Source organism: Castanea sativa, chromosome 5 (assembly GCF_040712315.1).
Source record: "Castanea sativa cultivar Marrone di Chiusa Pesio chromosome 5, ASM4071231v1".
NCBI classification, from domain to species: domain Eukaryota; kingdom Viridiplantae; phylum Streptophyta; class Magnoliopsida; order Fagales; family Fagaceae; genus Castanea; species Castanea sativa.
The window spans coordinates 73,408,277-73,480,365 of NC_134017.1; the positions used below are offsets into that span (position 1 = coordinate 73,408,277).

At 35.3% G+C, this 72,089-nt stretch overlaps 3 protein-coding genes across 10 annotated transcripts in view; 1 reads left to right on the forward strand and 2 right to left on the reverse strand.

Annotated features, from left to right (window-relative positions):
- The first annotated feature begins 926 nt into the window (after positions 1-926).
- On the forward strand, positions 927-2,018 carry LOC142635767 (zinc finger BED domain-containing protein RICESLEEPER 2-like). The gene is made up of 2 exons (XM_075809860.1): positions 927-1,318; positions 1,697-2,018. Exons 1-2 carry the CDS (start codon positions 927-929, stop codon positions 2,016-2,018), a joined length of 714 nt encoding a protein of 237 aa, XP_075665975.1.
- Positions 2,019-5,079: 3,061 nt separating this feature from the next.
- On the reverse strand, positions 5,080-35,802 carry LOC142634441 (receptor-like serine/threonine-protein kinase SD1-8). 6 transcript variants are annotated; one of them, XM_075808734.1, is made up of 8 exons: positions 8,506-8,638; positions 8,341-8,385; positions 7,670-7,810; positions 6,544-6,701; positions 6,217-6,427; positions 5,835-6,069; positions 5,610-5,760; positions 5,080-5,514 (listed from the first exon to the last, which is right to left on the reverse strand). In XM_075808734.1, the coding sequence occupies exons 2-8, from the start codon at positions 8,357-8,359 to the stop codon at positions 5,203-5,205; spliced, it is 1,227 nt and encodes a 408-aa protein (XP_075664849.1). In that variant the 5' UTR covers positions 8,360-8,385; positions 8,506-8,638; the 3' UTR covers positions 5,080-5,202. The 6 variants fall into 6 exon arrangements, with proteins under 6 accessions (XP_075664849.1, XP_075664847.1, XP_075664848.1 ...); XM_075808730.1 differs by lacking the exons at positions 5,080-5,514; positions 5,610-5,760; positions 5,835-6,069; ... (3 more) ...; positions 8,341-8,385; positions 8,506-8,638 and adding exons at positions 26,689-27,013; positions 27,255-27,572; positions 27,685-27,835; ... (3 more) ...; positions 28,874-29,044; positions 34,366-35,802; XM_075808731.1 differs by lacking the exons at positions 5,080-5,514; positions 5,610-5,760; positions 5,835-6,069; ... (3 more) ...; positions 8,341-8,385; positions 8,506-8,638 and adding exons at positions 26,915-27,029; positions 27,255-27,572; positions 27,685-27,835; ... (3 more) ...; positions 28,874-29,044; positions 34,366-35,802.
- Positions 35,803-67,968: 32,166 nt separating this feature from the next.
- LOC142636365 (G-type lectin S-receptor-like serine/threonine-protein kinase B120) overlaps positions 67,969-72,089 on the reverse strand; it is a 4,342-nt gene continuing 221 nt past the window's right edge. The window contains exons 1-8 of one of the 3 annotated variants that reach the window (XM_075810563.1): positions 70,864-72,089; positions 70,153-70,263; positions 69,798-70,042; positions 69,500-69,710; positions 69,120-69,357; positions 68,871-69,018; positions 68,505-68,771; positions 67,969-68,276 (exon numbers count right to left, since the gene is read on the reverse strand). The exon at positions 70,864-72,089 is cut by the window's right edge and continues 209 nt beyond it. In XM_075810563.1, the coding sequence (XP_075666678.1) occupies positions 68,259-68,276; positions 68,505-68,771; positions 68,871-69,018; positions 69,120-69,357; positions 69,500-69,710; positions 69,798-70,042; positions 70,153-70,263; positions 70,864-72,089 (2,464 nt within the window). In that variant the 3' untranslated portion in view covers positions 67,969-68,258. Of the gene's footprint in view, positions 68,281-68,327; positions 68,772-68,870; positions 69,019-69,119; positions 69,358-69,499; positions 69,711-69,797; positions 70,043-70,152; positions 70,264-70,863 lie in introns of those variants that run through there. The other 2 variants (XM_075810562.1, XM_075810561.1) reach the window with 2 other exon arrangements.

The window sequence follows — 72,089 nt, forward strand, 5'->3', positions numbered from 1 at the left end:
TTATCTACAAATATGGAAATTTTTTTCCAAATTCTAAGTTCCAAATCCAAAATAAGTTAGGCTAGTTAGCATATAAAAACTAGCTAATTACAAATTTACAATATGTAATCCAAAAGAGAATTCTCAATCTAAGGTAAACTAGCTAATTAAATAATAAAGATCTTGTTTCATAATTTTTCAAATTTTACTTAATTTAGTTAACAAAATAGAAAAATGAAAACCTTAAAAGCTTTGTCAAAATCATATGCACAACACAACAATATGGAATCAAGCTATCAAAGTACAAATAAATGATAAACTACTAAGTACTAACTACCAAAACAAATTACCTGAAAGCTTAAAGGCAGCGATGGCTCATGGCAACATCATTGAAAGTGCTGAGAGGTGCTGGGTTTTTTATAGTGGAGTGAGAAGGCGTAGGATTGAGGTGTTGGGTTTTTTACTAGGTTTTTTTTTTTTTTTAAACGTTAAACTTAAGTTAAGAAAGCTTAAAGGCAGTGATGGCTCACCATTAACAGGGCTGAAAGGTGCTAGGTTTTTGACAAAGGGCTGAGGAGGCACGGGACAAAGGTGCGTGCTGGAGCTTTGTGTTTCTAAGTAGTTTAGGTTTTGTTTTTGAAAACGTTAAACTTATACCATAGGTTTTTTTGAGATTTTATGTTGACATAGGGGTAAATTTGGAACTTTAATTCATTATTAGGCTTCTAAAACCTGTTGGGCTTGTGAGTTTAAGTTTACCCAAATGAATCCCACTTTAAAAAAAAAAATCAAGCCAAATGGTAGGATCGGTAGGATCTCATACGATCCTACACGACCCTACCTACGATCCTAACATTTTTGTGATCCTGTTACGATTTTAAAATTTTTGGTGAGGTGGGATCGTAAAATCGTGCGATTTTACGATCCGGATTGCGATTTTGACAACCATGTCTGTGTTGCATATGAGTTGTGCTGCACATATTTTGAATTTGATTGTTCAAGATAGGTTGTCTCTTATTGGTGATGGTATTGAAAGGATTCGTGATAGTGTGATTTATTGGATTGGATTACCAAAAAGGAGACAAAAATTTGATGAAAATGCACGTCAATTGCGTGTTCAATGCACTAAAGAGTTGGTCTTAGATTGTAAAACACATTGGAATTCAACTTACTTAATGCTTTCTACTCCATTGACTTATAAAGATGTTTTCTCTCATTTGGCTAAACGTGAAGCATCTTATACTTGTTTGTCATATGACTATGATTGGGAGTTAATCAAAGATATCTGTGGGAGGTTGGAGTTGTTTTATAGTGTGACTGAGTTTTTCTCTGGTCGTAAGTATCCCACAATTAATATGTATTTTACTTTAGTGTGAGAGTTGAAAATAGCATTGAATGAATGGAGTTTGTCTTCAAATGAAATGATAAGTAGGATGGCAAAAAGCATGCTTGCTAAATTTAATTCTTATTGGGCTAATGTTAATGTTGTTATGGCGGTTGTTGCTATCTTGGATCTAAGATATTAGATGAAGTTGTTGGAGTTTTATTATTCTAACATTTATGTTGATAATTCTGATTTGGAGATTGAAAAAATTAAGAATATTTATTATAATTTGCTTGATGAGTATGGAGAAGTAGATGAGTCCCTTGTAGATAATGAAGGAAGTTCTCATATGCCTGCAAGTATTTGAAATTATGTGGCACAAATGAAATGTAGGTTGAGTGGGGCAATGTCATCTTTTGATTTGTTTGTAAATAATAGTTCAAGTAGTTCAACGAAACATGGAAGTGTTAGGATGGAATTTGATCATTTCATTGATGAAGGAGTGTTTAAGAGGAGTGAAGACTTTGATATTTTGGCATTGTGGAAAAGTAATGGTCTCAAGTATCCTACTTTACAAATGATTGCAAGAGATATTTTAGCTATTTTTGTCACAACTGTTGCTTTAGAATCTGCCTTTAGCACTAGTGGGAGACTATTAAGTCCACACTGTAGTAAACTTCATCTCAAGACTATAGAGGCAATGATGTGTGCTTAGAATTGGTTATGAAGTAAAATCAACGGTTAACAATTGACTAATTTGTATTTATAAAATGAAATCAAAATTGTATTTTTATATTTGCTAGTTGTAATTTGATGAATTTTATTCCATTTTTTAATTCATTGTTGTAGGTTCTTCAACTATGCTTGGAGATTGTACACTTTAATTAATTCTTAAAGATGGGGAGCCTAAAGAAGAGGATGGGAGTTGTGTCACAACTGTGGAGGATTAGACTTTTTGTATTGATTTAGTAGCCTTTTTTATTTCTTAAACTTGTTCGATTAATTTGCTGGTTTGCAATTATTCTAAACTTGTGGGATTTATTTTGTAGTTTTTTATTTTCTTAGACTTGTTGGACTTGTGATATTTATTTCTTGGACTTGTTGGATTTATTTTATTTTTATGTTTAGCAGGTGATTTTAGCTATGATTTATTGATTTATGATTAAATGGTTATCTTAGCTATGTGATTTATAGATTTATAATTAACAGGTAATTTATTGATTTATGATTAATAGCCTATGATTTGAACTGATTTGGAATTTGGGCCATGTTATATGGACTTGAATCTACACATTTAGGGCTTGAATATAGGAAAAATGAATTTGGGCTTCAATTTTTTTTCGATTGGGCCACGATTTGGGCCTCGAATTGGGCCCAAATCAAGTTGGCCTAAATGGGGTCCGTGGGGTAGGTCTGGGCCCAAAAAAAATCCGTTTAATAAACAGACCAGGTTCGGGCCGTAGGTCCAGGTATGAAAAAACCTGGCCTATTGTCATTCCTAGTGATCAGCCACACAAGTTTATAGGCTTTCATCTTCCTAATATTGTTGCTCTGCTCTAATGGCCCAAGGAAGAATTAGTTTGATTTTTGCCACAGTTCTATTATTGGGTTTGTTCTTTCACTGTGGGAACATTTGGGCAAAAGCCTATTTCGTTGGATATGATCCAACTGGTTGGACCTTCAACATGAAAGATTGACCCGCTGGAAAAAAACTTCAAACCTAATGACACACTCGGTAAGTATGAACCATCATTATTTTTTACTTTTTTTCTTTTATTCTTTTTTGGGTAAAATGCAAAACTAATTCTCTAAGTTTCTTCAGATTTCATTTTAGTTCTTTAACTTTGCTTTTGTTCATTTCAGTCCTCTAATTTTCAAGTTTATTCAAATAAGGTTTTTCCATCAACTTTTGTTATATGTTGAGGTTAATTTTTTAATTTTATAAATTTTTCTTCAAATTTTTTAAATTAAAAAAAAATTCAATTAATGATTGAAAATATTTTCCAGATTTTTTTTTTCAAAAAATTTTAACAAAAGTGAACGGAAAGGCCTTAATTGAATAAATTTGAAACTTGAAGGACTAAAATGAATGAAAGTAAAGTTAGAGGGCTGAAATAAAATTTGAATAAAGTTATATGATCAATTTTGCATTTTAGCCTTTTTTTTATTTTTATTTTGAGAGAGTTTCAACCTATGGCGTCCGCTCCTGATGAGCACTCTTTGTCATTAGACCAAGACACCAATCAGTTTTTGATGTAGGCAGGAATTAAACTCTAGATATCTTATTCAACCATCATAGATTTTACCAGTTAAGCTAACTGGAACCCATACCTTATTTTTTTATTAATGGAAAATTAGTTGGTACATAGTTGTATTAATAATCATATTTTAGATTAGATAATAAAAATTATGTCCTACACATTGTGGTTGAACCAAATGACTTAGTGTAATCCTTACTTATATTGTATTTGCTTTCACTACGTGGCTCACAAATTATTAGTCAATAAACTCAATACCGATTATTGTTGACACTCTATTACGAAAGTTTTAACAAATTTAAATATTATTTCAATTAAAATTCTCCGTTCATTTTTAACTTATTATGACATCCCAATCTAGTAACATATAAGATTAGATTAGTCCTATAATTTTTGTTCAAGTTGATTTTGTCTCTAATACTCTATTAAAGCAATTTGAATATTCTCCAATCTCCAACTAATAAGGCTCAGAATTTTGTCCTTGGTTTCTATGCTACAGTGTTTTCATACAATCGAGGAGAGCACAATGTGATCGTTGTGGACAAACAAGGTTACGATACATGCAAAGCACCAGAAAATGCTTACGTACAAAGTAGTGGATTCGATTACATAATCCTTAACAAGGGAGAAAACTATGTCATTTGCAATTTTACTGGACATTGCGAGGCCGAAATGAAGATGGCTGTTAATGTCTTGTAAAAAAAGATCTTCGAATTGCCTTTTTTTTTTCCTTTTTCTTTTTTATTGTCAACAAGATAATCCAATGGAGTGATCAATAAAAGTAATTAATGCTATGCTTTGAATATGTGAATTTGTGTGCCTTTTTTTTTTTTTTTCTTTTTTCAAGAAGTGGTAGTTTATACGATCCACAAATCATTATTTGATATTTTGGGCTTGATGGTGTTGTGTTTAGGTGAAGAAGGCCTTCACTGTTGAATATATTGGGAGTTTGTATGTAGAGTGGACTGGGCTTTAAGGATCTGAAGAGTTTGAGTCTCACCTGAAGTTAAATCTTAGTTGGGCTTTTGTGGTGTATTGGGTGGGTTGAATTGGGCTCATATTTTAACCAAAGAATTTTCTTGACCGAGTTAATTTTAGTTGTTTTTGAGAGGGGACTTTTGATTTTAACGCTGGGCTTAAGAAGAAAAGTGTTATTGGGGTAATTTTTAAAGTTGGGCTGAGGGTGTTGACTATTTCAGATTGGGCCCTAATACTGGAAAAAAGGGAAACTAAATACAATATTGTTGGGGGAAAAGTTCTCTCAATATATCATGATTCAATGAAGAAAACATTGAAAATCAAAAGAAAGATACAGAAAATGTGGAAGAAAAAGTAGAGGATCCTAAGGTGGGATATCAAGTCAGCAATTCATTGAGAGTATCTAATAATTTTTCACTCTAATGACCCATATATAGTGACCACAGTCAAGAAGGAGCCAAAATTCAAAACTTTATGAGATGTGACACAAACCTGTGAGTATTCTACATGTTGATTGTCATGTCATAAACCAATCTTAATGAGAAATACCAAAATCCGTGTTAGATTATATTTATGATGTATTTGGTTTTGCTACTTTGTGGAGAACTGTACAACATAAAATCTGCAAGACATTTGTGCGGATTTGTAACCAAAACCATTCTTCTATCTTGCATCTAAAATAGTGACAGTAACCTCATTAGCAGTATAAGGATTTTTTCCACTAGATGATGATGTATCAATTCCCATAGAAGAAGCTTCAGTAACAAAACCAGGTTCCTTGGGTTGGGGCACCATTGCATTCTCAGTTGACAACATCAATAACACAGATGACATAGTTGGTCTGTCATCCACGCGTTGTTGTACGCACAAAAGACCCACTTGGATACATCTTACCACTTCATTCTCAGAATGTGATTCATCAATAAGTGCATCCATGAGTTCCAATGGCTTCCCTTCATTCCATAACTTCCATGCCTGAAACAATTTCAATCATGTTTCAAAATATGTCAGACTTGAAGATTGAAGTTCACATCATTAAAAATTTAATCTTAATTAGTTCGTATTCTTACATGTCCTAGCAGGTTGAGATCATGGTCGGGGTGATAAAATCCCCAGTTTTTCTTTCCACTTATTATCTCCAATAATAATACACCAAAACTGAAAACATCTGATTTCACTGAAAAGTTCCCGCTCATTGCATATTCTGGAGACATATAGCCACTGCATGCCAAAACAAGAATTTCAGCATTTGTAAACAAGGAAATGCATTTTCAAAACATTATTAGAAAACTCACTATGTTCCCATTACTCTCTTGGTCGTTTGTTCTGTCTGTTCTGCTCCAAAAATTCTTGCTATGCCGAAGTCTGAGATTTTGGGGTTCATCTCATTGTCTAGTAAGATGTTGCTTGCTTTAAGATCCCTATGGATGATTCTTAGCCTAGAGTCTTGATGAAGATATAGAAGTCCTCGTGCTATTCCCATAACGATGTCGAAGCGCATCTTCCAAGTCAACTTCTTTCTAGTCTCATCTAGAAAATCATATAATCAACAATGTTAATTCTCTTTTTCTTTATCAAAATATGATCTTTATCTTTTAGCACTATGAAAATGAAGCAAGCACACAATTAAGAATGATGAAACAAATCAAGTGTTAATCAAGTGTTAAAGGCTCAAACCAAAGAGAAAGTTGTCCAAGCTTTTGTTTGGAAGATACTCATAGATTAGCATTCTTTCTTCTCTTTGAATGCAGCATCCCAAGAGCTTAACAAGATTACGGTGTTGAAGTTTTGCAATCACTATAACTTCATTCTTAAACTCTTTGATGCCTTGTCCAGAATTCTGAGAAAGCCTCTTCACTGCAATTTCTTGTCCAGTTGGCAACACACCCTATGAGAATGCCATATCAAAAATCAGTAATCCTATCATATGCAAGGAAACATAAAGCCTTATGTTCCCCAATTTGATATCTTGTAATTACGGTTTCTTCTCTCATGGAAAATTACCTTGTAGACAGGACCAAAGCCACCCTGTCCAATCTTATTTTTAAGGGAGAAATTGTCAGTAGCAGCAGAAACAGTCTCCAGATCAAAAAGCGGTAGCTCAAGGTCTTCCTCCTGAGTTTCTTCTGTGAAATATCTATGGGAACTGTTTAAGCTTTCAGCTGCAACATACAAATTGATCAGCAAAAGAAAAGGATAAATTGATTGTACTTATTTTGGCAATCACAACCACCGCCACTATAAATACCATGGCAGTATTTCAAAAGAATTTGTAAACGAATTTATATACTGCAACTCAATCAAACAAAATTAATAAATACATAAGTAAACTTAAAAATATATGCCAATTCAATTATTCATACAGCTCCCTAGAATTTCAATAAATTGTTCTAGCCATGAGATTTACAGCAGCAGACAGCAATTTTTACAACTAGTTTTCCACAAAACAAGCATCAGTGGAGCAAGCAAGCATAGTCCTTTAAATAAAATGTTTTGCATTCCCTTCAGTACAGAGCAGTGAAACATCAAATATAAAGTTATATACAGGGCAAGCAGACAATGACAAATCAGGTTATTAAGAAGAAATTATTAAGCTAAGCTCCAAATTGAGGCAAGACACAAGCCAAAACAGGCACTTATCACTTAACACATACTGGTATTTTTCAAGCCTTGTCCCACTGATTTGTCACTTATGCATATATGAAAAAGAACAACCATGTTTAGTAGTTTGACAGTTAAGGAAACCTAATTATGAACACAGAGCAGTTAATAACTCTGCCTTATTGAAAAATATCCATTCTTTTAGAAATTATTTCCCTTAGAAAAATCATTCTATAGTCAAAGTGACATACTGCAATTTTGTTACACACAAATGAAATTATGAAGCTACTGAAATTTTTATTATTAATGAGATGGCATATCCCACTTAGATGCCCCTCTGTCAACCAAAGATTCCTATTATGCTAATGTAAACTGTAATGTGTTAAGATAGGGGCAAAATTAAGCAAATAAGAACTTCAATCAATATATTAACATCTTAAAGATTAATTAAGGTCCAAAAGATTTGAGCTATTTCATCAAACAATTTTATAAGAATAACAATACTAAGGCACTTTATGAGCTGTTTTACCTCTTCTCCGTCTCCTTGCCCTTCTCATTCGACAAGTGTACCAGCCAATGATGCCAACTAGAAGCATCCCAGTAACTGAACATATGATGCTAGTGACAATCACCTTCACTTGTCTATCCCTCTTAGCATCTGCAATTGCCTCTGGACACCAAAGAAGTTGACAGAGTGAATCATTTTTTCTAAAAATGCTAACCCCATTGTGAGTAGCATAGAAGTTGCTTTAAGCTTTAATCCACTTGGGTCATCAGTGCTCAAAAGCTAACATAGCAGACTAAAAAATTCAGGCAAATTAAATAATAAGGAGCCACAGATTATTAGGACTGGCTATGCCAGCAAAGGTCCCTCATCCATTTAGTCCAAGGGACTTATGATTCCCTATGCCACTATTTAGTTTCCTTCATGAAAACGAAAAAGCTGCTTTACCATGAACTTTCAGATGTCAAATTACAGCAAAATAACTAAGCTTATGCAACAAGCTAGCTAAATTTACATATCTTCTGAAGAATAAATTTCTACTAGCCATGAAGTCCATGTTCTGCCATAAAAATTATGATTATTATGTTATCCTAAAACCTGCACTCTGGAGGCTGAGCTGTGTGTGCGTGTGTGTGTATTTGAATTATTCAATTAGCAGAAGCTATCACAATAAATCATTAATGAACATTACTTACCGAGTTCCTCTTTCGCCATTCTTATATAGAGATCATCCCCACCTCCTGAAAAATCTCTCATATCAAGCAAATCATCAAACCACAACAAACAGTCTCCTCCATTTCCATGGATATCTACCATAGTATAAGCCATACATGAACAATTCCTCAAACACACAGACTTACATTCCTCAAGGCTCAAATTCCTACTTGCCGCCAAATGCGAATTATCAGGCAACTTCATTCCTCCATACTTGACAAAGCCATCTCCATTCCCACAATCCAATTCCCACTTCCTCACACACCCACCTGACCAATCAACCCGTGCCCAATCGTCAGGTGACTTAGGCCTAAAACCATTCAAACACTCACATTTTGGACCATCATAGCAATTGCCATAAGGCCCACAAACCATATAGCTATCACAACTGTCCCTCTGAAGTGTAACCATTATAGCCCACTCATTGCTATTCTTACTCCATTGTAGGTACTGAATCAAACCATCTGGGGTCACCACAAACCTTGACAACAATGATTGGTCTACAATTTTGAATGTATAATAAACCTCCTCAATGCTTGAATTGAACATAGGAATGAACACAGGATTGGACCTCAATGCAGCACTGCCACTGAACCTGACTCCATCCCATGGACCCCACCTATTTCTCTTCTGCGTCCCTTTCCTCAACACCAACTGAGGTGTCTCAGGTGGGTCCAAACTAAAACTGAACTCCCCAACAGAAGGATCATTAGCAGATAACCATGATCTCATGTACATGTGAAGACCATTTTTAAGGTTCCAACCGAGCTTCATGTCTGGCAACAAAGTGTCAGTTATGTAATCAAAACTTTGCCAAATATACCCTTCTGAATCACCATTATTTTCCTCTCTAAAAACTAGATTGCCATTATCCAATAGCTGCAAAATGGGACTTTTAAGTACCACGGTGGCATTGACAGACCAAATAGCAAGTGAATTATTAGCCAAAAGTGAGAACCCATTTGAGCCCATTGACAGTGACCCTGAAAGCCCAGTAATTGAGTTGTTTCTATTGGCGATCCAGACCACAGCAGGAGGGATGTTCTTGTATTTAATGCCCAAATACCTGTTGCTTGAACTGCCTGGGCTAAAGAACCCAAGCTCAAAGCGTTGCCCAGATGACACCAAAGTTTGGCCATCTTTAAGCACCTGGTTTGGTCTCAAGATGTCTGAAACAACTGTTGCTGCAGTGGAAGTTTGTGATGCTGAAGATAACCAGATGTAACAAAATGAGAGAAACAAAGAAAACCCCATTTCTGTTCAAGTTAAAATGGAGGAGTTCTTGTTAACAATAATATTAAAATCATAGAGTGTATCATTTGGCTTCTGGGTTCAACTTCTTGAGCTGGAAAAGTCAAAATAGACGAGAGCCAGTTGATAAATTGGGATTAATAACTTATCTGGAAAGTCAAACACGACTTTAAGGCACTTGTCGCTTGTCAGTAGTGTGACCTGAGAAGCGCCATGAAACCTGTCATGAAACCTGTTATATGGATGGCAATGATTCCGTAGCCTTCAGGTTAGGGTCTTTTCATTGGCCAATATAAGACCATTGCTCTGTAGATTCTCTTAAATATTCAATTAACAACTACTTTTGATAGATGTCCACATTCAATCAACAACTTTTGACCAATGTCCACTTTCGTGTACTGTTAATTGTTCTAGTGCGTTGTTTCTATTTTTTTAGAAATAGATATAAGTGAAAAAAGAGTGAAAATCTAGAAGTACATGTAATCAATATATATATATATATATATATATATATATATATATATATATATAAAGCAGAGAACTCATGTGAGGGTATATGAAATCTTACCAAGTAGAGTTTTAATTTTGTATTTAGCTTTTTTTTTTTTATGTGTTTTATTAAATTTTTTTCACTGTTATTCAAAAGTTCACATCAACTTATTTTACTGTTATCTCATTAATGTCTCTTTAATTTATTAAACTTTTTTTTTAGAATCATTTAATTGATTAAACTTACACTACACATTTTTCTATTATTCTAAATGTCTTTTAGCATATCTACTGTTTTAGTATTTAAAAAAATAATCCAAAAATAATAATAATAATTCAGAACTAATAGATAAGGCCTTAAAAAGAGATAGAAAGACATAAAAATGTTATGGATTACTAAATAAAGCGCATTTTTTCATTATATATTACCAAAATAAAATATCTGAGACTGACAAAATATTTGAAAGGAAGAGAAAGAGGAATCTAAGAGGTCACTACCTCTGTTATACCGGTCGCCCACTACAATCAAGATGCTGAAACTCCTAAGGTTATAATTATTTTTTCTTTTTTCTTTTTAAAATTAGGGGCTTAAATATGATTTTGGTTTGGGTAATTTGGTTGGATGGTTTTTACTTTGAGTATATAAAGAGAGAAAATATTTGGTGCGCAATGTAAATTCATACTTTATCATAATTTAATTTTAAATCATCTATAAGATACATGCATGTACACTTACCCACATCATGTCTTAATGTTACACTATCGATGAGTAGAAGACGGTGAGAGAGTTGGGTATACTTTCATTTTATAATATGAAATATGTGAACGCAACACAAATTAGTTGATTTTCATGGTTCCGTTACTTTTTTGCATTTATGGTTTCATGATTTTAAAAAAAAATAATAATCTTAACTTGAGAATGTTACAAATATCCAATGAAACTACTAAATTAATATCTCAAAATGTATATGTTTATTTACTCTAATTTAGTTTATTTTTTCTTTATAATATATGTACAACATTATCCAAAACCATCTTCCATAAAATATCTAAATGCATATATTAATTATCTATAGTTGTGTATTAATTATATATATTAAATGAATTTGTATGATTATTTTTTATAAACTTTATAAAAGAGATAATTATTAGTTGGAATAATAATAATAAATTTAGAATATGACATTCTTACTCATGTTTAGTTGTTAATCCTTTAAACTTCCTAACTCCACACACACACACACATATATATAAGTGTGTGTGTAATAGAATAAATATATTTATTTTGTTATAGCATAATGAAATTTTAATACTCACTCCCTCTCAATTTGTTTGTCCATTGAAAAGTCAAACTTTTTAAAGGAATATCATTTATTGTCTTATATTTCCAAAACTATCCTTAAATAAATTTATCAGTTTTTTTTTTTTATAAAAAAAAGAGTTATTTTTAATGAGGCAACTAAAAAGGTGTCCCAATTAGATTAATTTTTTAAAATATTTATTAGTTTTCTTTTCAAATAATTTTGAAAATAAAATAGGAGTATAATAGGAACTGTGGGGCGCAAAAAGATCCTGATGGGAATGTGGGCCTTTTGGGCCGTGTTAAGGAAGGCCGACCTTGTTAGTACTATGGGTCGGCCCATACGCCAAGGGTCCGAGGATCCAGCCGAGGGTGAACTTACCCTCGGATGAACACCGAAGAACTCGGGATTTCATAGTAAAGATTAGGGGATGACACGGTTAGGGCCAATGGTTAAAAGGGGTGAACCCTAGAACGCCCCAGAAGCACCGGTGTTGAAGAAATGTCAAAGATAAAGGCTGCTACCTCCACATTAAAGACCCTGCACCTACCACCCTGGCCGCATTTATGGGGAAGTGACACCTGAACAGTGGAAGAGAAACTTCTGGTTACTATTCAAAGGCACTGAGAAAAGAAATATCTAGGCTAAGGGGGAGGTGAGGCAATACGTGTACAAAGTATTCAAAAGAGTAGTATTTAAAGAGCAATCTAAGACAGCAAAAGGGACAGACTTTTTGTAACCTAAAAAGAAAAAGAAACAAAGACAAAGATATAATATAAGAACAACTCTCGTTTTACATCCGAGGAAGCTGATTTACGATATTCCTTGTTGTTTCCAATTACTTGCAATCTTTAGTTTGTCATTTAATCCTCACACGGTTCTAACCTGGGTTTCAAGCCCACACTCTACAAATTCATATTGTTTAAGGCTCATTGGGCCTGAGCCCATAACTGTTCTTGGGACCAGGTGCGATTGTGCACTTACAATTGGCGCCGTCTGTGGGAAATCTAGTCTAGAAGAGGTAGGAATATTATGGCAGGCTTAGGCTCTCACCATGCAGAGTCACAAGGATCACAACCGGAAGATCATTTCGAACGTCTTGAACATCGTAGGGATCGTGAGGGAAGCGTCCATACAGAATACCCAGGGGCTAGCCATACTCATGGTGAGGGTAGCACTACCCACGATGAGGGTTCTAGATCCATGCAGAAGGAAATCAATCATTTGAAGAGGAAGTTGCGCCGTGCTAAACGTAAGGTTTCCCCGTCCTCGTCTAGTTCTTCTTCTAAGAAGGATAGGGGAGTTGGCTACAGTTCAAGGTCGTGTTCCCCCACCAGTGCAACATCCTCCGGTGAGGAGGACGACCAGCCAACCCGCAGACGTAAGAAGCTTTGTTCTAGGGGCTTAGGCAACGATACCATGAGTAGGGCGTTACACCAACTCTCTAAATCTCCGTTTTCACGGAGGATTGAGAGGGGGAGGCTTCAGGGGAGGTTCACCCAGCCCACCTTTACCATCTATAATGGCCGGACGATCCGGTGGAGCACGTGAGTCACTTCAACCCGAGAGGATGGCGTGCACTCTCACAATGAGACTACGATGTGTAAGGTTTTCCCCTCCCGGCTTGGGCCTCGTGGCTATGAGATGGTTTAACGGTCTCAAATCGGGGTCCGTAGGCTCATTTGGGGAGCTAGCTAGGGCATTTGCTTCGCGGTTCATTACGTGTAGCGAGGTCCCTCGGCCATTGGACTCGTTGCTATCCATGGCCATGAAGGAAGGGGAGACACCGAAAGCATACTCCGACCGATCTCGGGAGATGTTTAATGAAATAGATGGCGACTTTGATGAGGTGGCGCTTAATACCTTTAAGGTGGGTCTCCCTACTGATCACGACCTAAGAAAGTCTTTGACGAAAAAGCCCGTCCGCAGTGTACGCCGCCTTATGGATCGTATTGATGAGTACAAAAGGGTAGAGGAAGACCGAGCAGGGGAAAGGAAAGGAGAAGGTTATCCCGCGGAGAGAAGCGGATTTCAGTCGGACGTATATCACAACAACAAGCCGAGGAGGGATTACTTCGGGCAATCTGGCTCGGCAGCACCTCAGGCTGTAAATACTGTGTTCCGAGAACCGGTGCATCAATTACTAGAGAAAGTTCGTAAAGAGCCTTTCTTCAGATGGCCAGGCAAGATAGCAGGGGACCCTGCGAAAAGAAACCAAAATCTCTTTTGTCAGTACCATCAGGATGTAGGTCACACTACCGAGAACTGTCGGACCCTGTGGAACCATCTAGAGCAGCTCGTCGGTGAGGGAAAGTTGAAGAAGCACTTGTGTCGGCCCCATCAGGTCGGTCAAGTTGGTTCAAACAACCGAAGGAACAATTCATCTCGGCCGCGTTGGGAACAATTAATGTTATCTTCGGCGCACCGGTAGGACCGGCTCGGGTCCCGCTGGGGTGATGGCGGACCTCATCCTCGGAGTCGAGGATGTGGGTAACGAGCCGAAGAGGTTGAAGGGCACCTTGCCCGTCCTAGGTTTCTCGAGGAGGATAAGGTAGGGACTATTCGGCCCCATGACGATGCTCTTGTGGTCACCCTCGGGATAGGGAACTATGATGTGAGAAGGTGATGATAGACACCGTGCGGCGGTGGCATATCATGTACCCTGATCTATTCAAGGGGTTGAGGTTGAAGTTGGAAGATCTTACTCCTTATGATTCGCCGCTTATAAGTTTTGAGGGGAGAGCCGTTGTGCCGAAGGGACAGATACGTTTGCCCGTTCAATCCGGCTCAGAAACGGTTGAGGTGGACTTTATTGTGGTTGATGCGTACTCTCCGTATACAGCCATCCTCGCCAGGCCATGGCTGGACGCTCTTGGAGCTGTCTCCTCTACCTTGCATGTTAAGGTTAAATTTCCCTCAGGGGAATGTGTTGAAAAGGTCCTCGGCAGCCAATCGGTGGCTAGGCAGTGCATATCGGCTGCTGTCCTGCATCAGGCGGAGGCCGAATCTTCGGCCCTGGTCACTAAGGAATTATAGCAATTAACTGCTCCTAGTTCATACGGGATGGTGACAGGGAGGATACATATTGCGAGGGGTTGGAGAAGTTTCCGAGAGCCGATGACCCGGAGAGGTTCTTCCAAGTCTGTACTCTTGCCACATCAAGAGAAGAGGGAATTGTTAGAATTTTGAAGGACAATGTTGATGTTTTTGCGTGGGATCCTTATGAAGCTCCGGGCGTTGATCCGAGCTTCATTTGTCATCACTTAAATGTCAATCCAGTCGTCGTTCCGAGAAGGCGGCCCACCTCGGCGGTCCTCCATGGAACATTCGAGGCCGTGAAGCGAGGTTCTTAAGCTTAAATGGGCTGGTGCTATCAAGGAGGTTGTCTACCCCGAGTGGTTGGCTCATACGGTTGTTGTGCACTAGAAGACTGGAACGTGGAGGGGAGGTGTGGACTACACCGATCTGAACAAGGCCTGTCCTAAAGATTCGTTCCCAATGCCACGTATTGATCAACTAGTGGATGCCACTGTCGGACATCCTCGGATGAGTTTTTTGGATGCCTTCCAGGGTTACCACCAGATTCCCTTAGCATTGGAGGACCAGGAGAAAACTGCCTTCATTACACCGACGGGGAATTATCATTACAAAGTCATGCCATTCGGCTTAAAGAATGCTGGGGCTACCTATCAAAGAATGATGACCGTAATGTTCGAACAACAACGGGGAAAACCGTTGAGGTATATGTTGACGATATGGTGGTGAAGAGCAAAGCAATACCCTCACACGTGAGAGATATGGCCGACACTTTTCAGATACTGAGAAAGTACAAATTACGCCTCAATGCCTCAAAGTGCTCTTTCGGCGTGGGATCTGGAAAGTTCTTGGGATATATGATTACTCATAGAGGCATAGAGGTAAATCCGGTGCAGGTGAAGGCTATTCAGGGCTTGCAGTCTCCTCGGAACCCAAAAGAAATCCAGAGGTTAACGGGAATGATTGCTGCCTTGAATAGATTCATATCTCGGTCAGCTGACCGGTGTCGCCCTTTCTTCCAACTGTTGAACAAGTGGAAAGGGTTTCAATGGACCGAGGACTGTGAGTTAGCTTTTCAACGGCTCAAGCAATATCTTTCTCGGCCACCCATTCTCGTCTCGTCCGGAGGCACATGAGATTTTGTTTATCCGGCCGTGGCCGTCCATGCGTCCGACTCGGTCCCGATAAGAGATGATGACGGTGCAAAGACCGGTATATTATGTTAGCAAGTCTTTAGGTGATGCCGAAGTGCGTTATCAACCTTTAGAAAAGCGCTCTTGGCCGTGGTTCATGCCACGCGAAAGCTTCCCCACTATTTTCGGTCTCACACGGTGGTTGTTCGACTCAGCTTGCCCCTCAAGGGCGGTCTTTGCGTAGCGCCGACTACACAGAAGGGTAGCGAAGTGGGGGACTATCTGGGGGCTTTTGATGTTAAATACAAGCCTCGCACCTCGGTGAAGGGCCGGGTCCTCGCTGACCGTGGTAGCGGAATTTGCCGAGCCATTGCTTGGAAGAAACTGCGAGAGGCCCACATGGGTGAAAAATCGCGGGGGGCAATCGTAGCCGGCGTGTCTCCAATATGGGAAGTGTATGTGGATGGGGGCGCTAATCGGAGAGGATCCGGTATTGGACTCGTTCTAATGTCCCCCGAAGGAATTGTCTTTGAAAAATCTTTAAGATTGGCCTTCTCGGCTACTAACAACGAGGCCGAATATGAAGCGATCCTTGGTAGGCATGCGAGATGGTACTTAAAATGGGTGGTAAGGAAATCCATGTATTCTCGGACTCTCAATCGGGTGGTCGGCCGGGTCACGGGGACCATGGAGGCTAGAGACCCTAGAATGCAAGAATATTTGGCCCAGAGATCAAATGTCGCAAACCGAGTTTGGTTCCTTCGCCTTAACCCATATCTCTCGGAGCGGAAACACCCGTGGACTCCTTAGCCACGCCGGCAACTACCTCGGCTCAAGGTTTACCTAGGGTTATCCTCGTTCGGGATTTACTAAAGCCCTGTTGTCGTTGCCGACGCACCTCGCATCCATCTAATAAGGCCTCGGGCCTAGTCGGATGGACTCGACCATATCCTTTCTTAAGAATGACATCCTTCCCGAGGACGGCCGGCAGAAAAATACGTCGAAAGGCGCCGCGTTTCGGTTGTCCGAGGACCGAAGCTATACAAACGATCCTTTTCGGGGACCGTATTTGTTGTGTGTGCACCCCGAATCGACGGACTCATTCTTTGGAGGAACCGCATGAGGGAATTTGTGGGAGCCACACGGGGAAGGTCCTTAGCCCATAGAGCCACGACTCGGGGTTATTGGTGGCCCAATATGCGGAGGGAGGCTCGGGACTATGCCGAGAAAATGTGATCAATGTCGAGGTTTGTCCCTAATATTCACCAACCTCGGGAGGGAGTTCTCAACCCTCTCCTGGTCCTTGGCCTTTCGTACAATGGGGCTTGGACATTGTAGGGCCATTTTCGAGGTCTGCTGGAAACATAAGATGGCTTATAGTGGGAACAGACTATTTCACTAAGTGGGTTGAGGCCGAGCCCTTGGCAAATATTAGAGATTTTGACTCCAGGAATTTCTTATTGAAAAACATCGTCACTAGATTCGAATACCACACACACTCATCTCTCGATAATGGTGTCCGAGTTCGATAAGAAGGCTTTTAGGAAGTATTGTGGTGACATGGGTATCATAAAATAGATATTCCACCCGCCTATTCTCAAAGGAAATGGACAAGCCGAGGCCGTTAACAAGGTCATAGTCAACGGAGCTCGAAGAAGAGGTTGGACGATGCGAAAGGCAGATGGGTAGAAGAGCTCCCTCATGTCCTGTGGACGTATCGGACCACACCGCGCAGGTCCACTGGAGAAACGCCATTCTCTATGACTTATGGTGCCGAGGCAGTGATACCACTGGAATCTGGTTTTCCTACTTTAAAGACGAGTTCTTTTAGCCCAGAGAATAATAAAAGACTCCTAGAAAAGGATCTTGACTTACTTGAGGAACGGCGTGAGGTAGCTATGGTCCGAATGGCTTATTATCAACAAAAGCTAAAACGAGGGTATGATGCCCACGTGAAACTAAGACCACTCGCGCCAGGTGATCTTGTACTAAGGAAAGTTGTAGGCACTTCTAAGAACCCCGGCTTGGGGTAAGTTGGGACCCAACCGGGAAGGCCCCTATCGCATTGTTTCGGTGAGCATAGGGTCGTATAGGTTAATTGACCTAGACGAAAGAATTGTACCACGTCCATGGAATGTAAATAATCTTAGAAGGTATTATTATTAATAAAATGAGCTTTTGTCAATTAATGGTTCAAAGTTATGAGTAGCTCTGATGCTCGCAGTTATCATTTTTAAGAATCAAACAGAAACTTGGTTAAGTGCAGTCCTCGGACCACCAACCTTGTGGAAATTGATGTCTTATCATTTGTTAAACAGAACCTTAGTTATGTCGGGTCTTTGGACCTCCTACTTTGGGAAAATTAACATTTGAAGTTACTGTTCTAAAGAATCAAACAGAAACTTGGTTAAGTGCAGTCCTCGGACCACCAACCTTGTGGAAATTGATGTCTTATCATTTGTTAAACAGAACCTTAGTTATGTCGGGTCTTCGGACCTCCTGCTTTGGGAAAATTAACATTTGAAGGATTACTTGTTCTAAAGAATCAAACAGAAACTTGGTTAAGTGCAGTCCTCGGACCACCAACCTTGTGGAAATTGATGTCTTATCATTTGTTAAACAGAACCTTAGTTATGTCGGGTCTTCGGACCTCCTGCTTTGGGAAAATTAACATTTGAAGTTACTATTCTAAAGAATAAAACAGAAACTTGGTTAAGTGCAGTCCTCGGACCACCAACCTTGTGGAAATTGATGTCTTATCATTTATTAAACAGAACCTTAGTTATGTCGGGTCTTTGGACCTCCTGCTTTGGGAAAATTAACATTTGAAGTTATTGTTCTAAAGAATCAAACAGAAACTTGGTTAAGTGCAGTCCTCGGACCACCAACCTTGTGAAAATTGATGTCTTATCATTTGTTAAACAGAACCTTAGTTATGTCGGGTCTTCGGACCTCCTGCTTTGGGAAAATTAACATTTGAAGTTACTGTTCTAAAGAATCAAACAGAAACTTGGTTAAGTGCAGTCCTCGGACCACCAACCTTGTGGAAATTGATGTCTTATCATTTGTTAAACAGAACCTTAGTTATGTCGGGTCTTCGGACCTCCTGCTTTGGGAAAATTAACATTTGAAGTTACAACTTTGATCAAAGTTATCTCCTTATTATGTCTGGATGTTAATGCGTTATTGTTTATTAAACTCGCATCTTAAGTTTTATATCTTTAAGTGTTAAGCAATCTTGTGAAAGGAATGGTCCTCGGATCTTACATCCTACTAGAAACAGTGTTATGCATTATAAGGGTTTAATTGCTATATAAGGTCCTCTCTTCTTTTTAATCGAGGCATTGTTCAAATATATTAACCATGTCACCTTTTATTAAATCTTTAGTAATATGCGCGTGATTATGTGAAAGTTATGATTGTGCAAGCCTTGGAGTTAGATTTATTTACTCAAAGAAACTTCTGCAATAAGTACAAAAAGAATAAAGTAAAAACAGATACAACCCAAGTGAAAAGCAAATGAAATTGTTCTTCATTAATCAGTCAAATACGCATTACATATATAATTCAAATATGGAAAAAGAGAAGTCCTAAAGATAGATCCTAAGCTTGGTAGGGGGGTCTTGCTGAGAGGTACTGGTGCCTGCAAGTCTTTCTCAAACTCCGGCTCAAAGGAGTCAAGACTTGCTTTCCCCTTTCTGCTGTCTTCGATGGAAGGACGTTGGGGTTCCTGTCCGGCTCAAGTCCTTCTCTCGCATCCCCTCCTCCTTCCTTCTCTTTGTTGGAACCGAAGGTTCGTAGGATCAGAATTTGGCCGTGGGACCACCGGAGGTAGAGCAGGAAGAGTTGTCTCGGGGTAGGAGTGGCGGCGGAGCCTCTTCAATCTCCGTATTTCCGGGGGAAGCCAAACGTTCTCGGACTTCCTCGGATCCGAAGATAGAGGAACTCCTGCTACGTTTAAAGCTTCCCCCCATACTTTTTGATAGTATTCCCGGCATAAAGTCGCGAACTCCTCCGTCATGCTCCTCTCGTGGTTGCTACCCCTTCTTCGAAACTCGCCTTGGCGGCTTGAAGAGAGAGTTGGAAGGAGGCTGGCTTCTTCCTTCATCAACGCCAGTTCCTTTTTCAGATCCGAGCACTCCCTTTGAGCTTGGGAGAGCTCTTCATCTCTTTCGCGAAGGAGCTTGCGCTGTCCTTCTATCTGGGTCTTCATGGTCTTCAAGTTTGACTCGACCCCATTTTTCTCTCTCCTCAGCTCAGCCACCTCCGAGGTAAGCTTTTCGTTCTCAGCAAGGGCTGTGCCCAAGGACTTCTCAATCTCCATCCTGACTTCGAGCTCAGTTCTGGCTATTTTCCGAGTGTCTTCTATAAACTTCTCGGCTACAAAGACCTCTTGAATGGCCTGCAACAAAGTGTGATAGAATTAGGAATAGTAAACAAACTTATAAATATTGGTAAAGGTGGAATCTTCCTAAAAAAGGGAAAAACTTACCAGCGCTAAGTCTCTTTTTAGTGAGAGGAATAGTTGTGGCTGGCCCATTTTTTCCAAGGTCTCCATGTCCTTGGGCAGCAGGAGAGGGCGTTCCAACACTTCGGCCAAGTGGTGGGCATGGCCTTGTTGAACCACCCTTATACTGGACTGGCAGGAGATGGGTGCGCCGTCCAGTCTTAGATCGGGGGACCAGGTGGTCGGTGCTCGGCGCACTTCAGCCTCGTCCCTGATTTCCCCAATTTCAATCGAGCGGGCCCTACCCTTGCCTTTGTCCAGCTTCTTCTGCTGAGCCGGTGGGAGTTGTTGCCTTGGTTTCTTGGGGTCCTTGTTGGTCGTCCCCTCGGTATCCCCTTCTTCTTCTCAGGGGATCCTCAGTGGAAACTTTGGTTCGAGGGAGGAGGGGGAGGTGGTAAAGATGGGGTAACTTGGGACGTCCCCGTCTTTTTCTCTACAACCTTAGCAGCTCTATTGGTGAGGAGACCCTGCATTCTTCCCATATCTTCTTCGGATTCGTCCTCGGGTAGGGCAACCACAAACCCTACAATTCCAGAGGCCTCGGTGGCTTCTTCCTCCTCGTCGGAAAGTACAACAACCGATTCCCGCGAGGTCCTCGGTGTCTTCGAGATGGAATTGGTCTATCTCGTCGTCAAGTGTATGCGAAGAAGACACCTCTTCGGAACGACGGTTTGCGCGGAGTGCACGGCGAGGGGGACTGCTACTATTGGCCGGTTGTACAAAACGGTGTTAGGAGCGTCCCGGGAGGTCACGGTCGTCCATAAAGTGTGGACGAGCTACGTTTATCCTCCTTCGTCTTCGGTCACCCGTAACTATGGCGTTTTCTATCTCCTGGAAGTCCGAGGAAATGGGAGTGTACCCCAGAATGAGATGAGCAGCCCGGAGTTGTAAGTCTTCGCTAACGAACACCTCGGAGCGAAGTACTCGGTTTAGATCTGCGACGTTACAGTGACTCAGACGAGGACGCACGTGTTGTTTATCTGTAAAAAAAGACATCAAAACAAACAAACCTGGTCAGATTCACACAGATATTTAACAAGTTTAAGTAAGTATGAATATGCATTTCTGTATGTGTTAGAAGAAGTTGTGTTGTGGGGAGATTAATCCTACGGCATCGCACCTGGATCCCCCCACTCAACTGGGCAGTGGAAGCCGTCGTGCCAGTTCCTAGAGACGATCAGGTGGTCGTCCTTCATGCCTTTGTTGGATTTGGGCAGGCAGGAGATTAACCTAACGACACTAGAACGGGACTTAATGTAGTAACCTACTTTGGAAAGTTTATGGGACTCATATAGAAACACGACATCGTGCCATGTGAGGTTTAAACCCATCTGCTCTTTCAGATCATCTACACTACCCAAAACTCTAAAAACGTTGGGGAGACGCGATCGGGACACAACCGGTGGTTGCGAAGGTACTCCCTAGTTACAGGGTTTCATTGGAAGGGTCATCCCACCCTCTATAAAAGCTATCATTGGGATGATAACCTCTCCCTCTTCCTAGAACCGGCCACGGCTTCGAGGGCAATATTTTAACCCTACGTCGCTGGGAATACGGTACTTGGCCCTAAAGCCTTCCATCCCAGCGGCGGTATCAACTAGACACTTGAATTTTCCCATTATAGAGGAACGAAAGGCTAAACTCTAAAGGGGAGAATATTCACGAAGACAGCCGAGGACTGTATCCGAGGAGAAAAGGTTAAGAATTGAGAGAGCAAGAACTTACAAAGTTGAAGGTACGGAGTTTCCACGGTTTTCTGCAGGTAAAGTATGATTGTTGATGTTTTGATGGGATTAACCCCTGAGGAATTAAATGAAGGCGTAGGTTCCCGAAGCGTCACGACGTGCGAAAAGGCGGCCTCGAAATTATATTTGTCCCGCCTAAAATTTCGTGGAGTAACGAGGGCCGTTAGATGCCCATCTTACCGTTGAACGTGAGGGACAAAGTGTAACTGGCAGTAATAAATACGCGCGTTGTTGAAAATAAAACCGCCAAGTGGCATCTTCTGGGACGCGAAACGATTTCCACACGTGCCATCACTCACAAAGTGAGTGGAGTAGGTTCTCGTCGGATCAAAACCCTATTTTTCTCCTCGGACGTTGAAAATTAGAGTTTTGAGGGGCTATTGTGGGGGGCAAAAAGATCCTGATGGGAATGTGGGCCTTTTGGGCCGTGTTAAGGAAGGCCGACCTGCTCCTGGGTTTAGAATTTGTTAGTACTATGGGTCGGCCCATACGCCGAGGGTCCGAGGATCCAGCCGAGGGTGAACTTACCCTCGGATGAACACCGAAGAACTCGGGATTTCATAGTAAAGATTAGGGGATGACACGGTTAGGGCCAATGGTTAAAAGGGGTGAACCCTAGAACGCCCCAGAAGCACCGGTGTTGAAGAAATGTCAAAGATAAAGGCTGCTACCTCCACATTAAAGACCCTGCACCTACCACCCTGGCCGCATTTATGGGGGAAGTGACACCTCGAACAAGCCGATTGGAAGAGAAACTTCGGTTACTATTCAAAGGCCGAGAAAGAAATATCTAGGCTAAGGGGGAGGTGAGGCAACACGTGTACAAAGTATTCAAAAGAGTAGTATTTAAAGAGCAATCTAAGACAAAAAAAGGGACGGACTTTTTGTAACCTAAAAAGAAAAAGAAACAAAGACAAAGATATAATATAAGAACAACTCTCGGTTTACATCCGAGGAAGCTGATTTACGATATTCCTTGTTGTTTCCAATTACTTGCAATCTTTAGTTTGTCATTTAATCCTCACACGGTTCTAACCTGGGTTTCAAGCCCACACTCTACAAATTCATATTGTTTAAGGCTCATTGGGCCTGAGCCCATAACTGTTCTTGGGACCAGGTGCGATTGTGCACTTACAGGAACTTTAGTACATTAATGACTTTTACTTTTAGAAACTGGACAATATTTTGGGACATCCCAAAATAGAATAAAGGACAAACAAATTGGGATAGAGGGAGTATCATTTTTTCTTAGAATCATATGAGAAACAAATTTTCTTTTTTATGTGAGAAAAAATTGAAACACTGTATTATGCAACAATTGATGCAATGCTCAACAAAAAGGGAGAAACTTAGTAACACACAATCAAGAATGTTCCACAAAAAAAAAAAGTATATATGCATTTTTTTAGTAGGCATGAATCATGCTTATCTATATTAACCATTATATCATGTAATTTTCAATTAGTGAACATATATATATATATATAGTGTGATCAAATCACTACACTACTTTTAGTGTCTTTCTATTTTGTCTATAAAATAACTAAAGATTATAATTTTTACAAGGAAAGTTATTGAAATTTTTTTTTTATACATCAATAGTTGAGAGATATGAATTATAAATGTCTCTATTGGAAATTGAGTGTCAACCAGTTAAACTACAATATTATTTATAAAATTATTGAAATATTGGTGAAACTAATAATAAGTTGTACCACACATCGTGCTAGAATTCAGCTAGTGTTATTTAAAAACGGAAAACTATTGCTTAAAATACCATACCAAACGACTCTTTAATCTTCCTTTTCCACCTCCTTTCTTCTTCTTTTTTCTCTCTTTCTTTCTTGGGTTTGATATTTGAATAAGCATAAGTGGTACAAACTCAAACAATTTTATAACATTTGTCCAAACTTTTTTATGCAAGATCGATTAAGAAGAGACATATGAAAAATCAACAAAGATAATTTATGTGATTTAATGGTATGATAAGTGGCAGAGCTAGAAATTTTTGTTTGGAGCTAGGTTGTGGTACTAATATATTTATCAAGACAATCCTCAAATATATACACACACACACACAAACTTTTCTTTTTTTATTTATTATATATACATCTATATATACACACGTTTTTTTATTTGATAAGTTATATATATACACATACCCAAAAAAAGAAAAAGAGCTTAGTATTTTCAATTAAAATTATGTCTGATAGCAATCTTTCATAAAATAAAATTCATTTTTTTCATTTTCACAGTGAAATTCTTAAAAAGTTTCATTTTAAATTCAAGTTATCAAATTTTATACTAAAACAAGTAAAAAAAATTTCAATTAATTGAACTAATGAAATTTTCAAAAATTTGAATGATCCAAAACTTGGAGGAATAAGTTCAGCTCCAAACATATTGAAACTATCTTGCTCTAACCTATTATATGGCAACTAAAAATGCATTTCATGTGTAATTTTAGTGACAAGATTTTTTTAATGAGTTAATGACTTGTTAATCACCATATAACGGGCTAAAAAAGATAGATTCAAACATGTTTGATGCCAAACTTTACCTAATATTTAACAAATATAAAAGTACATTTTACAATAAAAAATAGAATCGCGAAAAATAAAGTTATATCTCTATAATTATTAGACCAATTATTTTTTTTAAAAGTATTATTGGACTAATTCAAATATTTTGGAGGAAACTCTTATTTGTATGGACAAAATTTTGAAAACATTAAAATAATTATATATATTTTAAAATTTTCAAAATTTTGGGGGGCCATGCCCCCCTACACTTCAACATAGCTCCGCCCTGAGTATGACTACATTCATGAGTACAAATGGCTAATAATTCACCATCTGAGAAAATATAGAGTTACAACAATGTTTATATAGTAATATCTCTATTCTATTCTGCTTGTTGTGCTCTACTTCACTCGAGTTATCCATTTCACTAAACTCATAATAAGCTCCCTAACTCAGTCGCTAATTTATGGTATCTTTATATTTTTCTATGCACGTAATTTAATGTTTATAGAATTTTTGGCTACCTACCTATGTAACTTCTTAAACACATATAATTTTCCTTCCCATGATGTCAGATAATAGTCGGAATTAATCACGTGAGAATAATCACCAAACAAGTGCTTCATGATGCACTTAAACCGTTAAACGTGACTGACTCAAAGACCTCATTGAGTAAATCCTTGGGATCTTAAATTCAACATATAAATTTTGCGATTTGATCCACCAAATAACGCCAAGCCCTCGTGTTCTAGACTTTTAGATAGCACTTTTATACAATTAGTGCTTTATGATTAGGAATTTAACTAAATTTTTGTTTGATTAGGTGTTTGAAAACTTCAATTTAAAGAGAGAAATTAGCAATTTCAAAATGTACTTTTTCAAAACATAAAATTCAAAAACGTAACTGAAGGTTTCTAAAGTTTAAAAAAATTATTGCTATGAAAGTCTTGCGTTGTGAAAACATGAGGGGTGATTTGAATTTTGGATTACTTTGTTGAAAACACTAAAAAATACAAATCAAATGAGTTACAAAACTCTTGATTAATAAAAAGTGATTTAAGAATACTACAAATTTTATTGAATATTCTTTACATTGTTACAAATTATTAAAAAAAAAAGAGTAATTCAAATATTCATTTATTATGTTTTGAAGTTTACTAATTACATCATTCTCACACTAGTTTACAATAATATTAAAAAATTTGTAACTCCAACATGTTTTTTTAATAATAAATCCTATTTCACGTCAATTTATAATAATACCACTAGTCACCTCATTCTCACACAAGTCTAAAATAATAATAATAAAAAATTTGTGACTCCAACATTTTTTTTTTTTTTTTTTTTAATAATACATCCCATTTCCCATTTGAGTGTGCATTTTTGCCCAGTTTCATTAACACAATTTAAAAATAAAAAATATTAAAAGGCCAAACACCAACTTTTCTCGATTATTATTTATTTAAAGTGACTCGTTTTCCTCATGAAGTTAAAAAAGAACTTCCATGTATCCATCCACCTATTTATAGTTGAGAGAATCGACAAGTTTGAAAAGGCGCCCTCGTGCTGAACTACGACTACGAGGGAAGTGTAAATGGACATTTCGTTGTAGTAATTATTTTGGTTGTTTCTCGATCTCATATGTATTTATCTTTTGTTTAATGCTAATTTCTTCTATTTGTGTACACACTCCAAAAACAAACAAACAAACAAAAAGAAGAAATTTTTTTCTTAATAAAAAAGAAAAGAAAAGAAAAAGAAACCAATAGTTTTTCTTTTTCTTTTTTTTTGGGGTGCAGACAAAAAATATAAGAACGAGAGGCTGATTGTTGATTAAGATTTAAGATTCTGTTGGAGTTTTGATACAAAGCAAAGTCCTAATTAATTTGTTTGAATAATGGGTAATTCAACCAAATCGTGTAAATCATTTAAATCAATTTATAAACTATAGGCCGACACTTTTTTTCTTCTAGGTGATACAAGTCACAGGTTCACAATACTCAATTTTTCTAATCATTTTTATAGGGGAAAGATATAGCCGTAAATATACAAGGGTTGTAGTTTGTTTGTTTGTTTTTTTCAGAAGTGGGTGGCTACAAGAATTTCAGACATTTTGACTGTAATAATATGATGTATATAGTATAGGTTCCTTGGTTGTTCACCCATCCTTTTCCTTGAATATTATGAGAGGACTATAAATAGTAAATAGCACTAACTATGATCCATTTTTGACAATGTCAATACTATAAATGATCAAGTGGAAATGTGTTCAAAATTTCTATGCTATTTATGCTGCAGTAAACATCAATCCCACTCCCACTTCAATTATCTATAATCTATAGAGTAAAATAGTACTAATCTGCATTAAAATTGAATAATAGATTCATTTCATGATTTAGATTTAATATTTCAAATCTAAAAGTATATCTAGTGTCATGTCATTTAAAGTTTTAAATTCGGGGTCCTCTCCGATTCTACTCTTCAGTACCTTGTAGTTTATGGCACTCAACGTGGCACTCACAGTGTTGGCCCCTTCAACTGTCTATCATTTTGGGGTGACAGTGGTCTATCCACGGAACATTTCACTAGCATGAATAAGACATGAGAGAAATAGTTGTTACCCAAATATCCACACAGGATTTTGCATTTTTATTTATGTCAACGCTTCAACTGCAAGAGATTATGACTGCACGTGTATGAATTTGATTTTTCTTGTACACTTTGACAATATAGAATTTGAAAGATACGATGTATATTGTATTAAGTGATATAAATTAAGAAGGATATCTCTTTCTAGTTAAATAAAAGAAGGTTGATTATGCTCAAAACTGTGGAAAAAAAAATCACAGACAATGTACACAAAATTTCTATAGTGTATGAGATATACAAACATGCCAGACTAGGCCTTTACCTTTCACTACCTGGCATCAAGCATTGTAACTGTAACTTGGTTTACTGTGAATGATTCTTCTTGCCTACTAGAAGATGAACTAGTTTCAGCTGGATTTCTTCCTAGGCAAAAACCAGGCTGTTTAGGCTGGGGCATTGTTGCAGTTTCACTACTCAACATCAAGACCACAGACGACATGTTAGGCCTATCTTCCGCTCGTTCCTGGACACATAATAGGCCAACCTGTATGCATCTCATTACTTCAGACGGGGAATATGAATTGTGCATAGATGAATCAATTAGTTCCAAACCATTTCCTTCTTTCCACAGATTCCATGCCTGCAGTGACATTGCAAATTCAATTTTTTGGTTAGATATAGAGTGAGATGTAATGTGATTGCAATGTCTTATTATTGTTTCAAGGAAAAATTGTCTACTTTCTTGTACTTACATGTCCAAGAAGGTTTAGCTCGTTGTTAGCGTAGTAAAAACCTCGGTTCTTTTTACCACTTATAATCTCCAATACTAGAACACCAAAACTAAAAACATCAGATTTCACTGAGAAGAGCCCATCCATTGCATATTCCGGAGACATATAGCCACTGCAAATAATCAACACATTGAAATCAATATTAAGAAAAAATCAGTATTTAGTCTAGAAAATACTATAGAAATCTTATTATGGTACTCACTATGTTCCAACGACTCTTCTTGTATTTGCTTCTGTTTGATCCTTACTAAAAATTCTAGCCATACCAAAGTCTGATATTTTTGGGTTCATTTCTCCATCTAACAGAATGTTGCTTGCCTTCATATCCCTATGGATGATTCTAAATCTAGAATCTTGGTGAAGATAAAGAAGCCCTCGAGCAGTCCCACATATAATGTTGAAGCGCCTTGGCCAATCTAGTAAGGAGCATTTTGCTTTATCTGGAACCAATTTGTTTTTAATATTATCAATACTGTGAAACTAATCCACCTTTGCAGTTGGTTTTAACAAATAGATATGTCTACAAAGATATCCCAATCAAGCCAGACTAATAAAATGGAGAGATGAACTTACTAAATAGGATAGAATCCAGGCTTTTGTTTTCCATGTACTCATAAATTAGAATCTTTTCATCCATATCAATGCAGCAACCCAGCAATCGAACAAGATTTCTGTGCTGGAGTCTTGCAATCAATTTAAGCTCATTCTTGAATTCTTCTATGCCTTGCCCAGAGGTCTTAGAGAGCCTCTTTACCGCTATATCTTCATCTTCTACCAACCTACCCTGGCAAGGTCATGCATGCTTGTGTTAGTATTACATATTGACTGCCTTTGTGATATGGCATTCATAGGGTAGCGTGTTAACAAAAAAATTACCTTGTAAACACAGCCAAAACCACCTTGTCCTAGTTTATTTTCATCAGAAAAGTTGTCTGTTGCAATTGCAATGGTACCAAAATCATAAACTGGCAGTTCTAGCTCATCTAAGTTACTTTCACCTGAGTACTCTTTCTTACTTGAAATGACTGCTTCATTTAATAGTAAATCCTGGCTTCTTTCAGGAACACCTGGTTAGGAGACAGTAAGAACATTAAGATAAGGAGGTGAATTCATTTTACACTCATTTGTCTGATGAATAGATTCTCAATACCTCTTTGCTCTGTCTTTCCTTTCTGTATGCTTTGCAATATGTTTCTTTTCCACAGAAAGCAGGCAATCAATCCTGATAGTACAATGACAGTACCAACTGTAATGGCTACAACCACGATTATTTGTTTTGTCTTGTCAGAACCACTTCCAGAGCCAACACTTGCAACATTATCTGAAATAAAGAGATTGGTACTGTTATTTAGGCACAATCAAAGCATCATTTTGCATTTTTTATCATCCTACTTGGTTTTCACAGGTTTCTAGGATGCAACTTAGTAAATTCATGGCACTGCAATAAGGGAAAGGAATGAATGCTTAATTACAACCACAAACACTCTACCTTAGGACAATAACTTAAATGAGAGTTTTCAACCACAATCATGAGCTTTAACCAAGCACAAATTGCATGGTACCAAACGAGAATGTTAGACTAAGTTCATTAGAACTTTACAAGATTTTGGACTGAGGCCAACAGCCAACTACTACTATGCTTCCTAATTAGAAATTCACCAACTAATAGGTAGTATTTAGTGCATGAGATTTTCGTTTTTACGGAGTGTGAGAGAGGTGGTTGGTAGGTAGTTTTAATTTCAATGTTTAGAGTGACTGATTCCCAAACTCAAATCTATGATATGTCCATATCACTTTAGCAGACAGCATTTGCCATCACACCAACGTACTAGTTAGTGAAAAAAATGAAACTCGAACTTTGTGACAGAGTGGACTCATTACCAGGCTCATTATATGTTGTGCTATGCAATAGTGAAAATGACCAAACTAACTCTATAGATCTGTTCAGTATTACCGAAGGAAATAGAGTTGTAGGTGTAAAACTTTTACAATAAAAGAGCTTTAATTAAAAGGACCCTAATTAAAAAGGGTTTTAGCATTTAGAGCGTTTGATAAAGTACAATGATAAAGTTATTTCAAGTTGTTACCCCTGTTCCTTCTCAAAAAAAAGAAAAAAGTTGTTACCCCTGTTTGGTAGCCAAATTTCAAAAAAAAAAAAGACGTGAGCAATGACAAAAGAGGAAAAATAAAAATGTTTTGTATTTTCAATTTTTCATACTTAAACCCAATTAATGTTCAATCTTTATTATTATGCTCTTTCTCAAAATAGATGGACATTAAATGTCATTTTGAACAATATATATGGACGTTTATGTCAATTACTATTTTTTTATTTAGAGAGAAAATTACTATTTCTGTTAAAAACTAAAACAATAGACTAAAAGGTTTTAATGCTAACGCTCAAAATTCCAGCTTTTTCTTAAAGTTGTTCTGTAGTTTTATCAAGGGGACCTTTAAAGCATATTAGCAAAATTATCAGACATATGCAACTTCCACTGAAGAGCTTTTATGGTCCTTCATTAATACTGCAACCACTAATTATGCAAACTGTAAAACATCACTTTCAATATTTATAACCATATTTGCAAGGAAACCTACCAAATTGTAATTTTATATGCGAATGTGAGGACACATAAATGTTCATCTAAAAGATCTATATTGCTATATTTATGATTGCTTTGGTTGTTTGCTCGACCATCTAAAGCTACTTACTGAGTATATTCACCTAAAACATAGTTTTATTAAAGTATGACAAAATGAAAGCTACCTTGCTCGACCATCTAAAGCTACTTACTGAATATCTTCACCTAAAACATAGTTTTATTAAAGTTTGGCAAAATGAAAGCTACTAAGTATATTGTTAAATTTCAAAATATCCTACGAAGAGCCTTGTAGCTCAATTAGTTGGCACCTTTTGGTGTGTCCATGACATTCGTGGTTCAAATCTCTCCTCTCTCGTTGTAATTATCAAATTATCCAAAAAAAAAAAAGCACTGAGCAGGCTTAATAATGGCCTACCATATGATTATTGCAATATCTTTCTAACGATATAATAAGTTGAATTTGAAATAGCTTTACCATTTTTATTGGCGCCAATAACAACATATCATCACAACAATTTTGATAAGAATTGTGAAAAAAGTTTGTATCATTAAAGTTGATTCTATTAAAAATGATAAAGATCTGTAAGAAATTATTGTTGATGGATTAGGTGAACTAACCCGCAAATGGGCCCGATAAGTTTTTGCATTATTATGGTTTTGGACAAAGAACAATTATTACTAAAGCTATGGTATAAATATTCCACTTTAGACCTTGGTAAGAAAAGCCACTCTAATTCGGCTTGGGCCTATCTCGTCTGTCCACATTATTAGACAGAGACTACACTCAGGACCATGAAATTATGAAACATTGTTATATAATGTAAGCAATATGTGGCAATCCTAAGGGTAGCACAGTTAATTGGGATCATCTTTTATGAAGGGGTAGTTATTACTTTTAATTTTCTGTTCCCTTTCCCTTGGGACCATCTATATGTGTGTACTGTTTCCTCAAACAACAAATATATATATACATGTGTGTGTGTGAAAGAAAGATAAGGTAGCAGTAGCACACAAGGTTCTGGAATTTTAGCTGATTAGCTCTACTAGTTAGGTGGTCTTCACATTGAAAAATATATAAAGAAAAGTATAAAAAAGTAGAGAAGGAAAAGTAGATCTCTGCTGCCTTTTTTTAAAGATGGGTTCAGACCTAAAATTAAAAAACTAAGAAAGATGAAGTACCAGCTCTCATTCCTACCATCACAGCATGATTTTAAAAATCGGATCAGACGAGCCAGTTCAACTGGTCCAATATAAACTATAAAACTGATGGTTCAACCGGTAAAATCCGAAAACGGAATCATTTTTTTTATTCTCCGACCTTTTTGGTTTTTAAAACCATGTCCTAGCAAAAGTGAACAATAAACTGATTATAAAATCAGATATGGAGGCTAACCTTTTCTTTTATTTAGACATCTTTATCTTTTTGAAGTTTGAACTATGAACAACTCAAAGATTAATATAAAGGTTTATTATTTTTCTAAAAGAAAATTGAGCACAAAATCAAAGTGGTAGGTACCCACAATAATATTGTCCCCGCCTTTGGAAATTTAAAGCTTGTTAACAGTTTCTGTGGCTACCATTTGGCAAAGCAAAAGAATGAAAAGGACTATTGTGACTGGGTGTAGCCCAATAAACTCATAATTTCAAAAATGACGACCCACTATTAGACGTAGGAATTCAAGTCGGGGCCCATTAGCCATCCAAAACGAAAAGCCATCTATGAGGTCAACTTTTTTTTGTTGATCCAAGAAAAAAGTTAGAGAATCACTTTATTTTGTTCTGTTTATATCACGCAACAAATCAAGGAACAGACCCTCCAGAAAAGAAAAAAAAGAAAAAGAATTCGCATTTTTTTTTTCACATCGGTTAAGTTTATAAGTTTTTATTCGCTCTCATCTAGACGTATTATTGACGTGACTATATTATATTCACTCTATCATTCACAACTTACACTACAACATAGGTCAAATATTTTGTGAAAATTGGTGAAGAAAATCTAGTGACAAACAACTTTTGTACCATAATTCTACGCTAGTTGACTGTGAGTGAAGAAAATCTAGTGACAAACAACTTTTGTACCTTAATTCTAAGCCGGTTCATTGTGATTGGTAGATTCATCGTATTGTGGCAAAAGTTATAATCAACTAAATGACTTTGGAAAAAAAAAAAGAAATTAGTGACTCTAGATTTATTGAAAAACAAAATACTAATATTAGGATTAGTACAAAATATCACAACAATTTCATAATATTTCTAAATTAGCATACAAACTCTGCAACTCACAAATAAGCCCACTGCGATCTTCCATTTACATTTTTGTTTAATGCTAATTTGAGAATGTCGTAAAATTAAAAGGGTTATGTTAACAAATGTCCTTAGGACAATTGTTAATAAATCATGTTAAGAAAGTCTTAACACCATTTTCATGAGAAATATAAAAAGATGTTAGAAAAATTAATTGCTATATCATTTTTTTATAAAATATTTCTAAAAATAGTTCTTAAACCAAGGGTAATTATTGGGTATTCTCGTAGTACCCACTTATTAAATTTATAGTAGAACTCACAATTTATATAAAATGGAGAAGAACGCATTTATAATACTCCTAGAGTATTTAATAATTTTCCCTAATCCAATACCCGACAATAGTTAACATTTCCCAAATTCAAATTATTGTGAATTTGTAGTTGTCACTTTGTCCTTTAACTCCTTGCCTCCTTGGCATTACTAGAGAAAACAAAAACAAAAACAAGAACAAGAACAAGAGACAGTAAAGTTATCTTAACAGGGACTACAGGTGTACTTCCATCACAGACACCTTTATCACCGAAGGATTCACGTGAAACTGAAATCAAGAAATTTCAATTTTCAAATATGTGTGAAACAGATGTGACCCTCTTGCACTAAGGTTCAAAGGAACATAGATTTGGTGTAATGAATGAGTGTGTGTGACACAAAATTTCCTCACAACCCATTGCATCTAAAAGACTCATTCATGGTAATGATTTAATGGACCTCACTGTGTACGACCCAAACCACTCTGGCTATTATAACTGGACCGTCAATAACACCTAGGACCCACCAATGGTTTTGATTTTGAAACTGACGGCTAAAAAAGCAATCAACTTTTTTTTGATGAGCACAAAGAAAGCAACTGTTCAATACTCATCCTCATGATTCATGAATTGGAAAAATGATGTACTTCCATTCCATTCCATGTGTCTTTGTAGACAAATTGAAAAATATAACAATTCTGTTTTTGGACTCACCTAGCTGCCACGCTTTTATGTTTCTTGTATTTATGGGTTCAAATCTACCAACTGGTGTCACGTGACTCATGTCAATTCTTACATAAATTTTGAAACCCCAAAATTTATGATCATAAAACCAGCCATTTTCTTTAAATTTTATTTTGACTTTGAGAACCTACAACTTTTTAAAGTACTAAATTTGATTGCCTTTAAAAAAATTTGAAAAAAAAAAATTGTTTATGTTTTGTTTATCTTTACAACTATATATTTAAATTTAATTAGAGAATTTAAGTACTGCAACGAAACTATGTTTAAGTTTTTTCAGGATAAAGAAATATAGATGAAATAAATTAACAAAAATAAGCTCATCAAAACCTTCTGGTTTTTTTTTTTTTCAACAAAATGTGAATTTCACACGAATTTACTGTTTTTATTATGTAACGATAGAAATTCTGCACTCCTACTCCTATACTTAATTGTTCCTTTGAATTTTGACAATCTCATGGTTTCTACTTTCTAAAACTAGTTGTTGTCTTTTATCTTTTGTATTTTTGGCCAGAAAACTGTCTGCCTTATGTTTTCAATTTGGATGACAATATCATTTGTGGAACAGTCAGAATATATGCCTATGAGTATGGGAATTTAAAATGTTTGTCAAGCAGAGCATGTGCACCTCTAACTAAAATCTCATTATGAACACTTGGATTATGAGTGAAGGAAACTAAAAAAAAAAGGCAGAGAACCAGGAAAAAAATTAAAGAGGATAAAGTAAAATTTGAAGAACGTACCAATTTCAGAAGCTGCTAATCGAACATAGAGATCTTGGCCACTGCCTTCTGGATATACCCTCATGTCCAAAAGCTCATCAGTCCAAATCACACACCCAACTCCTTGACCAGTAATCTGATAGTTAGCATAAGCAGTACAAGAACAATTCTTCAAGCACATTTCTTGACACTCATTAAGACTCATGGACTTGTTCACAAAAGCAGCTGTACTGTCTGGCAACTTCATATTGTTCAACAGCAAGAATTTGTCTTTCTCGCAATCCAATGATGTGTTTCTCACACACCCATCAGACCCATCTCTCAAATTCCATGCTTGCAAATTCTTTGGTGCAAAACCTTTCACACACTTGCATATTGGTGACGCATTTGTGTCACACATTCCATACGGACCACATGAATTATAGTAATCACATGGATCTTTAGGAGCATACCAAAATAAATTCCACACTTGGCTACTTTCAATCCACACAAATCGCTGAAGATCCCCGGTTGAATTCATAATCAAACGAGAAATCAGAGACGCATTTTTTTCTGAAAATGAATAATATACCTTATGTTGATCATTAGCAAACTCAAAACTGAGACCATCCAGAGGCTCCATTTCAGGTACCCCACTAAACCTTAGCCCATTCCAAGGCCCACTTCTATATTTTCGTTCTTGATTTTGCCACAAAAAGATTTCTGGGAATCCATGGAAATCCAGCTTGAAAGAATATGCCCCAGTTGAAGGGTCATTTGGGTTATTCCATGAGTTTAAGTACCGATCCATATTGGCGTCCAAGTCCCACCCTAGCTTCATGCCTGGTAACAGAGTGTCTGTAGGATGATCAAAGCTTTGCCAAAGATACTTATCTGTATTGCTCTCTTCTCTGACAACAAGATTCCCTGAATCTAAAAGCTGCACAACTGGATTAACACCTTGTGTTTGATTGGAGGACCAAAATATGGTCCCAGATTCATTGACAACAACGATGCTTCCTTGGTCATCAAACTTGAAGGTGTTTGATGGGTTTGAAAGTGGTTGGTCTCTATTTGCAACCCAAACATAAGTTGTAACTGGGATTTTCTTGTACCATATTCCAAAGTACCATCTTGAATTGTCAGGAGTGAAGAATCCCAGCTCAAAAAGCTGTGCTGGAGATGAGACAAGGGTTTGGTTGTTTGTGAGAGATTGAGTTAGAGTTAAGGTGTCAACAGAGAAGGCTATGGTGGGGAAGAAAGTGAGGCAGAGAATGGTGAAACAACGGAGCTTAGTGATGTCTCTCATTGTTCAGCCTGGGGATTTTTCTGTCTGAAACTGAAAGCATTTGGGTTGGGATGTGGTATTTGGTTTCTTCTATGTTGTTGAAGGCTTTTGGTTTTGTTGGATAGTTAGAAAAGAAAGCTGAACATATTTGACCTTTGCCTTTCTTGTCTATTTCCTTCTCTTGAAAAAGCAATTATAAAATGTGAAAATATATATATAGTACACGTTTTTAGACCGGTTTGGACTTCTTTTTTTTTTTTTTCTTTTTTTGTTGAAGAAACGACCGGTTTGGATTTAGGAGTTCAAATTGGCCGGCATTAAAATGGTTTTGCCATATCATAGCTAAAAGATGACCTGGTTGTTTTTATTAATGTTAGGCAGCTAGGAAGCAGCTAGGAAACAAATTGTTTCCTAGCTGCACATTGATAAATTATTGCGAGGGTTAAGTTGTGAGTATTACAATAACATTTTTCTATGGCCTTACCGAATTTTTATTATGCGCTAATCATAATATATTATCTCAACGGTCAATTTTGTGTTACAAAATTTATTAAATTTCTTTTGCCCTTTAAGTTATTGTTAAAAGGCAGTCATTTTAATTCAAATATATATATTTTTTTAAAAAGGGGGCGGGGGGGAATACTGTGGGTATAGGTTGGTTCAATTGTCAAAGTTTTTATTTTTATTTTTATTTTTTATTGTTGTTGTTGGCTATTGAATTAGGGATTTTGCTGAATCTAAAACTACATATCTATATGAGGAAGAAAGCTTTAGGGAGAGAGGACTGCATAGCTTATAGAATTATTGGACTTCCAATGAAATTGAAACAAAACAAAACCAAAAAATATATAGATATTTGTAATTCTATTTTTTTTTTAATGAGAGAATTTTATTTATAATATGAGTAATGTTGGGAATCCAACTTTTATCGCAACTTATTCACGTAACAAGTCGTGAGTTGTAAAATTGTGGTCCTAAGATTTCCCTTATAATATTGCACATGGTTGCACATGATATGGCCTTGAATCATATAAAGAGCTAGACCTACTTTGAGGTTCTTTTTTAGGCATAGACTTGGAATATGCTTCAAATGCCAATGGGTTTTAAACTTTTAATATAAATGGGATTTTCTCTCCCTATGAAAATGAAATAAAGGATGAGGTCTTACCTCTTACGTTTAATTTACCTTCTTCTCAAATTAAAAAATAAAAAATAAAAATAAAAAGGTCTTAGGTTAAGAACATAATAGACTATTTCCTCATTCGTGCCTTTTTCATTCGTAAAAGTACAATATATTATATATACAAATGTAATTAACTAAATACTATATATTTATATATAATTACACTATTGTTTTAACTTTTTGAGAGTGGTGATACATTGTTATTAAGCAACCGTATACACTGAAAGAACAGGATACTAGGAAGCGTGAGAATATATCTTCACAAAGCACTTTATGTTAATAAAGATAAAATCTAATTATGCTACCAAGTGAAAATGAAATGACACAAATCAAAAGAGAAAATATAGGAAATTAACGCTTGGCCTGACGGCTTACGCTCATAACAAAAAGCCCTTAATTATTACATCTTTGCTATTAAAACACTGTTTTATTTTATAATGAACCCATAGTAGGATATTTATACTAAACAAAATCCTAGACTAGAGTTACAAGACTTGTAGTCCAAATAATATTAGCGCTTTGTTTATTTCGTTGGAAAACCGTCTGTAAAAATAATTTTTCACATTTTTAATGCGTTTGGTAGCATAAAAAAAAATCAGTCAATGAAAAACTATTTTTAGTTAATGAAAAACTCTAATAAAAATAAGGTTTATTTTCTATAGCTTGTTTTCCAATAAAAATATTTGGAAAACAAGTTCTCTCCCTCACAACTCTGAACTCCTATATATATATATATATATATATATATATATATATATATATATATATATATATATATATATATATATCAGAGCCATTCTTTCCTTGGCCGATAGTGTTGTTGTGTCTTTCATCTTCTGTCCGTGTCTACCTGACCTTGTGATACTTCGTTGTTGTGTCGATCTCGCCGTCGTTGGCGCCACCGCCATTGTAAAAAGTCCCAGATCCGAACAGTAAGGCCCGTGAAGCCAGGAGAGCGTGAGGGCGTGAGAGGAATAGGGTTGATGTCCGGTATGTGTTACGAAATGCAACGGTTGTGAGAAAAACATAATAATTGAGTGTTATAACTAAGTTAGATATTGATAGGATGTGGAGATCCGACTCCTCTGTTAGCTCTAGGACTGGTTGTCCTCCTGATATTGTGAATGAAGAAGACCACACTGTTGAAGAAAGTGAGTACCCAGATTTTAGAAAATGGAATATTCCTAAAGTTTCTACTAAATCTGTTTATGATCTTAATTGGACTGAAAAAAGTATTTTCTCTGAATATAGAGCTCGAACTGTTGAACAAACTTTTTCTATTTCTAGAACTCATGAAAAATGTTGTTTATTTTCCAAGAAAAATATTAACGAGTTTTTGTCTAAGAAAAATCTTAAATATTTACACATTGGTTTGGTTCAAGTTGCTGTTAAACCTTTAACAAGAAAAGGAATTGATGCTTCTGTGCTTATGTGTTTACGTGATGCTAGATTTAAGAAATTTAATGATAGCATTCTTGGCATGATTACTGCTTCTTTGTATGATGGTCCTGTTTATTTTGATTGTTATCCTGATCTTGCTCTTGCTCTTGATGATCCTAATATTATTAAAGCTTTAACCTTGAATATATTGACTTCTGGATATGATATGGATGATGGTAGTAGACCCTTTACTCTTATTTACCGAATTTTTTATAGATTGCTTGATTCCCAGCTAACTCCTCGGTCTAGAGGACGTGATCCTGCTGGAAAAACTATGTTGATTCAATGTTCCACACCTGATGCTAAGATCCAAGTCCCTAAAATGATTCAATGGCAAGATATTACTCTTCCCAAAGAATGGACTTTGGAACAAGTTGCACCACCTGTTAAACCTGTTTTTGATGAACTTGATCTTACTAAAGTTGCACAATATTCTGATGGAACTGTTAAAATATTTTTTGATGATACCAAATGTTTTCCTACTCACAAACCTTTGAGAATCAATGAAGGAAGAAAGTCCTTTGTTGGATCTGAAAGTATTGTTAAAAGAAATGTTGATGTTGACGAATTTTTGAAAAAGAATTTTGAACCACTTGATTTAAAGCTAAAAGGAGTTGCTAGCAACAATTCCCAAGTTAGCAATACTTATTATTCAACTAAACCCGAATTTCTTCCAAAAGATGATCACGAAGAAGAAGAAGATGCAAAATCTGAAGCTCCTTCTGGATCTGATTTTCCACCTATTGAAACTCCTCCTCCTTTTAAACATTTGCGTGTGATAAACTTGATGGATATGGATGTTGAAACCCCTGCTTTTCAAATTGATATGGTTGCTTTAAGTAATGAATTCTTTTCTAAAGCAAACCGTGATAAAAGAAAGTATTACCAAAGTACTTTTGCTCAGTCTGAGAAAGACAGAATCAAAAGGAAATGGAGAGAAAAAATGAATTTGTTAAAACAACATATTTTGTTTTTTGATTATCTTGAGAATTATTATGTTTCAAGAAATGAGGTTCATACCAATTACTTGAACGTAATAAAAAAATCTGCTTTTGTTAAACATGATAAAGCTGTTGTTAAATCCACTCATCCACCCCTTGAAACTTGTTTTGATTACTTGCAAAAGTGATAAAGAAAGCACTGAGGTGAAAGCCTCCCCTTTCAAAATTGCTGATGATAAAACTCCTGTTTCTGCCATTATTGAACAAAACAATTTTACTAATGAATCTTTGCATATTATTGGTCAACAGCTTGACCGTATTGAAGAAAAAATTGATGAAAAACCTTCTATTTCAAAACCTGAGAAACCTTTGATTGATTTACCCAGTCAAAGAAAAAATATTGATTTTAAAACTTCTCAGAGTAAGACTTTTGATTTAGTTAATTCCCAAGGATCAACTGTTGAAAAGATTGAAAAAATGCTTGCTGATTTAAAAGTTAAAACCGAGCAGACTTCTACTTCTAAAAGTGCTGCTTGTGCTATTTCAAGAAATGAGAAAGAAATTGTTTCTGATGATGATACAAATTCTGACTCATTATCTTCAAAATCTTCTAAAAATGCTTTTGATGATGACATAAGTTTACCAGAAATTAAAAGATTTGTTGGAAAACCCAATCCCACGTCTTTTACAAAAAACTGGTATACTAAACCTACTCCTCCTGATGTACAGTTTGAAGAAAGATCTTCTCAAACTCAGTTTTCTGTTTCTGCTGATAAACTTTATGAATGGAATATTGATGGCTTGTCCGAACAAGAAATTATTAACAAAATGGCTCACATGTCTATGGTTGGTATTGCATACATAAATAACCATGACAGTCTTGATCATCCTGATATTGTTGATTTGCTTGCATACGGTTTCTTGGTTGTCTTCGCGGATGGTGGGATTCACATCTCACAGAAGAATCCAGAGAATCTATTAAACATGCTGTTAAAAGAGATACTGATGGTATGCCTATTTTTGATCAAACTATTAACCGTGGTGTTCCTGATGGTGTCAATACTTTGGTTTACACCATTCTTAAACATTTTATTGGTACTCCTTCCAATATTTCGTCTCGAATTTCTGATTATCTGAATAATTTGAGATGTCCTACTATGTCTGATTACAGATGGTACCAAGATGTATTCACTTCCAGAGTCATGCTGAGAAAAGACTCTACGAAGCCTTATTGGAAAGAGAAGTTTATTGACGGTCTGCCTCCTATTTTTGCTCATAAGGTAAAAAATGAATTAATTGGTAAAAATGATTCTATTGACTTTGATAATTTAACCTATGGTGATATTTTCAGCACTATTAAGAAAATTGGAATCAATATGTGCAATGATGAAAAATGGTTAAAACAACAGTTAAAAGATAAAAAGAAAGCTAAATATGAAATGGGTAATTTACGTGAACAATATGGTTTACCTCCTATTGCCCGTTCCAGGCATAAAGGAAAAAGTAAACATGATAAGGTTTACAAAAGTTATTCCCATAAAAAGTATAAAAGACACTTTGTTAAACCCAATGATTTTTATGCTAAAAACAAAGACTTTTCGAAAACATGATAAACGAGAGATCGAGGTAAAGGTAAGTGCTTTAAGCGTGGCAAATTTGGCCATTTCGGTAAAGACTGTACCCAAAAGCCTGGTAAGTTGAGAAATAAGTTGAACCTGTTGAACATTAATAATAGTGATCAAAATGAATTATTTCAGATTCTTGAATCTGCTGCTTCAACTGATTCCTTTGAAGAGGATTTTTCCTCCTCATCTGATTCTGATTATCACTCCCGAAGTGATGTTTCTAAATCTCCTAATATTAAACTTGGCTGTAGAGATTCTTGTTGTAATGTGATTAAATCTGTTAAAATGTTAACCAAAAGTAAAGAGAATGATGATTTACTATTAACTATGATAAGTAAGATTGATGATCCTAATTTGCAGAAAGATTATCTTGATAAGTTTTTGAAAAACTTAACAAAAGAAGATAAGGTTAAAAGACCTAATTCTACGATAAGTTTTGAAGAAACTCTGAAAAGATTTAATAAAAATAAATCAAAAGAAATAACTGTTAATGATCTTCAACATGAGATAAAAACTGTTAAACAAGAAATAATCCAATTAAAAAATGATGTTAAAACTATTAAACATGATAATGATCATCTTAAACAAGAATTGTTAATTCTAAAAATTGATAAAACCATGGATAAGCACCAATCTGATGATGATGAGCAAAAGGACGGAGAAGAATCCGATCAACAAGTTTCTCCTTCTGGTAATGTTTCTGATCGTACTTTGATTAATTTGATTGATAATCAATTGTCTCTTGTTAAACATATGCTGCCCAAATGGTACACTAAAGTCAAAATTGTTGTTGCTCATGATTATGCTTTTGATGTTGTTGCTATGATTGATTCTGGTGCTGATGTTAATTGTATTCAAGAAGGACTGATTCCTTCTAAATATTTTGAAAAATCTACTGAAAGATTAGTTTCTGCTAATGGAACTAAAATGAAAATAAAATATGAATTAAATAATGCTCATGTTTGCCATGATAATGTTTACTTTAAGATCCCTTCTGTACTTGTTAAGAATATGACTGATAAAGTAATTCTTGGTTTGCCTTTTATTAACTCTTTGTATCCTTTCCTTACTGAGGATGATGGAATTACTACTGATCCTTTTGGACAAAAAGTAAAATTCAAATTTTGTACAAAGTGTGAAACCCATATTAAACATCTTAACTTTATTAAACAAAAGGATAGCTCTACTCAATTGTTGCCAACAATTATTGACAACTCCCACAGTGTCCTGATGGATGATAGATACCATAATAATAGGAATATCTCTCTTGTTGACTCCTTGCATGATGACAAAACCCCTAGTGAAAGGCATATCTTCACCAAAGGTTTTCCTATAATTCCTACGGATGCTAAAACTCATGAAAGTCTTCTTTGCATGAGACTTTTGACCGAGTCTTTGCTTTGGTCCAAAACTCTCCGTACCATGATATCCTCTTACAAAAATATTCTCCAACTCTCTTTCCACAATATTCTCCAACACAATCATGCTCATTCCAACATTCATTGTCCGGCACAACTATTACATATTCTTATTAAACTTTGGCTTTTGAAACAAACTTTTCAAAAGAATTTTACTATTGACTCACACTTTTCAAAAAAATATTCTATTATCCTATTAACTATAGCCAACTGGCTTAACATCCTCTCCCTTACTTGGCAGGACAAAATAAGATTTAATACTACCACTACTAAGTGGAATATTATGACTTCTTCGGCAGAGAAGAGGGACAAGGGGAAAGCACCTGCACAGGACTTTCCTCAAGACGAAAGGTTCCCAGCGGGATACCCTTTTGTAATGCATGAAGGCGCATCTTCTGGAGTAAAATCCAGTAATGCAACATCCCTTCAGGAATCTGTCCCGGCAGAGGTGACATATTCCAGTGGTGATATCATATTAACTTTGCAGGAAATATTGAACACAGACTTGCAATTCCATAATGGAATCTATAGTGAATTACCAGATTCCATTAAATTCATTCTAGACAATCTTCAAGCTGCTTATTCTTCAGACCACCACAAACTATTCAACAAAACCATGAGAGCACTTGAAATTCACCTTGTTAACCTTGCTACCCAAATTATTGACCCTAATACTGAAAATGCAGCCTTTGCCGACCAAATTTTTAATTGCCTTGTTTACGCTCAAAACCATCATGATGAATCACACATGATTAGTCAACTCTTTGGCAAAGAGGAAATCCATTCAATGGATAGAAAGACTATAATGGGCACTGATTTTGCTAGATTGAGTTTAAAAAATCAATCTTTGCTTAAAAGTGCTGTTGCCAACTTGCCTCCAGAAGTACAAACTTGTATTTTTGAAAGCAAGGCTATGACTAAAGATCTTGATCTTTGGTTAAAATATTTCAAAACTCTTGTTTCAATTGCTCCTACTATTGTTGAACCTGAAGGCCCCAACAGAGGCTACCTGAAAAAGAAATGGGGAAAATACTTTGGGAGCAGTCTCAGAGTACATGAAAAAACCCATCCTTTCCCAGGCCTTTTGATTAATTATGAAGATGGTTCTGATGATGATCCTTTTTGGCTTTCTCAAATGTTTGAATTTGGTTTTGTCAGACTCATCAAATTAACGAGTCATAATCAAATCAACCAGTTCCCTAATATTATCCAAAAAGCTGTTGCAGATGTTGCAGCAACCCCTTATGTTTCAATCCGATGTTGGAGTACTTTACCCAGATGGGAAAAGAATAATTGGATGACTGTTCAACCTTCCAAGCATCTTGTTCTTATTAACGGATATACTCACCAAGGCCAATGGTATGAAGGCAATGCTTATGTTTCCCATAAACATCCCTATGCTCTTGCTGAATGTTGGAGAAGTTACTTTAATAATCGAATTCTTGATGTCTCTGAAGAATTATGGAAAGACTACCATTTCTTTGGTTGTACAGATAGAATTTCTGTTTTTGTTAACAAACCTTATACTTCTGCGGTCCGACACTTACAATGGGTAGAACATGATGACCCAAGAATATTTCTCACAAGAGATCCTATTTACGAGCCATTAATGTATTGTGGTTCCTGTAACCAATATTCAACCTATCATGAACATGAATGCAATGATGATCCCCCATGGGATCCCTTTCCAGGAGACCCTTATGCTGGCTACCCGTCTGATGCAGCTTCTACTTCTTAGAAGCATAATGATCCAGCTAGATGATGCTACTATTTGCCGACGATACTTTCCTGACAATAATGATCCATTGTTGACTATTCCAAGACAGAATTATTTTGTTGATATGATGCTACTCAAGAGTAAAACTGTTTACTGAAGCTACTATTACAATGTTGACCACTTTTGGCACTACCAGCCAACCTACTTTCGGCCTCAAAAGCTGATCTGATTCCTTCCGGATATGGCGCTCCTATTACCCCTCACGGGTCCTGATGAGAATAGTAAAATGTAATTATTTACTTTGTACTGTTTACTACTTTATTCACTTATATAAGGGGGGTTGTCCCTTATTGTAAGACTCAGAATCTTTTTCTAGGATTTCCCTTAGAACTCTCTCTAGGACCTCCTTAGATCAAGATATCTCACTACAAAGCTTGTAACTAGGAACCAGGACTAGCTTTCAAGCCTTGTACTATTTACCCAACCTGTTGATTACCCAACCTGTTGATCACTGTAATCTTGTTGCTACTACTACTGTAAGTACTTTGATGTATATTCAATAAACAACTGCTGTTTTCAATACTTTGAATTATTTTGATATACAACTGCTTGGCTGGTTCTACCGCCTTACTTTCAATTATTATTTACTTTGAATTAATCCATATATCTGCTATCTGTTGTGCTTCCGCCTTCTGCACTGTCGTCCTTCCCCCTTTATGGTATCAGAGCCATTCTTTCCTTGGCCGATAGTGTTGTTGTGTCTTTCATCTTCTGTCCGTGTCTACCTGACCTTGTGATACTTCGTTGTTGTGTCGATCTCACTGTCGTTGGCGCCACCGCCATTGTAAAAAGTCCCAGATCCGAACAGTAAGGCCCGTGAAGCCAGGAGAGCGTGAGGGCGTGAGAGGAATAGGGTTGATGTCCGGTATGTGTTACGAAATGCAACGGTTGTGAGAAAAACATAATAATTGAGTGTTATAACTAAGTTAGATATTGATAGGATGTGGAGATCCGACTCCTCTGTTAGCTTTAGGACTGGTTGTCCTCCTGATATTGTGAATGAAGAAGACCACACTGTTGAAGAAAGTGAGTACCCAGATTTTAGAAAATGGAATATTCCTAAAGTTTCTACTAAATCTGTTTATGATCTTAATTGGACTGAAAAAAGTATTTTCTCTGAATATAGAGCTCGAACTGTTGAACAAAATTTTTCTATTTCTAGAACTCATGAAAAATGTTGTTTATTTTCCAAGAAAAATATTAACGAGTTTTTGTCTAAGAAAAATCTTAAATATTTACACATTGGTTTGGTTCAAGTTGCTGTTAAACCTTTAACAAGAAAAGGAATTGATGCTTCTGTGCTTATGTGTTTACGTGATGCTAGATTTAAGAAATTTAATGATAGCATTCTTGGCATGATTACTGCTTCTTTGTATGATGGTCCTGTTTACTTTGACTGTTATCCTGATCTTGCTCTTGCTCTTGATGATCCTAATATTATTAAAGCTTTAACCTTGAATATATTGACTTCTGGATATGATATGGATGATGGTAGTAGACCCTTTACTCTTATTTACCGAATTTTTTATAGATTGCTTGATTCCCAGCTAACTCCTCGGTCTAGAGGACGTGATCCTGCTGGAAAAACTATGTTGATTCAATGTTCCACACCTGATGCTAAGATCCAAGTCCCTAAAATGATTCAATGGCAAGATGTTACTCTTCCCAAAGAATGGACTTTGGAACAAGTTGCACCACCTGTTAAACCTGTTTTTGATGAACTTGATCTTACTAAAGTTGCACAATATTCTGATGGAACTGTTAAAATATTTTTTGATGATACCAAATGTTTTCCTACTCACAAACCTTTGAGAATCAATGAAGGAAGAAAGTCCTTTGTTGGATCTGAAAGTATTGTTAAAAGAAATGCTGATGTTGACGAATTTTTGAAAAAGAATTTTGAACCACTTGATTTAAAGCTAAAAGGAGTTGCTAGCAACAATTCCCAAGTTAGCAATACTTATTATTCAACTAAACCCGAATTTCTTCCAAAAGATGATCACGAAGAAGAAGAAGATGCAAAATCTGAAGCTCCTTCTGGATCTGATTTTCCACCTATTGAAACTCCTCCTCCTTTTAAACATTTGCGTGTGATAAACTTGATGGATATGGATGTTGAAACCCCTGCTTTTCAAATTGATATGGTTGCTTTAAGTAATGAATTCTTTTCTAAAGCAAACCGTGATAAAAGAAAGTATTACCAAAGTACTTTTGCTCAGTCTGAGAAAGACAGAATCAAAAGGAAATGGAGAGAAAAAATGAATTTGTTAAAACAACATATTTTGTTTTTTGATTATCTTGAGAATTATTATGTTTCAAGAAATGAGGTTCATACCAATTACTTGAACGTAATAAAAAAATCTGCTTTTGTTAAACATGATAAAACTGTTGTTAAATCCACTCATCCACCCCTTGAAACTGTTTTGATTACTTGCAAAAGTGATAAAGAAAGCACTGAGGTGAAAGCCTCCCCTTTCAAAATTGCTGATGATAAAACTCCTGTTTCTGCCATTATTGAACAAAACAATTTTACTAATGAATCTTTGCATATTATTGGTCAACAGCTTGACCGTATTGAAGAAAAAATTGATGAAAAACCTTCTATTTCAAAACCTGAGAAACCTTTGATTGATTTACCCAGTCAAAGAAAAAATATTGATTTTAAAACTTCTCAGAGTAAGACTTTTGATTTAGTTAATTCCCAAGGATCAACTGTTGAAAAGATTGAAAAAATGCTTGCTGATTTAAAAGTTAAAACCGAGCAGACTTCTACTTCTAAAAGTGCTGCTTGTGCTATTTCAAGAAATGAGAAAGAAATTGTTTCTGATGATGATACAAATTCTGACTCATTATCTTCAAAATCTTCTAAAAATGCTTTTGATGATGACATAAGTTTACCAGAAATTAAAAGATTTGTTGGAAAACCCAATCCCACGTCTTTTACAAAAAATTGGTATACTAAACCTACTCCTCCGATGTACGAGTTTGAAGAAAGATCTTCTCAAACTCGGTTTTGTTTCTCCGATAAACTTTATGAATGGAATATTGATGGCTTGTCCGAACAAGAAATTATTAACAAAATGGCTCACATGTCTATGGTTGGTATTGCATACATAAATAACCATGACAGTCTTGATCATCCTGATATTGTTGATTTGCTTGCATCTGGTTTTACTGGTTGTCTTCGCGGATGGTGGGATTCACATCTCACAGAAGAATCCAGAGAATCTATTAAACATGCTGTTAAAAGAGATGCGATGGTATGCCTATTTTTGATCAAACTATTAACCGTGGTGTTCCTGATGGTGTCAATACTTTGGTTTACACCATTCTTAAACATTTTATTGGTACTCCTTCCAATATTTCGTCTCGAATTTCTGATTATCTGAATAATTTGAGATGTCCTACTATGTCTGATTACAGATGGTACCAAGATGTATTCACTTCCAGAGTCATGCTGAGAAAAGACTCTACGAAGCCTTATTGGAAAGAGAAGTTTATTGACGGTCTGCCTCCTATTTTTGCTCATAAGGTAAAAAATGAATTAATTGGTAAAAATGATTCTATTGACTTTGATAATTTAACCTATGGTGATATTTTCAGCACTATTAAGAAAATTGGAATCAATATGTGCAATGATGAAAAATGGTTAAAACAACAGTTAAAAGATAAAAAGAAAGCTAAATATGAAATGGGTAATTTCTGTGAACAATATGGTTTACCTCCTATTGCCCCTTCCAGGCAAAAAGGAAAAAGTAAACATGATAAGGTTTACAAAAGTTATTCCCATAAAAAGTATAAAAGACACTTTGTTAAACCCAATGATTTTTATGCTAAAAACAAAACTGCTTTTCGAAAACATGATAAACAGAGATCAGGTAAAGGTAAGTGCTTTAACTGTGGCAAATTTGGCCATTTCAGTAAAGACTGTACCCAAAAGCCTGGTAAGTTGAGAAATAAGTTGAACATGTTGAACATTAATAATAGTGATCAAAATGAATTATTTCAGATTCTTGAATCTGCTGCTTCAACTGATTCCTTTGAAGAGGATTTTTCCTCCTCATCTGATTCTGATTATCACTCCCGAAGTGATGTTTCTAAATCTCCTAATATTAAACTTGGCTGTAGAGATTCTTGTTGTAATGTGATTAAATCTGTTAAAATGTTAACCAAAAGTAAAGAGAATGATGATTTACTATTAACTATGATAAGTAAGATTGATGATCCTAATTTGCAGAAAGATTATCTTGATAAGTTTTTGAAAAACTTAACAAAAGAAGATAAGGTTAAAAGACCTAATTCTACGATAAGTTTTGAAGAAACTCTGAAAAGATTTAATAAAAATAAATCAAAAGAAATAACTGTTAATGATCTTCAACATGAGATAAAAACTGTTAAACAAGAAATAATCCAATTAAAAAATGATGTTAAAACTATTAAACATGATAATGATCATCTTAAACAAGAATTATTAATTCTAAAAATTGATAAAACCATGGATAAGCACCAATCTGATGATGATGAGCAAAAGGACGGAGAAGAATCCGATCAACAACTTTCTCCTTCTGGTAATGTTTATGATCCTACTTTGATTAATTTGATTGATAATCAATTGTCTCTTGTTAAACATATGCTGCCCAAATGGTACACTAAAGTCAAAATTGTTGTTGCTCATGATTATGCTTTTGATGTTGTTGCTATGATTGATTCTGGTGCTGATGTTAATTGTATTCAAGAAGGACTGATTCCTTCTAAATATTTTGAAAAATCTACTGAAAGATTAGTTTCTGCTAATGGAACTAAAATGAAAATAAAATATGAATTAAATAATGCTCATGTTTGCCATGATAGTGTTTACTTTAAGATCCCTTCTGTACTTGTTAAGAATATGACTGATAAAGTAATTCTTGGTTTGCCTTTTATTAACTCTTTGTATCCTTTCCTTACTGAGGATGATGGAATTACTACTGATCCTTTTGGACAAAAAGTAAAATTCAAATTTTGTACAAAGTGTAAAACCCATATTAAACGTCTTAACTTTATTAAACAAAAAGATAGCTCTGCTCAATTGTTGCCAACAATTATTGACAAATGCCACAGTGTCCTGATGGATGAAAGCTACCATAATAATAGGAATATCTCTCTTGTTGACTCCTTGCATGATGACAAAACCCCTAGTGAAAGGCATATCTTCACCAAAGGTTTTCCTATAATTCCTACGGATGCTAAAACTCATGAAAGTCTTCTTTGCATGAGACTTTTGACCGAGTCTTCAATTTGGTCCAAAACTTCCCGTACCATGATATCCTCCTACAAAAATATTCTCCAACTTTCTTTCCACAAAATTCTCCAACCTAATCATGTTCATTCCAATATTCATTGTCCGGCACAACTATTACATATTCTTATTAAACTTTGGCTTTTGAAACAAACTTTTCAAAAGAATTTTACTATTGACTCACACTTTTCAAAAAAATATTCTATTATACTATTAACTATGGCCAACTGGCTTAACATCCTCTCACTTACTTGGCAGGACAAAATAAGATTTAATACTACCACTACTAAGTGGAATATTATGACTTCTTCGGCAGAGAAGAGGGACAAGGGGAAAGCACCTGCACAGGACTTTCCTCAAGACGAAAGGTTCCCAGCGGGATACCCTTTTGTAATGCATGAAGGCGCATCTTCTGGAGTAAAATCCAGTAATGCAACATCCCTTCAGGAATCTGTCCCGACAGAGGTGACATATTCCAGTGGTGATATCATCTTAACTTTGCAGGAAATATTGAACACAGACTTGCAATTCCATAATGGAATCTATAGTGAATTACCAGATTCCATTAAATTTATTCTAGACAATCTTCAAGCTGCTTATTCTTCAGACCACCACAAACTATTCAACAAAACCATGAGAGCACTTGAAATTCACCTTGTTAACCTTGCTACCCAAATTATTGACCCTAATACTGAAAATGCAGCCTTTGCCGACCAAATTTTTAATTGCCTTGTTTACGCTCAAAACCATCATGATGAATCACACATGATTAGTCAACTCTTTGGCAAAGAGGAAATCCATTCAATGGATAGAAAGACTATAATGGGCACTGATTTTGCTAGATTGAGTTTAAAAAATCAATCTTTGCTTAAAAGTGCTGTTGCCAACTTGCCTCCAGAAGTACAAACTTGTATTTTTGAAAGCAAGGCTATGACTAAAGATCTTGATCTTTGGTTAAAATATTTCAAAACTCTTGTTTCAATTGCTCCTACTATTGTTGAACTTTGAAGGCCCCAACGAGAGGCTACCCGAAAAAGAAATGGGGAAAATACTTTGGGAGCGATCTCGAGTACATGAAAAAACCCATCCTTTCCCGGAGCCTTTTGATTAATTATGAAGATGGTTCTGATGATGATCCTTTTTGGCTTTCTCAAATGTTTGAATTTGGTTTTGTCAGACTCATCAAATTAACGAGTCATAATCAAATCAACCAGTTCCCTAATATTATCCAAAAGGCTGTTGCAGATGTTGCAGCAACCCCTTATGTTTCAATCCGATGTTGGAGTACTTTACCCAGATGGGAAAAGAATAATTGGATGACTGTTCAACCTTCCAAGCATCTTGTTCTTATTAACGGATATACTCACCAAGGCCAATGGTATGAAGGCAATGCTTATGTTTCCCATAAACATCCCTATGCTCTTGCTGAATGTTGGAGAAGTTACTTTAATAATCGAATTCTTGATGTCTCTGAAGAATTATGGAAAGACTACCATTTCTTTGGTTGTACAGATAGAATTTCTGTTTTTGTTAACAAACCTTATACTTCTGCGGTCCGACACTTACAATGGGTAGAACATGATGACCCAAGAATATTTCTCACAAGAGATCCTATTTACGAGCCATTAATGTATTGTGGTTCCTGTAACCAATATTCAACCTATCATGAACATGAATGCAATGATGATCCCCCATGGGATCCCTTTCCAGGAGACCCTTATGCTGGCTACCCGTCTGATGCAGCTTCTACTTCTTAGAAGCATAATGATCCAGCTAGATGATGCTACTATTTGCCGACGATACTTTCCTGACAATAATGATCCATTGTTGACTATTCCAAGACAGAATTATTTTGCTGATATGATGTTACTCAAGAGTAAAACTGTTTACTGAAGCTACTATTACAAAGTTGACCACTTTTGGCACTACCAGCCAACCTACTTTCGGCCTCAAAAGCTGATCTGATTCCTTCCGGATATGGCGCTCCTATTACCCCTCACGGGTCCTGATGAGAATAGTAAAATGTAATTATTTACTTTGTACTGTTTACTACTTTATTCACTTATATAAGGGGGGTTGTCCCTTATTGTAAGACTCAGAATCTTTTTCTAGGATTTCCCTTAGAACTCTCTCTAGGACCTCCTTAGATCAAGATATCTCACTACAAAGCTTGTAACTAGGAACCAGGACTAGCTTTCAAGCCTTGTACTATTTACCCAACCTGTTGATTACCCAACCTGTTGATCACTGTAATCTTGTTGCTACTACTACTGTAAGTACTTTGATGTATATTCAATAAACAACTGCTGTTTTCAATACTTTGAATTATTTTGATATACAACTGCTTGGCTGGTTCTACCGCCTTACTTTCAATTATTATTTACTTTGAATTAATCCAATAGGGTTGATGTCCGGTATGTGTTACGAAATGCAACGGTTGTGAGAAAAACATAATAATTGAGTGTTATAACTAAGTTAGATATTGATAGGATGTGGAGATCCGACTCCTCTGTTAGCTTTAGGACTGGTTGTCCTCCTGATATTGTGAATGAAGAAGACCACACTGTTGAAGAAAGTGAGTACCCAGATTTTAGAAAATGGAATATTCCTAAAGTTTCTACTAAATCTGTTTATGATCTTAATTGGACTGAAAAAAGTATTTTCTCTGAATATAGAGCTCGAACTGTTGAACAAAATTTTTCTATTTCTAGAACTCATGAAAAATGTTGTTTATTTTCCAAGAAAAATATTAACGAGTTTTTGTCTAAGAAAAATCTTAAATATTTACACATTGGTTTGGTTCAAGTTGCTGTTAAACCTTTAACAAGAAAAGGAATTGATGCTTCTGTGCTTATGTGTTTACGTGATGCTAGATTTAAGAAATTTAATGATAGCATTCTTGGCATGATTACTGCTTCTTTGTATAATGGTCCTGTTTACTTTGACTGTTATCCTGATCTTGCTCTTGCTCTTGATGATCCTAATATTATTAAAGCTTTAACCTTGAATATATTGACTTCTGGATATGATATGGATGATGGTAGTAGACCCTTTACTCTTATTTACCGAATTTTTTATAGATTGCTTGATTCCCAGCTAACTCCTCGGTCTAGAGGACGTGATCCTGCTGGAAAAACTATGTTGATTCAATGTTCCACACCTGATGCTAAGATCCAAGTCCCTAAAATGATTCAATGGCAAGATGTTACTCTTCCCAAAGAATGGACTTTGGAACAAGTTGCACCACCTGTTAAACCTGTTTTTGATGAACTTGATCTTACTAAAGTTGCACAATATTCTGATGGAACTGTTAAAATATTTTTTGATGATACCAAATGTTTTCCTACTCACAAACCTTTGAGAATCAATGAATGAAGAAAGTCCTTTGTTGGATGCGAAAGTATTGTTAAAAGAAATGCTGATGTTGACGAATTTTTGAAAAAGAATTTTGAACCACTTGATTTAAAGCTAAAAGGAGTTGCTAGCAACAATTCCCAAGTTAGCAATACTTATTATTCAACTAAACCCGAATTTCTTCCAAAAGATGATCACGAAGAAGAAGAAGATGCAAAATCTGAAGCTCCTTCTGGATCTGATTTTCCACCTATTGAAACTCCTCCTCCTTTTAAACATTTGCGTGTGATAAACTTGATGGATATGGATGTTGAAACCCCTGCTTTTCAAATTGATATGGTTGCTTTAAGTAATGAATTCTTTTCTAAAGCAAACCGTGATAAAAGAAAGTATTACCAAAGTACTTTTGCTCAGTCTGAGAAAGACAGAATCAAAAGGAAATGGAGAGAAAAAATGAATTTGTTAAAACAACATATTTTGTTTTTTGATTATCTTGAGAATTATTATGTTTCAAGAAATGAGGTTCATACCAATTACTTGAACGTAATAAAAAAATCTGCTTTTGTTAAACATGATAAAACTGTTGTTAAATCCAGTCATCCACCCCTTGAAACTGTTTTGATTACTTGCAAAAGTGATAAAGAAAGCACTGAGGTGAAAGCCTCCCCTTTCAAAATTGCTGATGATAAAACTCCTGTTTTTGCCATTATTGAACAAAACAATTTTACTAATGAATCTTTGCATATTATTGGTCAACAGCTTGACCGTATTGAAGAAAAAATTGATGAAAAACCTTCTATTTCAAAACCTGAGAAACCTTTGATTGATTTACCCAGTCAAAGAAAAAATATTGATTTTAAAACTTCTCAGAGTAAGACTTTTGATTTAGTTAATTCCCAAGGATCAACTGTTGAAAAGATTGAAAAAATGCTTGCTGATTTAAAAGTTAAAACCGAGCAGACTTCTACTTCTAAAAGTGCTGCTTGTGCTATTTCAAGAAATGAGAAAGAAATTGTTTCTGATGATGATACAAATTCTGACTCATTATCTTCAAAATCTTCTAAAAATGCTTTTGATGATGACATAAGTTTACCAGAAATTAAAAGATTTGTTGGAAAACCCAATCCCACGTCTTTTACAAAAAACTGGTATACTAAACCTACTCCTCCTGATGTACAGTTTGAAGAAAGATCTTCTCAAACTCAGTTTTCTGTTTCTGCTGATAAACTTTATGAATGGAATATTGATGGCTTGTCCGAACAAGAAATTATTAACAAAATGGCTCACATGTCTATGGTTGGTATTGCATACATAAATAACCATGACAGTCTTGATCATCCTGATATTGTTGATTTGCTTGCATCTGGTTTTACTGGTTGTCTTCGCGGATGGTGGGATTCACATCTCACAGAAGAATCCAGAGAATCTATTAAACATGCTGTTAAAAGAGATACTGATGGTATGCCTATTTTTGATCAAACTATTAACCGTGGTGTTCCTGATGGTGTCAATACTTTGGTTTACACCATTCTTAAACATTTTATTGGTACTCCTTCCAATATTTCGTCTCGAATTTCTGATTATCTGAATAATTTGAGATGTCCTACTATGTCTGATTACAGATGGTACCAAGATGTATTCACTTCCAGAGTCATGCTGAGAAAAGACTCTACGAAGCCTTATTGGAAAGAGAAGTTTATTGACGGTCTGCCTCCTATTTTTGCTCATAAGGTAAAAAATGAATTAATTGGTAAAAATGATTCTATTGACTTTGATAATTTAACCTATGGTGATATTTTCAGCACTATTAAGAAAATTGGAATCAATATGTGCAATGATGAAAAATGGTTAAAACAACGGTTAAAAGATAAAAAGAAAGCTAAATATGAAATGGGTAATTTACGTGAACAATATGGTTTACCTCCTATTGCCCCTTCCAGGCAAAAAGGAAAAAGTAAACATGATAAGGTTTACAAAAGTTATTCCCATAAAAAGTATAAAAGACACTTTGTTAAACCCAATGATTTTTATGCTAAAAACAAAACTGCTTTTCGAAAACATGATAAACAGAGATCAGGTAAAGGTAAGTGCTTTAAGCTGTGGCAAATTTGGCCATTTCGGTAAAGACCGTACCCAAAAGCCTGGTAAGTTGAGAAATAAGTTGAACATGTTGAACATTAATAATAGTGATCAAAATGAATTATTTCGATTCTTGAATCTGCTTTGCTTCAATCGATTCCTTTGAAGAGGATTTTTCCTCCTCATCTGATTCTGATTATCACTCTCGTAGTGATGTTTCTAAATCTCCTAATATTAAACTTGGCTGTAGAGATTCTTGTTGTAATGTGATTAAATCTGTTAAAATGTTAACCAAAAGTAAAGAGAATGATGATTTACTATTAACTATGATAAGTAAGATTGATGATCCTAATTTGCAGAAAGATTATCTTGATAAGTTTTTGAAAAACTTAACAAAAGAAGATAAGGTTAAAAGACCTAATTCTACGATAAGTTTTGAAGAAACTCTGAAAAGATTTAATAAAAATAAATCAAAAGAAATAACTGTTAATGATCTTCAACATGAGATAAAAACTGTTAAACAAGAAATAATCCAATTAAAAAATGATGTTAAAACTATTAAACATGATAATGATCATCTTAAACAAGAATTGTTAATTCTAAAAATTGATAAAAATATGGATAAGCACCAATCTGATGATGATGAGCAAAAGGACGGAGATGAATCCGATCAACAAGCTTCTCCTTCTGGTAATGTTTCTGATCGTACTTTGATTAATTTGATTGATAATCAATTGTCTCTTGTTAAACATATGCTGCCCAAATGGTACACTAAAGTCAAAATTGTTGTTGCTCATGATTATGCTTTTGATGTTGTTGCTATGATTGATTCTGGTGCTGATGTTAATTGTATCCAAGAAGGACTGATTCCTTCTAAATATTTTGAAAAATCTACTGAAAGATTAGTTTCTGCTAATGGAACTAAAATGAAAATAAAATATGAATTAAATAATGCTCATGTTTGCCATGATAATGTTTGCTTTAAGATTCCCTCTGTACTTGTTAAGAACATGACTGATAAAGTGATTCTTGGTTTGCCTTTTATTAACTCTTTGTATCCTTTCCTTACTGAGAATGATAGAATTACTACTGATCCCTTTGGACAAAAAGTAAAATTCAAATTTTGTGATAAGCATGAAACCCCTGATATTGTTAATTTAATCCATGCTAAAGTCAAACACCTCAACTCCCTTCAACAAGAGGTTAGGCACAGGAAAATTGTTGAACAACTTTCTGATAAACTGCTCCAATCCAAAATTGTTAATTTTCAGAAAATATTAATAAGTGATGTTTGTTCGGAAACTCCTAATGCTTTTTGGCACAGAAAGAAACACATTGTTAACTTGCCTTATGCTAAAGATTTTAATGAGAAGAATATTCCTACTAAAGCTCGTCCTATTCAAATGAATGCTGAAACGGTTGAATTTTGTAAAAAAGAGATCAATGATTTGCTCAAGAAAAAACTTGTTAGAAACAGCAAGTCTCCTTGGTCTTGTGCTGCCTTCTATGTCCAAAAAAATGCTGAACTTGAGAGAGGAACCCCTCGTCTTGTGATTAACTACAAACCTTTGAACAAAGTCTTAGAGTGGATCAGGTACCCTATCCCCAATAAAAATGATCTTGTTCACCGGCTAAGTGATGCTGTCGTATTTTCCAAATTTGATATGAAATCTGGATTTTGGCAAGTTCAGGTTAGCGAGAAGGATAGGTACAAAACTGCTTTTACTACACCTTTTGGTCACTATGAGTGGAATGTTATGCCCTTTGGTCTAAAGAATGCTCCTAGTGAATTCCAAAACATTATGAATGATATTTTCAATTCTTTTAGCCATTTCACTATTGTTTACATTGATGATGTTTTGATCTTCTCCAACTCTATTAATGAACACTGGAAACATTTGTACTCGTTTCTGGACACTATCAAAAGAAATGGTCTTGTTGTTTCTGCCAAAAAAGTCAAACTGTTTCAAACCAAAGTCAGATTTCTTGGATATGATATTTTTGAAGGTCAGATCCGTCCTATTGATCGAGCCATCCAATTTGCTGATAAATTTCCTGATGAAATTATTGACAAAACTCAACTTCAAAGGTTTCTTGGATCCTTAAATTATGTTGCTGATTTCTACAAGAATCTGAGAAAACAATGCAAACCACTTTTTGATCGGTTACAAAGTAATCCTCCTCCTTGGTCTGATGTTCATACTTCTCTTGTTAAACAGATCAAATCCCATGTTAAAACTTTGCCTTGTCTTGGTATCCCAACTGTTAACGCCTTCAAAATTATCGAAACTGATGCCTCAGACATTGGTTATGGGGGCATTCTAAAACAAAAAGTTTCACCCGATTCTTCTGAGCAAATTGTTCGCTTCTACTCTGGTGTCTGGAATGTAGCACAATTAAACTATAGCACTATAAAGAAAGAAATTTTATCTATAGTACTATGCATTTCAAAATTTCAAAGTGATTTGTTAAACCAAAAATTCCTATTAAGAATTGATTGTAAAAGTGCTAAGTACGTTATTGAAAAAGATGTTGAAAATATTGCTTCCAAACATATTTTTGCAAGATGGCAAGCTATTTTAAGTGTTTTTGATTTTGATATTGAATATATTAAAGGGTCTCAAAATTCTATTCCTGATTTTCTTACCCGTGAATTCCTGCAGTGCCACAATGGCAAGTAGAGGATCCAAGGATAAAGGTCCTGCAGCCTCTCACGACCAAATTGTTAAACGAGAACCCGTCTCCCCGGGAGACATTGCTAACCGCCTCACCACTTTAGGATCAATCCCCAAGCCTAATTATTCTTCTGTTTTGGTTTCTGCCTATGACCCTTATGCTTTAACCCCTGTTAACCAGCCTGTCCGAACTATTTACCCAAGAAAATCCAATGCTTCCCAATATGTTAAAAAACAATACTTCCAAAACCTATTTTTTGTTGAACCAAACCGAGCTGCAATTAAGAACCCTCTCCAGATTGCAAAAAGCTATTTCCCTCCTTTGTGTCACTGGGTCCCGGAGCATGGTGCTAAAAGGCTAGAATTTTATTCTGACATTTTACGCCAAGAAGATGCTACTGTTATTAAAACCATTTTTGATTTAGATGATAAAACCAAAATTATTTACCACAGTGTTTACCTAAAAAATATTGTTACTGAAGCTAGTTGGGGACATTCTCCTACCTCTACAAAAAGTCTCCCTAAACACTCTGTTCCATATTCTTACCATGATTATATTGATGCTTGGTTCAAATTTATGCTTCACCAAAATGAGACAATGACTCATTCATGGTTTATTAACTTTGATAAAGAATTTGACAACAATGCTGATCTGCCTCTTTGGTTTATCCGTTGGTGGAATCAATTTGGTTCAGATATTGAGATCTTCCCCAAACCTCTTATTGACTGTTTCAATTTCTGGAAGCAAAGTTTTAAGGTAAATGCTCATAATGCCAAATTTCCTGCCCTTCTCCACTTTGTTAAACGTTTCAGAGTCCCCTGGATTCTAAAGTGGCAATATGAGAAAGAAGGTGATATTCTTACTAGACATTGGTATGTCAAATGGTGGGACAAATTTGGATATGTTCCACAAATATTGGATAATGTTTACCGAAGACCACTGCCCAAACAGTTGATCTCTAGTGCCCAGTCTACTTCCAAGGCCCCCTCTACTTCTACTTCAACAGATATTGACAAATTAAGTAAGGATGATTTATATGCTCTTCTCAAGAAAAAGATTGAAGAGGAAAAGGAAGCTGAGAACAGAAATTCTGAAGAAGAAGGATCTGTTGCTGAAAGCCCCGTTGCAGAAAGCCCTTGCTACCCTTATCCTCAACCTTATCCAAAAGATTGGTTTGCTCATGATGAAGAATATGATGAAAATACTCCTGACCTCGGAGCCTGATTTGTTAGGCCTGCATAAAGGCTACTGATGCTGTAATATTCACTCAAGAGTAAAAGTATTTACTGAAGTTACCATGATTACAGTGTTGACCACTTTTGGCACTACCAGCCAACCTACTTTCGGCCTCAAAAGCTGATCTGATTCCTTCCGGATATTGCGCTCCTATTACCCCTCACGGGTCCTGATGTAAAATGTCATTATTTACTTTGTACTGTTTACTACTTTATTCACTTATATAAGGGGGGTTGTCCCTTATTGTAAAACTCAGAATCTTTTTCTAGGATTTCCCTTAGAACTCTCTCTAGGACCTCCTTAGATCAAGATATCTCACTACAAAGCTTGTAACTAGGAACCAGGACTAGCTTTCAAGCCTTGTACTATTTACCCAACCTGTTGATTACCCAACCTGTTGATCACTGTAATCTTGTTGCTACTACTACTGTAAGTACTTTGATGTATATTCAATAAACAACTGCTGTTTTCAATACTTTGAATTATTTTGATATACAACTGCTTGGCTGGTTCTACCGCCTTACTTTCAATTATTATTTACTTTGAATTAATCCATATATATATTCTCTTTTGTTTGCCGCGAGAAAAATATTGGTTTGGCACTCTTTCACTCTTTTTGACAGTAAGCACTCACAAATTTGTTTTTCTTGCATACTAGGCAAAATTTCTTTGCTTATACACTAGTAGGATTGGACGTGAGCCTTGACGCCTTTGCCAATTAGTTCATTTGTACAAAACTTCCAGAGAGTTCTTTTAGAGCACTAGAGTTCTAGGTCATTGTAGACAAGGTTCATTCACATAAGAAGTTGGTGTAGAATAATTCTGAGTAGTGTTTATTAATTATCATAAACAAATTATTTTACATACTCTCAAAAGCAATTGAAATCATGACTTGAAATATTAATCTTTGCATTTTTTTTAAGAATGCCTCGTAGGTACTACGGATCATTTTTAATTTAGAATGTACATAGGGCACATGACTTTGTATTTTTATTTTTTTAACTTTTGTGCCCATGTATCATTTTGTTTCATTTAAATAAAAATTTGAGATATTTTTCTTGCAATAAATTAAGTAGGGAGTAGGGACTCTAAATGTAAGCTCCTCATCTAGGTGATGTTATCTACAGTTTGAATCACTACATAAAATCCACAATCTACTAGATCATGGTTATCATAGCTAGCCATCGAGGTATTGGTGGTCACTTGTTCGGGTGTCCATTGTGGGCAAGCTAGTGAATGGCAACACTTCTGGTTCTGGAGGCGGTGGATCAATACCTTTGATGTGATAGCAGTTGTAGACAAACTTTTAATATTTTTGTCAATTTCAGGTAAAATCTCCTTTTGCTTTGTTTTAAGAGGGGCACATGTATCCTATCAAAAAAGAAGAAGAGGGGCACATGTATGTACTATGTACTATATAAGTGGTCATTTTCAAATTTTAGTGTCGGCTTGGGCTGATTGTTTTTGTTTTTTGTTTTTTTTTTGGGAGAGATCATGTGTGATCTTTATTGCCAAATTTTAAAACTCTTATTTTATTATATATATATATATATTATTCAAAATAAAAAATTTTGGGTATTTTTTATTAGTATCATCTTTTATTCTTCACAATTATATAATTTTCCCCCCTTTCAGTTTAATTCACTATGTGTGCTGGTTTGGTTTAACCATTAGTATCATCTTTTCATCATAAAAAAGAATGTACATGTTTTTAAAAACTTTAAATGTACAATTATACTTCTGTCTAATTTATTTTTGAAGTAAAATAAACCAAAATGAAAATAAGTTTTATCAAGCAAACACAAAAAAGTTAACTTGTATGCAGTCTAACCTTGGTGAAGTAAATACCCAGCCAATCAGCTTGAAATATATGTTTGATGCCAGTTTTATGACATTAAGGGTACGCTTGTAATAGACACTATGTAATAGTTATTCTTATAGTTTAGCTATTCAGTAGTTTGGTTATGTTTTTATTACAGAGAATAACAATTCCTTATGAATAGCTATTCTTTAAAATGAGGAATAACTATATCTTCAAAAAAAAAAAAAAAAGGAATAACTATTCATCTCTAAAATGAATGTAATAGTTATTTCTTAGCAGGTGTATTAATTTCTACAATTAATATATTTCTAAATGAAAAAACTTTTCATATGCATATAACAATTATGAAAATAAAAAATCATAATAAATAACTAATCTCTCTTTCAAAATTTTTTTTAAATTACTTTTTATGAAATATAATTATATGAGTAAGATATTTCCTTAAATATATCTTAAGTTTGATATAAAATGTTTTTATTCTATTATCTTCAGGGTTCTATTATTGTATTGTCACCAAAAAAATGAATAGTAATAAGCATTATATTACAACATTTTATATTTCTTGTAAAATCTATGCCTATGTAATTACTGTTAAAGTTTACCAAACGCGTCCTAACTCAATGTATTCGTGGTTGTTCTTTACTAGTATTAAATTGAAGATATTTTTGTAAAAAAATAAAGGGAAAATCATTGGATACTCTACAGGTATTGGCTTAAGAAATATTTTTAGAGATTTTAATAGAAAAATAAAAAAATAATTTATTTTTTTAAGAGTAATGTTAGAGATACAAACTTTTTTACAAAAAAATTTGCAAACTGCTGATGTGGTAAGTGCTTATTGGTAAATGAAAAAGTGATATTAATGGTGGGCTTAGATGAAAACCAATAAGAAGTTAGCCATATCAACAATTTGTAAAAATGTTGTAAAATTGTTTATAACTGTAGCATTACTTTTTTTTAACAACTTCTTATATTTCCTATTAAAGTGGTATCAAAACTTTCTTAAAATTGCTTATTAACAAATACCCTAAGTGGTAGGTTTTAGTTAGCTCAACTGGTAAAATCTCTGATAGTTGTATAAGAGATCTAGGGTTCAATCCCCGCCTACAACAAAAACTGATTGGTGTCTTGGTCTGATGATAAAGAGCTATTATCATGAGCGGACGCCATAGATTGAAACTCTCTAAAAAAAAAATACTCTAAGTGGATTCATTAACATAACTCAAAAAAAAAATTAAAAAGCTTTATCACTACTTTTATGAGAAATATAAAAAAAATATTAAAAAAAGTCAATTACTTTTTTTTCCCTAAAAAATATTTATAAAAATATTCCCTAAAAAAATGTTCTAGAGAATTAGTTAAATTTTCCCAATGAATAAAAAGAAAAAGGAATGCAGATCTCACACCTATAATTCTTATAACCTGCATTTTCTCATAGTAGTACTTTCACTTTTCACACCTACAATGCAGGTTTCACACCAACAATTCTTATAAGAAGCCATTAATTATTTTTATAACAGTCATAGTCCTCTAATTTAATACGTGAATAAAATAATTTTAAAGCTGTTGGATTTCACCAATAAACTCTTGCTTCGAGATAATAGTATATATTTTTAAGAAGACTTTCAAAGAGCTGAAGAAATAGGAATCCGTGAATTCTTAACGGTTAAACCTAACATTTGGGAATTATTAATGAAAAAACACTTGGAATAAGCAAGGGTGCAATCAAATAATTGAAATTTTCTATTTCATTTTTTGTATTTTACTTTATATTCTTAAAAAAAAAAAAAATACAAATTGTGCACCAGACAGTAGACCAATAAAATGCAAGGGCTGTCACGTACAAGTCGTGCGGTGGTAAGGTACCACATAATTTTCAGTGCATGCATGGAACTAACGCACAGAAAGTAATGAACCTGAAAGTAACCAAATCATGTAAGGCCAAAAGCCTCTAGCTTTTTAAATATTAGATTTTTTAAAGAGAGTTTTAAACCTATAATGTCTATTTTTGATAATAATTTTTTTATTATTAGATTAAGATACCAATCAATTTTTTATGTAAGTAGGGATTGAATCTCAGATCTCTTATACAACTATCAAAAATTTTATCAGATGAACTAACTGAAACCCACTTAAATATTTGATTTGGATCCATATCACACTTTTTTCTTCATTAAAAAAGAAAAAAGAAGTTGAAATGTTATTGCACAGGAACTAATGCACACAATTTTGCAAACACACCCCCAAAATACTAGGGATTTATTAAAGATTTGAACTTGTGAAGGTTCTATTGTTTTGACTTTTGAGGAGTGTGTGTAAAACTATGTGGATTAGAGTGCGTTTAATAAACACCCCTAAAAATATGTTGGGAATATACATAAATTTGAAAAAATATGTTGGGAATATACATGAATTTTCAAATTTATGAAAGGTAAAAAATTGATAAAAATAACAATAATACACACACAAGACAATCACATCACACAAAAAAATTATGTGATTTGGCAATTTGTTAAAGTCTACAGAGTTGTAGTGATTTCACTATTTTCAAGGTATAATACAAAATGCGATAGTATAATTTTTATTTCAAAATAACACACCCAACCCTAATATGAAACATGATATTTATATCCTACATAGGCCATAGCGAATTTACACTAGACTAAAAACAAGCCAAAAAATTTATCAACCTAAGCCTCCGCTCTATGGACTAATAAGCCTCATAAAATATCTCATTAAAATCATAACACTTTTATATCTGATGGGGGTAATAAAGGAAAAGTCTAAGATCATAAATTTTTTCACAACTTCTTATCACAACTGTAACGTAATAGAGTATAATTGGTAAATAAAAAATAATGAGTTTATGTGTAAGTGATAGTTAACCACTCATAGTCTACTACGACGTCAAAGTTGTGCAAAAAAAGCTGTGAAATAATTTATGGTCTCAACTCTTAAGAACTACTCAATAATACAATTCGGATCATAATGCAAACTAAACTCCACGTATCCAATAATAAAAAAAAGCCTTCATTCCCTGTTTCCCTTCACATTACGTACCACGTTTTTTTCTCTCTTTCATATTGAAATAAAGAGGAAGCTACGATCACCAAAAAAGTAGGTGTATGGTGGAAGATAACGTAGATAAAGTGATTTTTGCTTTGCACCAGAAAAAGCCTGATCGTGTTGCGCATATCTTTCAGCTGTTTCTTCGTCAAAATGCATTTGTTTTTCTTATCTATTACCCTCTACCAACCATGTAGATGGATTTTCCTTTTTAGTTTATTGCTTCATTCCTTTATTAATTTGGTGTTTCTAGTATTATTATTAGCCAATACACTGACATGGTCACCTATTCTCATTCAATTTCAAAGATCAAATATGTTAATCATAGTCAATTAGGATTTGATAATGATTACGCTAAAAGATATTCGATCTGGCTTAGAAAAAGACTAAGGCTAAAGAATATTATTCCTTGATGACGAAAAACTTGTTGAAATCTGTGGACTATTTGATAGAACATAAGAAAAAGTATTCAAACAAGAATATATAGTTGTCGGACTAGATACACGCACATATATATAAGACATAATAGAAACTAATAGAAAATATTGTGTTTGAATTAGTTAATATATGGTTATGATACTTCCTTGAAATAAGCAATCACACGATTGAAATTTGAGGAGTTTCAACCAAGCAAAGTTTGGTCATCAAAATAATCTATTGCCAATTCTATATTATTTTTTTTGATATTGGTGGGCTTCTAATTCACACGGATGACGCCTCACCATTTTCTTATTATTATTATTTTTTTCTTTTCTTCTTTTTAGTAAACTGAAATTTCATTAATTACCTAAAAGAAATATATAGCAACAACTGCAATGGTGGTGCTTGAGGGGTTAACAACGGCATAAATTTTGGGACTAAAGATTGATTGTTACTATTGTTATAACTATAATGTGATTTTGGACTTTCTACTGTGAAAAATAGAGGCAAATATATATATATATACACACACACACACACACCCCAATGAATATTTCAAGTAAGTTAAGGTTTTGGATACATACGTAATTATATGCATGATGATGATGTCAAAAATCGTCAGTAAACCGTACAAAGAAGACCTTACAGAAAGTATCAGTGTAATACTGGCCAAATACCCTTCAAAGGTTAAGTTAGAGAGAATTTCTACAATGCTATTTACAGGATTATTTTCTTACAAGAATACCTATAATTATGGTGGGGCGTAAAGCATAAGATATTTCCATACCAGAATCCTTGGAGACCACCCATGCCACGTGGGTGCCATGTAGATGCTATAAGAGTGACATGTGGCTTCAACAAACCGTCTCTTTTTTATCCGTTCATTTAAAAGTGCTTGTCCGTCTCCTTATCTCTCTGTCTGAGTCTCGAGTCCGTCTACCAACCTTGTTATATCAACTATATCATCTCCTTTGGTCTCTAAAGTCTGACCTCGTTAATTCAATTCGTCTACCCTGGATTTACCCCTATCAGATGATAAACGAAAATTTCCCACTTTAATTGTTCTTTCTATCCATCTTAATGTATCTAAAACCTTAAAGTCTTAAACTTATCCAAAATGTTCATTGAGGTATAATTAATATATATGCTTCCATTTTTCACACCAAAAGTCTAAAAGTATACATACAGTTACACTTACAATATCATCCAAGTCTTAGCCTCAAAATTTTGGAGTTGGGTATAAATCCTTAAAAAATTAATCAGGTTTGGCCACATGTAAATGCCGATCATATATTGGAACACTGGCCAAAATGGGCATTTGCCCTTTTTACTCAAAAGATATAGCAAAATGTCTCTATTTTGAAACTATATAGCAAAATACCCCTATTTTGAAACTCAATTTTTTAAAAATCAAGTTTCAGTGAAAAACTTGATTTGATGAAAATCGAGTAATATGAGAAATTTTACATAAATCTCGAGTTTCATGTTTTTTAAAAAAAAAAAAATTGATTTCACATCACTCGATTTTTCAAAAATCAAGCTTAAAACAAGAGCATTTTGATAGATAGTTTCAGAATAGGAACATTTTGCTAGAAAATTTTGGCGAAAGGGACAAATGCCATTTTGACCTTGGAACACTTGAAAATATCCATTCATCTCAATACACACTTCGGGATTTACTTTTCAGGCTCAAGACTCAAGTTTGAGTTCTTTTCAGTGGGCTGGTTTGGGTTTTTATATTTTTATAAAATGGATGGGCTAGAACTTAAGTTGCGATTTTAAGTGTGGGCTGATATTTTGTCCAAATAATTTGGGCCTTACTTCTGGACTTTGTTTTTGTTTTCTTTCATATTTAATTAGCTGAGTTGGGCTTGTTAGAGAGTTTAATTGGACCTAGTTTAACACATTTTGTAAAGGGATAGCATGGAATAGGGCTTAATCATTGGCAAGGAACTGTCAGGCAGATCTCAAGCATAGAATTGGGCTTAGTCCTTCGCGTAAGGCAGTATTTAAAACGGGTTACAATTCTCTTCCTCCATTACTGGAGCTTGTAAACGTGTGACAATATGCCATTGTGTGCGTGAGTCGGTGAGTGTGTGTGACAGTGTTAATATGGTATGAAGTGTAAAGGGTCTATATATATGAATTTGTGCATGTACATGTACAATGGGATATATGAGTTGTATGAAATAATATGCTTTGTGTGTGTGTGTTGATGACTTTTTTTTTTTTGAATTAAAAAAAAAATGGTCTTCAGCGTGGGCTTATTGACCTCAGGGCCAGCCCAACAAAATTTGGGGCCTAAAGCAGAAATTTTATATAAGGCCTTTTTATATATAAACATTAATTAAATAAATATATATAATACTAATTAAATTAAGACTAATTTGATGTAAATACAAAAATTGATGAATAATAATAATTAAACTAAGGTTAATTTCATACAGAGGATTGAATATTATAGTTGAACCATAAATTTAAACAAAAAGAACTAGAAAAAATATTTTTAAAAAAAAACTTACTTTTACTTGGATATATAACTATGCATAATTAAGTACAGTTGTAACCTAAATTTTAATTTATATATTCTTTTTAAGAGAAAAAGATAGATAAATATTATTTTGGTGTGTGGCTTTGTAGGATATTAGTTTACAAAAATTAAGATCTCAAACTATTAGAGGAGATAAGTCATCATTGATGATCTATCACATTTGCAGCATTTTTTTTGAAACATTTTAGGGTTTCAATTGGTTTTAATTTCTATTGGTCTCCTATTTTGGAAGCCGTGTTAGAAATGAAAAAGAAAAATACTAAAGATACTGCAAAATGTTCACAATATAATGTGATAATGACTGTAATTGATGAAATTCAACAACTTAATTTATTTGTGTTTGAATTAATTTTTTATGTGATTGGTGACATGGTAGTTAAATTTAAACTTAAACCTATAATAAAATTTGTGGTATCTTTAACATCACTTAAAAAAAAAGTACTAATTATTTAAAAAAATGTTATATTTTTATAAAATTTTGGGCCTTTACAAATAAAAATGGGGCCTTTTTTTTAGTAGGGAATTTTTTGTTTGGTTGTGGGGCCTTAGGCCTAGGCCTAAGTTGCCTAGGCCTTGAGCCGGCACTGATTGACCTGCGCCATAATTTTGCGAAAACAATGCTATGCATACACAGAGTATGATGCAGTAGACTGTAGATACAAAGGAAGCGATTTTTATTAGAATAACAATGAATTTTAAGGTGACCTTTTTGTTCTTTTAACTTTGTTTTGATTCTGTTCCTCTCCGTGTCTCTGGTTCAGTTGTTCTTTGTTTGTTGTTGGGCCTTGCATTTGCTTAAAGCTATATATTTTACTTGTTTCCCTTTTTGGTTCTGGAATTCCTCGAGTGTTGGTAATTGTCTCTGTGGTATCCTTATGATTTATACTCCTGGGATTGTTGTTTTGCGGTGGTTTACTTGTTATGGTGTAACTTTGTAAGGCTCTCTGTTCAGTCTGTTGATGGTGTGTTTTGAGGGTTTTTATTTTTATTTTTTTATCTGGTTAAATTGGATGAGTTTTTGTTTTTGTTTTGTGGCAAACACAGAGAGAGAGAGATTATATATAAATTGAGACCAGAAAAGATACAAACAGGTCATGAAGCCCATAGTCCATAAATACAACCAGCATGGAGCCATAACAATAAACTATGGCAGACTACACAAACAAAATCCATAAACTAAAAATCTCCCACAACAAAATCGAAGAAACTAACAAAAGGAATGCAACAAATTCTGGGAGTTTATCCCTACTTGGTTGTCCTTCAAGGTAAGATTTAGATGTCCATTTGTCTAGTTCATGTGCCATTTTGTTAATGTCTCTATCCACCCACTTGACTTTTAAAGAAATTAAGAAATTAATAGAAAAATTTACAATAGGACGGTAGGACCAAATTAATATGATCAAGTGGTTGGATTTTAGTTAAAAGGCAATCATATTTGGTCAACCCAGTCAAAACTGATTGAAATTGGCCACAAAAAAAAAAGGGTTTAGCCATTAAATCCATGAAATCCTTCGAACTGGAACTGAATTTTCCGCGAGGAGAGGGGGGGGGGGGGGCGGAATACAATATCAACAATTATATTCAACTATGTGGAGTTGAATGAAAGGTTTTGTTTCAATGGACTAATTATACATGATTAGTAATTCAACACTCTATAGTACTAGGTTGGTATAGATTACATAAACAAATTCCACATCACTTTGTTGTTGAAGTTTGCACATCGTTACCTTTTTAGGCCTAAGCTTTTCGCAAGCCAATCGAATCTCGGTCCATTTCCCCCTTTAATTATGCACGACTTGCTTCCTATTTGAAGTTTGAATTAAGTAAAACTACTCATGAATGTATTAGAATTGAACTACAAATATGGAATATACTTAAAAACTTTTAGAATTTTTGGATAACAAAAATATAAAATACTGCTTGTATGTAACATGCACAGAAAGCAAAATATACACATTAAGAACTATAAAGGAAAAATGACTCTATCTTCCACAAATCATTGTAACTGTCAAATCATTTGAGGATACGATGTCTTGGCATTCCATGTAAGATTCTGTATCTATAGAGCTTTCTCTCATTGAAGTAAAAGTAGGTTGTCTAGGCAATGGAAGAGTTGCACCTTCACTCTCTAGCATTAACACAACAGAAGACATAGTTGGTCTCTGAGCTGCAGAATCTTGGACACACAGCATTCCCAAATGTATGCATCTCAATACTTCGTCACGAGAACATGAATCCCGAATAGAAGGATCAATGAGCTCCATTGCTTTTTCTTCATTCCAAAGATGCCATGCCTAATACCATAGACATTGTGTCAATACATTTAATCTCCAATTAAAAGTTTAGTTTCTAATCTCAAGTGAACTAAAACAGAGGACAATAGTTGTACTTACATGTCCTATAAGGCTTGCATATTCTGATAAACGAAAGCTAGTGTTCTTCCTGCCACTCACAATCTCTAGTAGTAATACTCCAAAACTATAGACGTCTGACTTTACTGAGAATAAGCCTTCCATTGCATATTCTGGAGACATGTAGCCACTGCATTTGAACAAAAGTTGTGAAATCCAGATTAATTAAGGTGTTGACAAGGGAAAAAAATGTGTTGATTTATTTTACATGCATAGAAATGTCATACTTACAAGGTGCCAACAACTCGATTTGTATTTGCTTCATGTTGGTTTCCCCCAAATATCCTAGCCATTCCAAAGTCTGAAATCTTTGGGTTCATCTCTTCATCCAACAAAATGTTACTAGCCTTTAGATCTCGATGAATTATTCTCAACCTTGAATCTCGATGAAGATAAAGGAGTCCTCGTGCAATCCCTTCAATAATTGTGAAACGTTTTCTCCAATCTAGTAGTGCTTGCTTGCTTGGGTCTGCCAATTATGTTCAATAAAAAATGAGAAAAAATTATTGAAACAAACTCCTTTTCACAAGCTTTATAAATTCATTTGTGCATATTTCTACATGGTTTTATAGTAGCAAGTTTGCAATCTATAGATTCAGAAAAGGACATACCGAAAAGAAAGCAATCCAAGCTTTTGTTTGGCATGTACTCATAGAGAAGCATCTTTTCTTCCCCTTGAATGGAGCAGCCTAATAGTCTTACAAGATTTCTATGTTGTAATTTGGCAATCAGAATAATCTCATTCTTAAACTCCTCCAGACCTTGACAAGATCTTACTGAAAGCCTTTTTACTGCTATTTCTTGTCCCCCTGGAAGCTTTCCCTGGTAATGAAAAAAGTAGTAACTTTAGTACATTCGACCTCACTTCTCAAAATTCTTGCAGAGATACTTAACATAAATATTCATCACCTTGTACACAGGACCAAATCCCCCCTCCCCAAGCTTGTTTTCTTCGGAAAAGTTGTTTGTTGCAAATGCTACAAAATTGAAATTAAACAATGGTAATTCCAGTCCATTTGCTTGATCTCCATCAATGCTGAGGTCAGCTCGTCCAGAAAGATCAGTAGAAAATTCCATACTTTTGCTTGATTCATAAGTTCGCAAAGGTGTATCATTGTCATTGCCACCGGAAATTGAGGACACTGTGGCCAAAACTAAAGATTAAATGAAAAGGTGAGAAGTTAGTATTACAAACAATTAAGTTCTTAAGCTTTCCAAAAAGGATTTTACATTCATTCATCGAATGGAACAATTGAAGTACTACCTTTCCGTTTTGTTTTGAACCTCCATAATAGGAATGTGAATACAACTAGGAGGACTACTCCAGCTACAACAATTATTATTATCACAAGGATGGATAATTTTCTCTTGCCACCTACATACACAGAGAAAAATGTCATTATGTGTAAATTGTTCTGAGAAATCTTATTATCTCTGTTTTCCAACAGCTTCCAGACAACCAAATGGAATTCATGACAAACCAGTATGGGTTCGGTCACTTGGCTAATTGGAATATTATAGTGGAGTTCTAAAGCACACACTAGCTCTGTGATTATCCAAGCTAGATTTTTAAATATTATGCTCTACGTTTTGAACAGATTGAATGGAGAACAAAGGAAATTCAAGTAATAGAGTGATCAGTCTATCCCTTATTATCAAGGAAGAACAGTTAAATAAACAAGAAGTTGGTTACTACTATGACACATTTTAAATAATGGGAATCACCATGGAAGAATGTTTACTACAGATCTAGGCAAAGGCTCAATTCACACTAAAGGTCCAGTTGCATTTTAGGAAATAATTGAAAATAGATGACAATAATAATATTTGGAAATAAATAAGAGACCTGCTGATCCAAATTATTTAATTGACATCTTAGAAATTTTCCTTGGATAACAGTACTGCACTATGATCTATGAATAACAAAACTTCTTAACTCAAGAACAATAACAATAACAAAGGGAGTATACCTTACCTAATTCAGAATCTGCGAGACGGATTTTCAGCGTATTTCCAGCTCTTGGGAATTGATGCACATCCAACAAGTTCCCCTTCCATATCAAGCACCCAATCCCACTAGCATCTGCGTATGCAGTACAGGAACAATTGTTTAGACACTTGCTCTCACAGGTCTCATTGGAACCCGGCGGAATCGCCTCCAAAGTTGCAAAATCTGGCAACTTCGAGCACTTGACATCCACAAACCCGTCCTCTCCAGCAGTTTCCTGTGTCACACTACTAAGGTTCCTTTGACACTGCAGTTCAGTTCTTCTCGTACACCCACCTGACCAATTCCCCTTGTACCATTGATCAGGGTCCATTGGAACAAACCCTTGCATACAACTGCACACAGGTGAATTTAACTCATTGCAAAGCCCAAAATTACCACAAAAATTATAGAGTTCACAATCTTTATCTGCTGGCTGAGACTGGATGGTATCCCACTTACTTCCACCTTCTTCCCACCTTAATTGCTCTTCATATCCCTCCCAACGTATCCGAAACCTTAACTTATCTGAACTGGTCATTGGGGTATAAGTAAAATACCTGCTTTGATTTTCCAAATCAGAAAGTTTAAAACCATACATATAGCTGCTTGTTATGTTTGGAACACCAGAAAACATTCTTCCATCCCAATATCCACTTCTCCACCGCCTATGCTCTCCTTCCCATATCACGATTTGTGGTGAGGCCTGAGGATCAACCCCCATGGAGTAGTTTCCTGGTGAAGGATCACTGGCTGATTTCCATGAAGTGAAAGCGCGATTCTCACCCATTTCAGCATTCACTTGCACTCTCATGCCAGGCAAAAATGTGTCTGTTGGATCATTGAAACTCTCCCAATGTTTCTTGCTGTCATTGCTAGAGAGAATGAGATTTCCAGTATCATCAAGCCTCGCTGTTGTGTTTGCTGATACGATTGAAGCATTACTTGACCAAACTTCTGTATTATTTCCAGCCACAATCATCAAATTACCATCTTCTTTAAACCTCAAGACGCCCTTTTTATCAAAGAGTGGTTTTTCTCTATTTGCAACCCATATAACTGAAGGTTCTTTTTCTTGAATGTTGTAATACCGTATTCCAACATATCTTAATGATGAACTAGCAGGGCTAAAGAATCCCAGTTGGAAAATTTGGTCCTCTGATATCAGAGTTTGGCCATCACTCAGGTTTTGGCCTTGTGTGATTGTATTATCA

What these genes read in the sequence shown, in the direction of transcription:
- LOC142634441 (XM_075808732.1), bottom strand. Translation starts at nt 35,632, where the DNA reads ATGAGAGACATCACTAAGCTCCGTTGTTTCACCATTCTCTGCCTCACT. An exon ending in AGGAAAGACAGAGCAAAGAG is followed by an intron (nt 28,791 to 28,873) that starts GTATTGAGAATC and finishes TCTCCTAACCAG; the next exon opens with GTGTTCCTGAAAGAAGCCAG. An exon ending in GTTTTGGCTGTGTTTACAAG is followed by an intron (nt 28,508 to 28,599) that starts GTAATTTTTTTG and finishes TGACCTTGCCAG; the next exon opens with GGTAGGTTGGTAGAAGATGA.
- LOC142635767 (XM_075809860.1), top strand. Translation starts at nt 927, where the DNA reads ATGTCTGTGTTGCATATGAGTTGTGCTGCACATATTTTGAATTTGATT. An exon ending in GAGTTTTTCTCTGGTCGTAA is followed by an intron (nt 1,319 to 1,696) that starts GTATCCCACAAT and finishes AATGAAATGTAG; the next exon opens with GTTGAGTGGGGCAATGTCAT.